Here is a 72,089-nt window from a genome sequence, read left to right as displayed (position 1 = left end):
CTTTATCACCAATCCTTGTTTCACTAAAAACCCAAAATTTTTAAAAAACATTTGTCATTGGGACAGAAAGTGAGGTGAAATCTTCTGAGGAGGTGCACAGACAGCAAAACAAATGTTACAGGGGTGATAACCCTTCCCTATGTTTTCCAAAAAGCTTAAAAATACAGTGGCTTGCGAAAGTATTCGGCCCCCTTGAACTTTTCAACCTTTTGCCACATTTCAGGCTTCAAACATAAAGATATAAAATTTTTATTTTTTGTGAAGAATCACCAACAAGTGGGACACAATTGTGAAGTGGAACGAAATCTTTTTGATTTTTGAAACTTTTTTAACTAATAAAAAAATGAAAAGTGGGGCGTGCAAAATTATTCGGCCCCCTTGCGTTAATACCTTGTAGAGCCACCTTTTGCTGCGATTACAGCTGCAAGTCACTTGGGGATGTCTCTATCAGTTTTGCACATCGAGAGACTGAAATTCTTGCCCATTCTTGCAAAACAGCTCGAGCTCAGTGAGGTTGGATGGAGAGCGTTTGTGAACAGCAGTTTTCAGCTCTTTCTACAGATTCTCGATTGGATTCAGGTCTGGATTTTGACTTGGCCATTCTAACACCTGGATAAGTTTATTTGTGAACCATTCCTTTGTAGATTTTGCTGTATGTTTGGGATCATTGTCTTGTTGGAAGATAAATCTCCGTCCCAGTTTCAGGTCTTTTGCAGACACCAACAGGCTTTCATCCAGAATGGTCCTGTATTTCTCTGCATCCATCTTCCCCTCAATTTTAACCATCTTCCCTGCCCCTGCTGAAGAAAAGCAGGCCCAAACCATGATGCTGCCACCACCATGTTTGACAGTGGGGATGGTGTGTTGAGTGTGATGAGCTGTGTTGCTTTTACGCCAAACATATCGTTTTGCATTGTGGCCAAAAAGTTCGATTTTGGTTTCATCGGACCAGAGCACCTTCTTCCACATGTTTGGTGTGTCTCCCAGGTGGCTTGTGGCAAACTTTAGACGAGACTTTTTATGGATATCTTTGAGAAATGGCTTTCTTCTTGCCACTCTTCCATAAAGGCCAGATTTGTGCAGTGTACGACTGATTGTTGTCCTATGGACAGACTCTCCCACCCCAGCTGTAGTTCTCTGCAGTTCATCAGGGTGATCATGGGCCTCTTGGCTGCATCTCTGATCAGTCTTCTTGTCTGAGCTGAAAGTTTAGAGGGACAGCCAGGTCTTGGTAGATTTGCAGTGGTCTGATACTCCTTCCATTTCAAAATGATCGCTTGCACAGTGCTCCTTGGGATGTTTAAAGCTTGGAAAATCTTTTTGTATCCAAATCCGGCTTTAAACTTCTCCACAACAGTATTACGGACCTGCCTGGTGTGTTCCTTGGTCTTCATGATGCTCTCTGCGCTTTCAACAGAACCCTGAGACTATCACAGAGCAGGTGCATTTATACAGAGACTTGATTACACACAGGTGGATTCTATTTATCACCATCAGTCATTTAGGACAACATTGGATCATTCAGAGATCCTCGTTGAACTTCTGGAGTGAGTTTGCTGCACTGAAAGTAAAGGGGCCGAATAATTTTGCACGCACCACTTTTCAGTTTTTTAATTGCTAAAAAAGTTTAAAATATCCAATAGATTTCGTTCCACTTCACAATTGTGTCCCACTTGTTGGTGATTCTTTACAAAAAATAAAAATTTTATATCTTTATGTTTGAAGCCTGAAATGTGGCAAAAGGTTGAAAAGTTCAAGGGGGCCGAATACTTTTGCAAGCCACTGTAGATTTTTTCAGTTCAGAATTACAAACAGATTCTACTTAACAACAAACCCACAGTCCCTGTCTTGTTTGCACCGCCTGTATACTGCTGTTCAGAGTATATAGGGCCTGGGGGCCCCACGCTTTCCTTTTTTTAATTTGGGTGCGGGGTTCCCCTTAATATCCATACAAGACCCAAAGGGCCTGGTAATGGACTGGGGGAGGTACCCATGCCGTTTGTCTCACTGATTTTCATCCATATTGCCGGGACCCGACATTACATTAAAGCCGCAGGCAGTTTTAAATTACTTTTATTCTTTTAAAAATGTCATTTTGTGCAGAGACTGTGCAGCACGGGAAACGCGCGACACTTTACAGGCATACTATAGACACCCCCAGGTATGATATTTAAAGGAATATTTCACTTTAAGCATCATTAAAATCACTGCTCCCGAAAAAACGGCCGTTTTTACAACTTTTTTTTTGCATTGATATATGTTCCCTGGGGCAGGACCCGGGTCCCCAAACCCTTTTTACTACAATAACTTGCATATTAGCCTTTAAAATTAGCACTTTTGATTTTGAACGTTCGAGTCCCATAGACTTTAATGGGGTTCTAAAGTTTGCGCAAACGTTCGGACCGTTCGCAGGTTGTGGTGCGAACCGAACCGGGGGGGGGGGTGTTCGGCTCATCCCCAGTAGTAAGTGTTCAGCTTGTATAACATAATTTAAATGTAAATTTGCTGTCCCCTCAAAATAACTCAGCACACAGCCATTAATGTCTAAACCGCTGGCAACAAGCGAAAATTTCCAAATTGGGCCCAAGGTGTCAATATTTTGTATGGCCACCATTATTTTCCAGCACTGGCTTAACCCCTTTGGGCATGGAGTTCGCCAGAGCCTCACAGGTTGCCACTGGAGTCCTCTTCCATTCCTCCATGACGACATCACAGAGCTGGTGGATGTTAGAGACCTTGTGCTCCTCCACCTTCTGTTTGAGGATGCCCCACAGATGCTCAATAGGGTTTAGGTCTGGAGACATGCTTGGCCAGTCCATCACCTTTGCTCTCAGCTTCTTCAGCAAGGCAGTGGTCGTCTTGAAGGTGTGTTTGGGGTTGTTATGTTGGAATACTGCCCTGCAGCCCAGTATCCGAAGGGAGGGGATCATGCTCTGCTTCAGTATGTCACAGTACGTGTGGGCAATCATGGTTCCCTCAATGAACTGTAGCTCCCCAGTGCCGGCAGCACTCATGCAACCCCAGGCCATGACACTCCCACCACCATGCTTGACTGTAGCAAGACACACTTGTCTTTGTACTACTCACCTGGTTGCCACCACACACGATTGACACCATCTGAACCAAATAAGTTTATCTTGGTCTCATCAGACCACAGGACATGGTTGCAGTAATCCATGTCCTTAGTCTGCTTGTCTTAAGCAAACTGTTTGAGAGCTTTCTTGTGCATCATCTTTAGAAGAGGCTTTGATCTGGGACGAAAGCCATGCAGACCAATTTGATGCAGAGTGCGGCGTATGGTCTGAGCACTGACAGGCTGACCCCCCACACCTTCAACCTCTGCAGCAATGCTGGCAGCACTCATACCTCTATTTCCCAAAGATAACCTCCTGGATATGACGCTGAGCACATATACTTCTTTGGTCAACCATGGTGAGACCTGTTCTGAGTGGAACCTGTCCTCTTAAACCGCTGTATGGTCTTGGCCACTGTGCTGCAGCTCAGTTTCAGGGTCTCGGCAATCTTCTTATAGCCCTAGGCCATCTTTATGTAGAGCAGCAATTCTTTTTTTTTCAGATCCTCAGAGAGTTCTTTGCCTTGAGGTGCTATGTTGAACAGTAATTCATGTCCATACAGTGACCAGTATGAGACAGTGAGAGCAATAATACCAAATTTACCACACCTGCTCCCCATTCACACCTGAGACCTTGTAACACTAATGAGTCAGGAAACAAAGCAAGGGTACACACACTGCTTCAGGCAAAAAATGGACACACCCGATCCAAGGTGCTAATCCCGGCTCATCACCGTAGGCAATATCAAGAAGAGAAGAAAAGATTGATTGCACACTTGAATCCAAAATATGCTGTAGAAATGTCTTTATTGTCATGAGCCATACAAAATTGCAATGATGATCAGTTGACGCATTTCACACGAAAAGAACCGTGCTTGTTCACAACCAACACTAATGAGTCACTTGACACTGGGAGGGAAAATGGCTAATTGAGCGAAATTTGGACATTTTCACTTAGGGGTGTACTCACTTTTGTTGCCAGCAGTTTACACATTAATGGCTGTGTGTTGCGTTATTTTGAGGGGACAGCAAATTTACACATTTATACAAGCTGTACACTTACTACTTTACATTGTAGCAAAGTGTCATTTCTTCAGTGTTGTCACATGAGAAGATATAATAAAATATTTACAAAAATGTGATGAGTGTACTCACGTTTGTGAGATACTGTATATACAGTGCTCAGCATAAATGAGTACACCCCTTTTGAAAAGTAAGATTTTAATCAATATCTCAATGAACACAATAACAATTTCCAAAATTTTGACAAAACGGAGTTTTATAGAACATTTGTATAGCTCATTAAATGAAAGTAACATTAATAATATAACTTGGATTACAAAATCTTCAGTTTTACTCAAATTTGTTCATGCAAAAATGAATACACCCCACAACAAAAACCACTCCATTTAGTATTTTGTATGACCGCCATGACAGCACCAAGTCTTCTAGGCATGGAATGAACAAGTTGGCGACATATTGCAACGTCTATCTTTTTCCATTTTTCAAGAACGACCTCTTTTAGAGCCTGGATGCTGGATGGAGAGTGATGTTCACTCTCACCCTGTTCTTCTTCAGAAATGCAACAGTGGCCTTAGATGTGTGTTTTTGATCATTGTCATTTTGGAAAAGTGCACAAAGTCTAAGGGCATGGAGTGATGGTAGCATCTTCTCTTTCAATATAGAGCGGTACAACTGTGAATTTGTTATACCATCAATAAAATGCAGCTCCCTGACACTGGCAGCACTCATGCAGCCCCAGTAAACTGGCCCTTTGTTTCGAAGATTTGGAGACCACTGCCTTATAGCATTTGGGTTTTTTTTAAGCCATATTCCTGGTCAAAAGTTCCCTGGAGCAGAAAGGGCTTAGACGCACTGTAAGCATCTGTATACATAAACTTTTATGGACACCATTAAAAAAAAAACAACACATAAACCACACAAAAACAGAAACTGTAAAAATACATACACAGCAATAAAAAAGTTAGGCGTACTGACCAAATCCTAGCATGTTTTACAATAAGAAAATTAAACCAAGTAACAGTGGGTAACATCTCCACTTTTTCTTCTTGCACTCGAAAAAAAAGCAACAATAACAATTTACAGTCAGTTAATAGCAATGTAAACTATTTTCATAGTCATGTAAAACATTTACAACGACTGATACATAAAAGAGGGACATGGTCCCACAGAAAGGACCGTCACCCCAAGTGAGGGATTGCTGGGAGGTAGGTATATATGGGGTTTATTCACATTTATCACTGGCTTTTTGGGAAGTCAGGACTGTTTGGGTCCAGCTACGATGAGGGAAAGATTAGGAGTTTTGTGTTACATCCAGTCCTAACGTTGCTTCGTCAGCACACGCACAGGCCCGGAAGGCAGGGAGCTGTCTCTACTCACCCAGGTGTGTCTCACATGCCAAGAGTCAGTTAGTAAAAGGGAGGAGGCCTAAATTCAAATGTAACTGTGAAACTACTCTCTAATAACACACAAGAGTCTGTCAATGTGTAACCAGACAGTGGTATGACTGACAAGGAGGAATACTCTGAACCTTAAATATTTCTCATACTTACACCGTGGGCGGGTTTCAATTACCGTACATTGCCTTTCTGTTAAGAAAGGGAATACTGAGGCATACATGGTTTGAAACTATAGTCTGCCTAAGAGCAAACACAAGAAGATCCACCGGCTATTACCTTGATTTATACCAGTGTTTATCAACTGGGCTGCTGCGGCACCCTGGGGTGTTGTCTGTATTCCCCCGGGGTGCCATGAGCCCAGTATGCCCTCGATCAACGCCATGAGTTGCCATGGCAGCCGCTAGCACCATAACAGCCAATGATGTTCTATGGCAGGATGCACAGCATCATTCATTGCTGTGGCATTAGTGGCCAGGGCAGGCAGCATGCAGGGCCACTCCCAGCATTCAAGAGACAACAGAAGTCCACACCTGCCTCACGTCCTACCCTCTGCCTTGCTGCTGGAGCCAAAAGCTAGGGCTCTGATATGAAGAGGGGACTGTGTGATGGGGGGGCGCTATGATGGGGGACTGTGTGATCGGGGGCTCTGCAATGGGGGACTGTGTTTTTGGGGGGCTCTGTAAAGTGATGGAGGGACTCTGATGCAAGGAGAGTATTTTGTCATGGTGGTACTCTGATGAGATGGGAGGCTGTCATGCGTAGTGGGCCTCTGATGTATAGGGGCTCAGATGTGATGGGGGAAACTCTGATGTGAAGGGGCTTTCATTCATTAAGCTGGATCCTTTTAAGTCTCCAAATACTCATGACCAACTACAGGACCCAATCACGAACCTTCTGTCACTGTCCCATTTGTGCAAAGCACTGGAAAGCCCTTTTCTTCAAGTTTGGTTAGCTCTGAGGAAGAGGTCTTGCCCTCAAAACGTGTCAGTATTTTATACAATTAGGGGAGCACAGAATGTAAAAGGCACCAGTGTGTATGGCCAAAAGTTTTTGATAGAGGCAGGAAGCCTGGCTAGTAAAGTAATGTTGTGGTCTACTTGTTGGTGCCAAACTCCCCCTGGCTTTTCTGATTTAACCAACAGAGAGGAGCTGATAAACGTTCTGCATTGCCAGGATCTGCAACATCTGAAGTACTAACTTGTAATCATATTATAGCTATTTGCTTAATTGCATGTCTGAAGTTTAGGGTTGCCACTTAACAGCTTCAGCAGAACCAGTCCTCCCAAGGTAGAGCAGTGCCATGGTTGGTGCTCAGAACATGCTGTGGAAAAGTTGGTTTGGTTTAAAGTGAGCAGTAGTTATGTGGAAATCGTTAAAATTGTGTAATTTAGTCTTAAAGGACATCTTAAAAGAGGAGATACATGCTTATGTATTGGAATGAACCTGGGGCAGAAATTCAGATTATAAGACCAAGAGCTTTTACACATTTATCATGACACTCCCAATAATCTCTAAATACATGTTACAATAGCATTGTGCTTAACCACAAAGTGAGAAATATAAATGTATGTTAAAAGAAAATCAATTTGTGTAGTGCCACCTCCATGTCACATGGTGCGCCTGTAAAGAAGAACGCATGAGCTGCAGCAGATGGAGCATAAATGTATCGCCATTATTTTCCCTTGATGGAAAATGTCCTAACTATCTGTTCTCATCAAGTTTGGGTAGAAGACAGCGCTGTTTTGTTGCCGCTGGAGGCTGCCTAGCAGCAGATTACTGTATGGAGAGTATAAAGGGAATTGCTTCCAGTGGGTTTTATTCCTGTTGTAGGTGGCAGATGAGACTCCAATAGGGTCTAGGGCTGTTACCTCTCAGATATCGACAGTAAGGGCATTACCGAACAACTGAATGATTGTAGAGGAGTACCCAGTGTCCAAAAAAAGTCTCCACTTGATTTTTAAAATTGTTTTTTGAAGATAAAAGTATACAAGTGGAGCCAACGGGTTTCGGGGGAATTGCCTCCTCTTTCTTCAGGGTTGTATTTCTTGGAGCAAAAAAGAAACTGCATAGCTCTGACGAAGAAGGGACGTTCCCTTCTAAACGCGTTAGCTGATTGTGATGTCTGTGCGTTCCTCCACAATCTTTGGAAGGTTTTCGCTCATCCCAAGTCGCATGCTGTTTGTCGGTGCACTTTTATGTTGTGCTTCCGCCATCTATTGCTTGTGAGTTGTTTCTTTTTACTATTTTTATATAATAAATGTTTTAAAGTTAACGCACAAGGCTGGCGCGCCCTTGTTTTCTTTTTCTTTCGGTTTGTATCTCTTGGAGACTGGTTAAGCTCTGGGAGGGTAAATATACTTGATTAGCGGCTCTGCTGTATGCCGGCATCGTGGGCTGCCTCTACTTTATAATGCCAGCATACTGCAGAGCCGCTAATCGGATACACTTAACCCTCTCAGAGCTTAAAGCCGAGCTCCACCCAAAAGGAGAAGCTCCGCTTGTTTGCTTCCCCCCCTCGTGCTGCCACATTGGCAGCTTTCGTGGGGGGCGAGCGGATACCTGTCAAAACCGGGTATCTGCTCCCACTTCCGGGTAAGGTTACTGCAATCGTTGTGCGGCGATCTACAACATTTCTGGCCCATCCTGCTTCCCCCTGCTGCCTTATGGGAGACACACAAGTCCCAGAAGACAGCGGGACCATTCAGAAAGTGCAGCGCGACTCGCGCATGCGCAGTAGGAAACAGGCTGTGAAGTTGCAAGGCTTTACTTTCTGTTCCCCTTAGTGAAGTTGCTGGCGCCTGCACTCAGAGCCGATGGATGTATACCTGGACAGTATTTGTAGCTGATTTTTAATTCGTTTCTTTTGTACAGGCTGAAACTCCAAGAAGGGGGAGGCAATTCCCCCAAAACGCGTTGGCTGCACTTGTATACTTTTATCTTTTAATAAACAATTTTAAAAATCATCAAGAGACATTTTTCTGGACACCAGACGCTCTTCTCCAATCATCTATCTGTTCGGCAGTGTTAACCACTGTGATTTCCATTGTGCCTAACCTCATAAGTTATTAGAGTACAATATTATATTGTATTCTGATAATTGTATAGGGTTAATACCTGTAATGCTCATAATCAGTATATGGATCATTTTCATATTTTACATACCTATTCATATTTTTTCCACAGGCCAAGCTATGCAGCAAAAGTGTCAGTTACACTGGTTGGGACAAACCATAGGACACCATGGTCCAGTGACCAGTGTTTTATTTCTGCACTGGATAAATGCAGTTCACTACAAGGGTACATAGAAAACAATGGTTTTCTGTGTGCCTTGTTCACACCATTACGTTGTCTACATATGCAGTGCAGTGTGTTGCATTAAAATGCAACATGAATACATTTTAACTCAATGTAATACACATTTAAAGGCTACAATCTAGAAGTAAGCAAAAGGTCTGTTGGTGATATCACTACCCCTTTATAGTAACCCATCATCTCTAGTCTGAATGGTCATGTGATGTTGGTGGAGTCACGTAATTTACTATATACAGTAACATAACATCCCTGGACCTTTTCCAAAATGTCTTTTCTGCCAAAGTGAGCCTAATTGTTTACAATATTACATTTTTTTTACTTCAGTTCTGCTTTTAATGCGTTTTGTATTTTAATTAAAGCAAAACAAAACCCTCCTATCCTTTACAGCCAAGGAAGCTGCCATCTTAGCCTCTGTTTCTTCTGCAGTTGCCATGGTGCTGCACATGTGATCTGTTATGACACCAGCCATTTGAAGGCTTGACAGTTGAGTTGAGAGTACAAGCAACTGTGAATGTTATCATTTACAGCAGTGGTTTCCAAACTGCAGCCCGGGGGGCTAGATGTGGTCCATTGCTTATCTTTATCTCCCTTGGAGCTCTATTCTTCCCTTCTGATAAAAAGGTTCTCCCTACTGACACCAACAATGGTGTATAATTTCTGCCACGGACACCAACAATGGGACATTGTTTCTCCCACTGACACCAACGATGTGGCACTATTCCTCACACTGACACCAACATTGGGGCACTATTACTCCCACTGATGCCAAAGATGGGGCACTATTACTCCCACTGACCCCAATGATGGGGCACTATTACTCCCACTGACATCAACATTGAGACACTATTTCTCCCACTGACACCAGCATTGAGTCACTTTTTCTCCCCCTAATACCAAAGATGGGGCATTGTTTACTCCCACTGACACCAAGACTATTTCTACTCCCACTTGCCACAGTCTGGCCCTCCTAAAGTCTGAAGGACTGTAGACCGGTCCTTTGTTTTGAAAGTTTGGAGACGCCTAATTTATAGTAGACATGTGTGATTAGTTTCGTACGACTCGGAAATTCGTACGAACTTCCGGAAATTCGTACATTCGTGAGGATCTGAAATACGAATTTTTATGCATACGAATTTTGTACGAAATACTAAATTTTTTTTACGAACTTCAGATAAGTGACTTCGAAAAGTTAACGAACCTAATGCCGCGTACACACGGTCGGACTTTTCGTCTACAAAAGTCCAACGGACGCTGACGGACTAAAGCTGGCTGGTAATCCGATCGTGTGTGGGCTTCTCCGGACTTTCAGCAGACTTTTTCAGCCTCAAATCCGACGGACTTTAGATTTGAAACATGCTTCAAATCTTTACGTCGTAACTACGACGGACCCCGAAATCCGCTCGTCTGTGTGCTAGTCCGACGGACAAAAACCCATGCTAGGGCAGCTATTGGCTACTGGCTATGAACTTCCTTATTTTAGTCCGGTGTACGTCATCACGTACGAATCCGTCGGACTTTTGTGTGGTCGTGTGTAGGCAAGTCCGTTCGTTAGAAAGTCTGCTGCAAGTCCGCCGAAAGTCCGCCGGAAGTCCGCCGGAAGTCTGTCGGACAGGCTGTCGGACTTTTGTAGACGAAAAGTCCGACCGTGTGTACGCGGCATAAAAGTTAAAAACCCAGGATGTCAGCACAGCACAGGGATGGTGGGAGCCCCTCATAATGATAAATTTATCATAATGAACTTTCGTTATTGTTACAAAAAGTTTACGAACCCAACGAACATTCATGTTTCGTACGAATCCGAATTGAATTTCAGACACGAATTACGAATTAATTTTAATACGGAACGAAACGAAAGAAATTTATTGACGGCGCACATGTCTAATTTATAGTATGCCTTGAATGTAATTGTTTTGAGAAACTTAAATCGATAGGTTTAGTTCCACTTTAAAGTCCATTTAAAATTACACATTTATTTAAAGCTTGGGCTTGGATGAAACTTGTATGTCTGCATATTTGATGCACTCTTATTGAAGTTTATTGGACAAAAAAACACGCATTGTCACACCAAATAAAGCACCTGTGGTTTTTTTCCCCCAAAACGCATGGAAGAGGAAAGCACAGGTGTGAATGAACTCCATAGAAAATAATGGTAAACCTCTTGTCATGCAATTTCAAGCATTCGCAATTCTGGAAATTAACACAAGCAAGATCAAGCGGTCAAAGGGGGCACATTAAAACAAACATGGCTGTGTTAATGCAAGTGACAGGTTGCATCCTATGCATTTTTTTTTTAACAGTTGTATATATGCCTTTTTTAAATTTTGCCCATATTTCCACTTCATTGAAGAATGTTAAAAAAATAAATTCTTGCATCAAGGTCAGAAGTGGCCCCTTGGGGCTGTGGGTTATGGGCTGGGTTCTTGTGTTGCTATTTGCATTGGTTGTTTTTCCGTGAACCTACTGGGGTTTTTTTAGCACTTATTTCCTCTTCTCCCCTCGAGTCAAACTAAACGCATGGAACCCCGTCATTACAAACATCAGCATTTTGTGTCGGTGATCCCGGCTTGTGTTATGACTACAAGGTGATGGATTTCCAGTGAAACTCCACTGCTGATGACTGGTGTCTACTTGTATTTCACTGCTAGGCGTAGGAAGCCAGTGAATACTATGACATAGCCTCAAAGTGATAAGCAATAAACATGACTCACTCTGTTCCACATACACAACCAGCGTCATCTGCTTTATGGCTTCTCACAGCAGCCATGTTACAGATCTCTGTCAATAGACCCTCAGGGGCCCCTACAGATTCCAAGGAGGTGAAAATAAGTGGAGGTCCTATTTTAGTCCTCTGCAAGTTACACTCTCTATACATGATAAAATTTGACTGTATAAGCTCTGTACAACCTCCTTAAGGCTCTGTTTCCATGTGTGCAACTTGTCCTGCGACTTGGGACTGCAAAGTCGCATGACAAGTCATACCCCATGATTTCCAATGAGCACCGTTCATATTTGTGCGACTTCAAAGTAGTCCCTGCACTACATTGATCCGACTTTGATGCGACTTGAGGTTCATAGACCTTAAAAATACACATGCATGGCTTCAAATCGCATCAAAATCGCGTGACTTTCAGGTCACAATAATGGAATCCTAGGCTAAGATCTACTAAAACCATGTCAAAAGTGAGCCTACTTAACCTGTTCCTGTTGGTCAGACGCCAGATCTGTGGGCTGTAATGTGCAAAAAATGGCAACCACCCCAACCTATAACTAGCCTATCCAGCAAGGTGCACATGAAGGGGCAATGTAATGACTGTAATGGCCAGCTGCTAAACATAAATCCATGGGGAACTGGCATTCCGTGCTGAGATTGTCCTCACTGTGTGCTCCCAACTCCAAGACTGAGCTGTCATGAACAGCTTATAGTCATAGTATACAATTGGGAGCTCCCAATTACAGTGCCTTGAAAAAGTATTCATGCCCCTTGAAACTTTCCAAATTTTTTGTTACAACCAAAAACATAAATGTATTTTATTGGGATTTTATGTGATAGTGCATTTTATATACAACTATATAGATCAGACCAAAATGAGGGACAAATGAGGAGGAAAGAGGGACAGAGGGACTTTGTTCCAAATCAGGGACAGTTGGGAGCTATGCCTATAAGTCTGCTGCAGGGTTCCCTGACCCCTCTGGAAAATGAATTCTCTATAGGGCTACCAAGTGTGCTGCATGACCCTCTGATCCCTCCAGAAACCCTATTCCCTACAGCAGGGGTCTCCAAACTTTCTAAACAAAAGGACCAGTTTACTGTCCTTCAGACATTAGGGGGGCCAGACTGTGCCCAGTGGGAGTAGAAAAGGTCCTGACGTCAGAGGGAAAAAAAATAATACCCTGTTGTTTCTTTCAGTGAGCGTAATTGTGCCCCATTATTGATGTAAGTGGGAGGAATAGTGCCCCATCATTGAAGTAATTGGGCCCCATCGTTGGTGTCATCGGGTAGAATTGTGCTCATTGTTGGTGTCATTGGGTGGAATAGTGCCCCGTCATTGGGGTCAGTGGGAGGAATTTTGCCCCATCATCGGTGTCCTTGAGAGGAATTGTGCCCCATCATTGATGTCAGTGAACCCCATCGTTGGTGTTATTAGGTGGAATTGTGCTCATTGTTGGTTTCATTGGGTGGAATAGTGCCCTGTCATTGGTGTCAGTGGGAGGAATCTTGCCCCATCGTTGGTGTCATTGGGAGGAAATGTGCCCCCTTCATCGGTGTCAGTGAAGTTATTTATGCTCCATTGTTGGCATCAGTGGGAGGAATAGTCCCACAAGGGCCAAATAAAAGCAAGCAAAGGGCCACAGTTTGGAGTCCACTGCCCTACAGTGACCCCCAGCCATGTCTAGAGCCTTCCAACATTTCCATACGTATTTTGCATTCCCACGCTTTTATTGCATGACTGTAAACTTTTTTTATACTGTAAGGGCTTGAAAGAATTTACCGTTCCTTGGTCTCAATAAGGCTCAGAACCCCTGGCATACAATTTTATGATCTTAAAGCAGCCTGATTGCTGCTTTCTTTTCAGGAGTTCCTGTGCTATATTGCCATCTAGTGGTCATTATAAGGAATGGCTTCTTTAAAAATTGAAAAGGATGTTAACAAAAGTAACAAATCAGAACTCCTAATCTGCTTACATGTCCTAAGCAAATGAATGGGAAAATGCTGCAACCATTTGGCTCAGCGTGCAATTTAGGGAACTGGTCTTTTTAGCAGGAGAGGTCAGCAATAACAGCCCAGGGCGGCACAGTGGTCTAGTGGGTAGCACTCTCACCTAGCAGTAAGAAGGGTCGCTGGTTCGAATCCCAACCACGACACTACCTGCCTGGAGTTTGCATGTTCTCCCTGTGCCTGCGTGGGTTTCCTCCCACACTCCAAAGACATGCTGGTAGGTTAATTGGATGCTGTCTAAATTGTCCCTAGTATATGTATGAATGTGAGTTAGGGACCTTAGATTGTAATCTCCTTGAGGGTAGGGACCGATGTGAATGTACAATGAATATGTAAAGCGCTGCGTAAATTGACGGCGCTATATAAGTACCTGAAATAAATAAATAAAAAATAAAAACAGCCTCCACTCTGCTGTTCCTGTCTGACCCAGGAGTCAACTTCCCTAGGAGGAGTCATACTGCTGCAGTTCAGACCACCTACCACTGACCCACTATTGGTGTTTGTATACAACACTATGCCTGCGTACGGTTTCGTTTTCTGGATCTTCCTCTTGGCTTCCAGCAGATGCAAGGCATAGTCATTGTTGGTACCCTTGGCATTGGTTTCATAGGTTTATAATCCATTACTGATTAATTAATCATTTATTGATGTTTTTCATTAAATTATTGCTTATTAAAATCAGCATCTATTTGCATCTGGGCCCTTTAACTCTTGGGATGATCTTCCAATATCCTTGATGGTAGTATAGCCTATGTCCATTATACACCCTGGTAGGCATTGTTTTATTTTAAATACTATACAGATTGCGGCATGGGGGATCGTTCAGCTCAGTGGTAGATGCGTTTTCTTGTAGTGAGTCCACATCAGACAGGTGTTTATAGTTAAGGGCCTGGTAGCCCACATTTATTAAATGATAAACTAAACAAAAGTCCACTCAGGAATCCCACGCAGGGGTTTAAACGTCATTCAGACACAACTGAATATACAAGCCCACCTGGCTACTCTTCAACAGCACTGCTGCTACATGTTACTGGTCCTTCAAACCACCAGCTCTTCCAGCAATCAAACAATAAACTTCTGCTCTACCGAGCCTTACTGTGTCCATAGACTGACCAGTCCTCGGTCTTGTAGTAAGCGTCCTTACAAACGCAAATCCTTTATATCCAACATCAAGGATGAGCAGCCATGCTCCTAGATGTCTCCTCATATGGAGACACACTCTCTCTCCCTAAGAACTAGGACCAGCTGCCTTAATCAAGACCTGAAAAGAAAACCTTAAACTGCGCTCCACGGACTTGGAAGTCTGTCCCACCTGGATCTCCATCAGACTCCCAATAAAACCAGCCCTGGAAAAGACTTTACCAATACAGGGTAAAGAACTATACTTCTTTACCCTCAGGTCTTTGCTGGAATTATCTTAGATTGCAAATCTAAGAATCCGTGGAGGAACATATATCCCCATCAATCAGTTTTCCTGTAAATTTGAACCTATTTTACAGGCACCCCGCTACAAGATCTATGTGTTCCATACATTTATTATGTTCAACCCTTTCAAAAAAATAATTGTCATACAGTACAACAAAAAGGAATGGTCAATCCAAAACTGATAGTTAAGCTTTTGACCCCTTTCACACTTATACGACTTCAAAGTCGCGCGATTTTACCACGATTTAGCAGCCGCTATTGTGCTGCGATTTTACAGCGATTTTGCCGCGATTTGGGAGCAGTACTACTTTGTACGACTTTGCCACAACTTTGGCATTAACCATTCTCAGCTTGTGCTTACAAAGTAGTGCTGAAATCGTGTCTATATTATTCAGGCACGATTTGCATGCTACTTGAGAGTTTAACATTGAGGTCTATGGAGTACAAATCGTATGGAAGTTGGACCAAAGTAGTGCAGGGACTACTTTGAAGTCGGCACAACTTAAAGTCGTGCCAATATGAATGGTAGTCATTGAAAATCATGGAGAATGACTTGTCATACGATTTTGCAGTACAAAATCGTGGGACAAGTTGTATAAGTGTGAAAGGGGCCTTTGGCAGATGCTGGCAAAGTTGCTTTACATACTTGTTATGACCATTATGAGGGGTTCTTGTTCACCCTCCTGGTTTTTCTTTTTTATGTTCAGAAGAATGTGATAGGAGGACCAGAGACACACAAAGGTGAGCAGAAACACCCAAAACCTGCATGGCGGACAGGAAGAGGAATTATGACAGGGAGATCCTGCTGTTGGGGTATCCAAGATACAGTAAGAAGCCAAAAGCGTTATCAGCCTATTAGGCTCCATCCATGAATAACATATCACGCTTGGGTAAACATGTTGACTGGATGGTGCAGCTATATTTATTATGGGATGCTTTTAACCACTTGACACCAGTTATCACTGACCCTTCAGAGGAGATGGGCTTCCTAATCATGTGACCACTGTCATTGGCTGTCACACTAGCACCACACAGTACCGGCTGTATGCATACAGTATATGTGGGCAGCCCATCATTACCCACTTCAATACAGGGCACTTTCACACCTTCCTACCCAGGCCAACTTTCAGCTTTCAGTGCTGTCACTTTTTAAATGACAATTGCGCTGTCATGCTACACTGTACCCAATCGAAATTTTTATCATTTTGTTCCTACAAATAGAGCTTTCTTTTGGTGGTATTTTGGAAAAAAAAAAAAAAGTTTTTCTTTGTTTTTGTTATAAAATTTTGTAAATAAGTAAGTTTTCTCCTTCACTGATGGGCATTGATAGGTGGCACTGATGGGCACTCAGGCTGCATTCACACCTGAGCGTAGCGTTTTTGAGCATTTCTTCCGGCGTTTGTAGCGCGCTTTTTCGGGCATATTTGCGCGTTTCCATGCAGCGCTGTCCGGCGTTTTTGAGCTTTGCCATTTTTTTATTGGCCAATAGGAAAAATGATCATCTGTTTCATCATTTGTTGCCATGTTGTTAGATTTTGTCATCTGCTTCCTGCTCCAAAAACGCCCAAATCTGCCCGATTCGCGCGACAAAAAAGGGTCCAGAACTTGTTTGAGCTTCAGGCGTAGGGCTTCAGGCGACTTGGAGTGGAGATGTGAACCATCTCCATAGAGAATAATGGATTTTTTCCCCTCAAGCGTTTTAGCTTCAAGCTACAAAACGCTCAGGTGTGAATGGGCTCTCATAGGTGGCACTGGTGGGCACTGAAAGGCTGCACTGATGGGTACTTATGGGTGGCACTGATAGGCGGCACTGATGGGCATTGATGGCTGGCACTGATAGATTTAACTGATAGGCATCACTGGCAGGCATTATTCTTTGGCATTGATTGGCATTTCCCTGGTGGTCTAGGGTGGCATACCTGGTGGTCCACTGTGGTGGCCATCCCTGGTGGTCCTGGGCGGGCATCCGAGGGGGGCTGTGCTGATAAACAATCAGCACAGACCCCCCCTGTCAGGAGAGCAGCCGATCAGCTTTTCTCTACTCACGTCTGTCAGACGCGAGTGAGGAAAAGCCGACTAATGGCTCTTCCTGTTTACATTGTGATCAGCCGTGATTGGACATGGCTGATCACGTGATAAAGAGCCTCCGTCAGAGACTCTTTACCGGGATCGGTGTAGCGGTGTGTCAGATTGACACGCTGCACCACCGATCACCACGATGCGCGCCCCCCGGGGGCACGCAGCGGCTTGATATCCTGAGAGATGTCATATGACGTCTGGTCAGGATATCGCAACCACTTTGCCGCCATCATTTTGTTATATGGCGGGCGGCAAGTGGTTAAAGCCCAACGCTGTGCTGCCACATACTGTATATTTGTATGGCCAGGGTCAGTTGGTTAAGGTGTATATATGCAAAATAACCACCCACAACGCTATATTATACTTGTTTAATATTATATTGTACTTGATTTAAAATTGCAGCTGCTATCTATTGCTCTCGCTTAAATGCAAACAATATATACACTCACTAGCAACTTTATTAGGTACGCCTTGCTAGTACCGGGTTGGACCCCATTTTGCCTTCAGAACTTCATTAATTTTTCATGGCATAGATTCAACAAGGTGTTGAAAACATTCCTTAGAGATTTTGGTCCATACTGACATGACAGCATCACGCAGTTGTTGCAGATTTGTCGGCTTCACATCCATGATGTGAATCTCCCGTTCCACCACATCCCAAAGGTGCTCTATTGGATGAGATCTGGTGACTGTGGAGGCCATTGGAGTACAGCGACCTCATTGTCATGTTCAAGAAACCAGTGGTGAGATGATTTGAGCTTTGTGACATGGTGCATTATCCTACTGGAAGTAGCCATCAGAAGTTGGGTGCACTGTAGTCATAAAGGGATGGACATGGTCAGCAATAATACTCGGGTAGGCTGTGGTATTTAAACAATGCTCAATTGGCACTAAGGGGCCCAAAGTGTGCCAATAAAATATCCCTCACACCATTACACCACCAGCCTGAACCGTTGATACAAGGCAGGATGGATCCATGCTTTCATGTTGTTTACACCAAATTCTGACCCTCCCATCTGAATGTTACAGCTGAAAATCGACACTCATCAGCCAAGGCAACGTTTTTCCAATCTTCTATTATCCAATTTTGGTGAGCCTGTGCGAATTGAATCTTCAATTTCCTTTTCTTAGCTGACAGGAGTGGCACCCGGTGTGGTCTTCTGCTGCTGTAGCCCATCCGCGTCAAGGTTCAATGTGTTGTGCATTCAGAGATGCTATTCTGCATACCTTGGTTATTTGAGGTACTGTTGCCTTTCTATTATCTCAAACCAGTCTGCTCATTCTCCTCCGACCTCAACAAGGCATTTTCGTCCACACAACGGCCGCTCACTGGACATTTTCTCTTTTTCGTACCATGCTCTGTAAACCCTAGAGATGGTTGTGCATGAAAATCCCAGCAGATCAGCAGTTTTTGAAATGCTCAGACCAGCCCATCTGGCATCAACAACCATGCCATGTTTAAAGTCACTTAAATTCCCTTTCCTCCCTATTCTGAGGCTCGCTTTGAACATCAGCAAGACGTCTTCACCATATCTAGATGCCTAAATGCACTAAGTTGCTGCTAAGTTGGCTGATTATATTGTAAAGCACTGCACACAAAATCCTGCATAATAATAATAATAATATTAATAATAATTAGCCAAATTTCACACTACTAGTAGTTTTTCCACATTTCCCTACTTAAAATGTTTCCCCCATATCATTCCCAGATATTGCTTAAACCTCTCTTAGCAAACTCTTATCAGCACTTTTCACTGTCCCTAGCATCTAGATTGAATCCTTCTGTAAGAGATGAAGAGGAAACATATGAGGATTTGGTGACTTTAGCTTACTTTCTATCTCTTATAAACTATAGCCCCTATTGCAACCTCAAAGCTCTTTCTTGGCACCACTGAGAGCCTGGCACTGCCAACCTTACGCACCTATTAGTGTCAACTTCTGTACTCGGTTATTCAATTCAATTGATTTGTTAATCTTGTTAAAATTCTTCAATAACAATTATTTGGAAAGAAATTAATGTTAGATGATTGGGTGTTAGTGATTGGGTTTAGTTCTACTTTAAACAGCAGTGCTGGCAATTAGATAATAAGCTTCTGGTCTTGTTCTGCTTAAGTTTCTTGTTCCTTTATTTAGCACCAAAGTAGACAGGAGAGACTTCATTCATTTTTAATATTTAATTTTTAGTATTTCATTTTGAGCTTTTTTTTTGCCTTACCAACCCAACAATAAGACATGCAACATATCATGTGCAGTAACTACACATCACTTGGGGATAGGCTTGTTAAATGGAAGCAATTTTCAAACAATTACAACCAAGTTCGACCAGTAGTTGATCACAAAATCAACTGAATGGAACTAAGTGCCAGTAGTTTCCTCTTTTCCATTGAAAAGGAAATTAACATCTTATAGTATGTGGTGTATCCCCGTATCCCTTTGTAAGCCGATAAAGATGGAACCATGTGCCTGCGAGAAGTGAGACTTGACCAATAAGGACCTCTTCTGATGGGACTTGAAGGGTAAGAACACTGAAAAATTATTTAAAAAAAAAAACAAACACTCTATGGTATTTTTTATAGAGTCAATATGTTTACACTCTTCTCATGTTGGTATCATGATGAATATTGTTTTGTACAAATTGTGGAATGGTTGGGCTTTTCTAGCATTGGAATGTTCATTGAATTATGTACAATGGGCACCTTGTGTTGTCCTTGGTGTGGATCATACAAGTCCATGGGTGGACCAGAAGCTTTAGGTTAAGCTTGGCTTGTCAGCCATGTCTCCTTTTGACTTTGGTTCTGCCCACCACTCAGCAAAAATCCCTTCCTCATAATCCCCTTCCCCTTCAAACTCTGTATCAGATGGGGGTGGTTCTGTGTCCTGGACTGCTCCAACCTCAACCTGTAATATAAAAATGTACACTGTTAGAATATTGCTGTATGCATTAAGATTTCAGGGGAACTATTAATGGGAAGAATGGGAGGTGAAACATCTGCCTAAGGGCTCATGTAGAAAGCCTTTTAAGAGGCTGTGCACAGTGCAAAGCATCTTAATGTTCCCTGACAAACCACCAAGTTTACAAAAGGATCACTGCTCATGCAGTTTAATTATACTTACAATGCCTTGAAAAAATATTCATACCCCCTCCAAATTTTCCACAACCAAAAACGTAAATATATTTCATTGGAATTTTAAGTGATAGACCAACACAAAGTGGCACATAATTGTGAAGTGGAAGGAAAATGATAAATGTTTTATAATTTTTTTTTTTACAAATAAATATGTGAAAAAAGTGTGGCATGCATTGGTATTCAGCCCCCCTGAGTCAATACTTTGTAGAACCACCTTTCGCTACAATTACAGCTGCAAGTCTTTTTGGGGATGTCTCTACCAGCTTTGCACATCTAGAGAGTGACATTTTTTGCCCATTCTTCTTTGCAAAATAGCTAGAACAGCAATTTTCTCCACTGGATTTATGTCTGGACTTTGACTGGGTCATTCTAACACATGAATATGCTTTGATCTAAACCAGTGCTTCTCAACTCCTATCCTCAGGACCCACCAACAGGCCAGGTTTGCAAGATAATTGAAATACATCACAGGTGATATCATTTGCTGCTCAGTGATTGCAGTATTCTAGTCTGCATCTCCCCAAGGTAATACTTAAAATCTGGCCTGTTGGTGGGTCCTGAGGACAGGAGTTGAGAACCACAGATCTAAACCATTCCATTGTAGCTCTGGCTGTATGTTTAGGGTTGTTGTCCTGCTGAAAGGTGAACCTCCGCCCCAGTCTCAAGTCTTTTGCGGACTCTAACAGGTTTTCTTCTAAGATTGCCCTGTATTTGGCTCCATCCATCTTCCCATCAACTCTGACCAGCTTCCCTGTCCCTGCTGAAGAAAAGCATCCTCATAACATGATGCTGCCACCACCGTGTTTCACGGTGGGGATGGTGTGTTCGGGGTGATGCGCAGTGTTAGTTTTCCGCCGCAGATAGCGTTTTTCTTTTCAGGCGAAAAAGTTACATTTTGGTCTCATCTGACCAGAGCACCTTCTTCCACATGTTTTCTGTGTCCCCCACATGGCTTCTCGCCATCTGCAAACGGGACTTCTTATGGCTTTCTTTCAACAATGGCTTTCTTCTTGCCACTCTTCCATAAAGGCCAGATTTGTGGAGTGCACGACTAATAGTTGTCCTGTGGACTTTTTTAAGGCACGGTGTACTGTTGTACAATGTACAATGGGGGCGTTGCTCTGAATGTGATAAGCACAGTTTGCTGCATTTGGGAAATGACTGGTATTTTAAACACCCCTCAACACCAACCCTTAAAGAACAAGTTAACTTTCCAAAGAAACCCGAGCTACACTCTCTAGCTACCCCCCCCCCCCCCCCCCAATTTAACACAGAAAAGTGGTGGCTTCCTTTGGTTCTCAGGTCCAAAATATTCTCAAGTTACAATATGTCTGCACAATAACTTTGAATAGATTTGAATGGGTCATTTTCTCTGACACTGGAGATACTTAGAGTACAGCCTTATTCACATCTATGGAAAGTCACGGTGCAGAGGCAGCAGTTTTCAGGTGGCTGAGAATGTAAAAACCAGAGCAGGCAGCTACAGTCCTTGAGAGAAGTGAGCTTCTTGGTTAGGGGATATCTATGTTAGATTAGGGTAGAGGGCTAAGGAAGGTGGGCTGCTTTTTATATTTGGAATTGTTCAATAATGTGGAAGGGTTAGAACCTATGCCAGCTTCTTAAGAGCCCACTGAGTGTGAAATCTCCCCAAACCCTACCTTTGACTGTTGACACCAGAATGTATGCCCCCAATGGAAGTTATCCATCTACTCCTGTTGTAGTGACAACTATAACATTTTGGGTGACAGGGAAGAAGCGCACGGGGTCCAGAAAAAAAGGAACTCTTGGTGTAGGGTGCACAAAACGTTAATTGAAATTGTAAAACATGTACGTGTTCCCCTGAACCAATGCGTTTTGGGGAAATGGACTCCTTCCTCTTCAGGGCTGACATAAAGCATTAAAAATTAAACAATTAGTGACTGCGTTAAGTATTCCTAGTGGCTATGTCTTGTATTGCAGAATTAATATCAGTTCCGATTCCGATGACTGTCAGGGTCTGTCTGTTGGGTCTAATGGATGATGTAGTACCAACATGTGCCATGCGAACACTGATAAATGTACTCCTCTTTTATGGAAGAAAGGTTATCTTGTTGGCCTGGAAAAAGCCAGAGGCTCCGAGTATTTCATCGTGGAAGGGCCTAGTAAACTCCATGTTACCTTACTACAAAGCTACATATAAGGCTAGAGGCTGTATGAAGAAATTTGATAGAGTGTGGCAAACGTGGTTTAAATCTAGCACCACGGTGGGATAGTGGAGGACGTTTTCTGACTGAAGGTGCTATATTTGGATGAATGTGTCTTCTGGAGGTCTCATGTATCTCAATGCTTGCCTTTAGAGGCGTCTAAGACCGTAATATATGTTTACTTACATAAGCTTTTCTTCTAGTTTATTGATGGGAAACTGAAGATCCTGATATCTTGTCAAGCTGTGGTTCGTGGGTGGTGGGAGGGGGGAATTAGGGGGGAGAATGGGGTGTTTTAGTTAGTAGGTCTCTGTTAGACAGGTATGAGGTCATGTTGACCTAGTATGGACGTTGTCTTAGTTGACATGTCCAAATGTATGATATATGTGATGGGAGGGCACGTGGAACTCAGAATACATCTTATGTCTAAGTCACCCTATGCCATCCTGGCACAGGGTGAGTGAGAAAATATATCTTGGACTACTTAAAATGGGACAGTAATATTTGTCCACAATATCTCCCAGATGTATGTAGAGACTATTATTGGTTTGGTTGATTCTGAACTCAATTAATTGTTAATTGAGTGAGTTCATGTTAGCAACAAGCAAGTGTCGCCTTGTTTTATGCTCAGAGAGGTTGGAATATCTGATATCTGTATACAGACAGGGAGGAAGTGGTATATGACGGAAGCACTCAAGCGGAGTGTGGGACGTTCCGTGACAATATGCTTATAAAACCAATAAAAAGAAATTTAAATAAAAAAAAAAAAAAAAAAGTATTCCTAGTGGCTTAGCAACAAACAGATATAAACTAAACATGCATAAAAGTGATCCAATTGGAACAAGGATCATCAAAATGAAAATAAAAAAGTATGCTTTTCTACGCTGAAACATAGAAATACATGAATTATATTTTTACATACATTTTTTAATAAGTTTGTATATATGTATATTGATTGAAAGTTATATATTATAATATATATATATATTTTATATAATTCTTATAGATATATACACTTTATTATGTATTTCTATGTTTCGCAACCATACTTTTTTATTTTCATTTTGATAATCTTTTTTCCAATTAGACCACGAAACTGCATGTTTTGTTTATATCTGCTTGTTTCTAAGCTACTAGGCTACCTACTGCGGTCACTAATTGTTTAATATTTGATGCTCATATGTCAGCCCTGAAGAAGGGGGGAGTCCATTCGCCCGAAACTTGTTGGCTTGATGTACATGTTTTACCTCTTCAATAAACATTTTGTGAACCCTTCAATGAGAGCTGCATTTTTCTGCTCCCCCTCACCCAAGACTTCTCGCTGAAACGACCAAACAGTTGTACCCAAAAGATAGCAGCCCAGCCCCCAAAGGGGGTCCAGCACCACCATCTATCATTGGGCACAACTTCACTGGAAGTGATTTTTTTCCTCACTGTCCACATAGCCACCACTCCATGACTAGATACTCCAGTCCAAACCAGTAACAAAGAAATTGACATTTTTTTCCCAAACACAAAACCAAAAGTTCCAAAGACAGTGTTGAACAGGACAAATAAAGATGGTTAATCTTCCTATTGGGGAAATAGCAATAAAAAACAGAAGTTCTAACTCTTCCCTGCTCTCATACAACAAAGTTTGAACTGAAGTTACGCTCTCCTGTTACCCATCTGAATGCCTTTTAAGTCCATTATTTATTTAAAAAGAAAATCAAAATGTACCTTATAGAGAAGGTATTCCAGGACCCCACAGCTCTGATTATATGATGTGAGTATCTGGTCATGACTATAAGATTTTAGCAGAAATCAAATCAAGGCCAATTGTCAATGAGCATTGTTTGCTTCCAAACAAACACATATTTGAGGAACCCTATTGGGCATGTTTAAATTTAAAGTATTATACAGTAGCACTAGCATTATTGAGTCTAAAAAGAGAAAATGGAGCACTGCTTTAAACCAAAGCAAAGGGGCTGGAGAACGGATGGGTTTTGGTCTACTGTAACAGCCAGGATATAATGAACATATTAGTCACTATACTGCCATCCTTAGTGATAAGAAAACATAGTATTATCTGAGATGGATAAGGCCAGGTTCATGGTCTCCGATAAGCCTCTATTCTTGGCTCCTGATTGTAAAAAACAGCAGCCGTAACTATGTCAACAACACACAATTACTTAGTCTGAAATTCAAAAAACATGCACTTACAAATGCAATACATAGCCAAAACTTTGGGGACCCCCTCTACTATTACTGACAAAAAGCCAAGTCCATAAATACATTGTTTGAGGAGTTTGGTGTGGAGGAACTCAGGTGCCCATCACTGTGCCATGACCTAAACCCTTAACCCTCATAGCTGAGATTGAATTGGAAAGTCTATTGTAAGACAGGATTTCACCTCAAACATCAGAACCTGACCTCACAAATGTTCTTGTGGATCAATGGGCACAAAGCTCCACAAACACACTCCAAAATCTTGATGAAAGCCTTCAATGATGAGTTGAGGTGGTTGTAGATGTAAAGGGGGGTCAACTCAAGTATTTTGCTGAGGGGCACATGCATGCCTTGAGATTCCATGCATGGGCAGATATTGCACCACTTTGGAAACGGTCAGAGATTTGCAGCATGTCTGCATACGCACACATAATGTGGGTATTTACAAAGCCCTAAATACCAGAACCCAGCAGCATGTGCACAGATGTGCAACAGGTCTCTTCTAGGTGCCTCTTTATTTTCCTGCAAATAGTATGCAGCCTAGAAGCTTTAAAATGGAAGTTTCCATCATAAACTTAAAAAAAAAAATAAAAACAAAAATTGTAAAAAATGCCCCACAAGAGAACAATACTACTTATGTTTTTTGCTGGTTAAAGAGATGAGCTGGAAGGTCCAGTAGACTCATCAACATTTGACACTTTCAGGTGTGTTAGATACTTGTGCCCCCAGCTGAAGGCTGTGGTTCCACCCACCAGGTGCTACATCATTACGAATTTGCAGGGATACAATAGTGACGTAATAGGCGGTGCATAAAATCACAAAGCCTATCTCAAGGACTTTGTTAAGCTGGCTTTACACTGGTTGATTTACAAGCGAAAATGACATACACCATTAAAATTTTATTTAAACAAAATTTTCATCTTCTCACCAATACAGTCAAAAATGACTTGACCCCATTAACCATTAGAATATAAAAATGAACATTCTGAAAAATTAAAATTTTCTAATTAAAAGTCTACTAGTGTACTAGCCACATTGACAGACATTTTGAAAGGTTCCAGCTTTATTTCATGGAGAATATAACAGGAGGAACTGGAGTACACAAATACAGCATAAACACCCAGGTCAGAGCCATATGGCTGGAAAATCTCACTGCTGAGGTATCTAAGAAAAATTAGAAGCAAAACACTGACTTGGCACACCAGGCTCCACCTGAGACTGAAATATTGCATTTGGATGAACTGACCCTTGAAAGTAATTGTAAAGTCTTGGGGACTGTTGCTTTTTACCTTCATGCATGGAACCCAACATTTTATATTCCTGATATGTGCCTGCTGTACCATAAACATGTTTGAAAAAGGTATCATGTTCTCTTTGTATAGCTTTCTTTGTATGAAATTCCTGGTGTTCCCACCAGTCCCTAAAAATTTACCACACTAAAACAGGAGAACACACCATGCTCAGTTCTCTAGCTATGCTGGAAGCTCAGCCTGCTTTCCTCCAAGGATCAGACTTGTCCTGACACTCCCCCTTCTCCTGCACAGCCTTTCACTGGGAAGATCAGTGTGCTGCTGTTTCTCTTCCCCCAGCTTTTATGCAGCTGACAATAAGGGAAAGTGATAAAAATAAAATATTACAAATACCCTTTTTTATCTATACACAAATGTTTTGCCTTTCATTTCTATTTTTAACTCAATGGGTTCTTTTACAAGGTGGGGGTTTACAATCACTTTAAACACTCATATGAACACAACATCATAGTCAAAGCTGGGCAGGCAGAAGAGAGTGGGTAGTGGGACATGCACCTGATTGCCAATCTTCTTCTGTGATCAACGTTATCCCCCCTTTACCCAACAGGCTTGTTTTACTGAAGCTGAGCAGTATCCTCCCTACATTTACACTGGACACTCTGTTATGTTGATTGCTCATAATTAAACCATTGCTTGCTTAGTGAGTCCATCAACTCTAGCATAGTCTTTACAAGCCATCAAAATATACAGTGTAATTAGGAGTAATGAGGATTAATTCTCTTACAGTGCTAATCTGTTTGTGGTCTTGGAAATGAAAAGAAGAATTACAGAACCACAAGAGCATCAAACATTCCAACTGCAACAATGATGTCACTGACACCCTGTCCAGTGATGAAAGTTTGTTCAGTTAGAAATCTTTTTGTTGTGGGTTGTCATCTACTCAGATGAGACTAAGCCATTTTATGTTTTTACTAGTCTTACCAGCTGTCGTGCGGTTGTGTGTCCGGGCTGTGGCCCTTGAAGCAGAGCCTGTGCATCTAGGTCCATGCACCTGTCCCTGCATGCCTGTCAAACTTGCCCCACCTAAATGCTTACATTGCAGCTGGACAGTATAGTATAAATGCTGCTGCAATTTTAACTTGGCTTACAGAGTTTGACAGGTGGAAGTACCTGAGATGTCCAATAGCAGTTGAGGCATAGGCAACACAGCAACAACTACTAACAGACCCAACATGAACTACCTGCAGTTTTAGAACAAAACAACAAATAAAGGAGCGCTCCCAGCCCTATGGAAGTCAATAGAGCCACAAGCTCAGGAATAGATAAAATTCACTTTAATGTAAAGTTAAAAAGCATGACATACAGGACTGCCCAGACTGATACATTACCAAGCCAGTGGAAAGGAGAAACACATAACCCCAAAAGCTGAAGGATGACACATGATCCTGTATCCAACAGTAGGTTACACCGTCCAGGAGCCTCAGGACAGTGGGAGAAGTGTGAGGCTTACAGCCATTGAGGTCACTGAGATGGCACGTCTGCTGGAAGTCACATGTCCGGGAAACCGGATTCCGATATCATACACCTGGCGGAAGAGCACTCGAACATCGGCTGGTGCGGGCAAACAAAGTCTCGGAGAGCACTCAAACCATGTCAAACCAAAGGAGAGAAGCCGGTCACCATGATAACATGTTTTGGGGGCGGCTTGCCCCTACCTCACCAGCCAACGTTCGGTGCTCTTCTGCCTGGGGAATGACATCACATCTGGTTCCCGGACATGTGACTTCTGGTGGTCTGAGTGACCCTGGCACCCGTAATCCACACACTTCTCCCACTGTACTGAGGCTCCTGGGTGGTGTAACCCACTGTTGGGTCCAGGATCATGTGTCATCCTTCAGCTTTTGGGATTAAGGGGCAGTTCACACCACATGCAGTCCAGTGTTTTTTTTCCTGCATCAAAAAACGCATGAAAAGTATATTATATGGTTTCCAATGGCATTGTTCACATCAGTGCAGTCAGTTCCAGGGCTTTCCAGTTCCGGAAAAAAAAGTAGAACATGCTGCCTTTTTTCTGCACTGCACTGAAACGAGGTAAAATGCATCAAAACACTGCAGAATGCACTGGAACACATCAAAAATGCACCGGACCCCAGTACAGTAAAGGAAGAAAAACACATCTGGAAATGCATCAAAAACGTGTTAAAGACGCGCATGCAGTGTGTGGTGTGAACCAGCCCTATGTGTTTCTCCTCTTCACTGGCTTGGTGATGTATCAGTCTGGCCACACCTGCATGTCATGCTTTAACTTTACATTAAAAGTGAATTTTGATTTCATCTATTTCTGGGCTTTTGGCTATATTGACTTCCACAGGGCTGTGAGCGCTCCATTATTTGTTGTTTTGTACTCATGTCTCATTGCTGGTCGGATGAGTAGTTGGAGTTGCTCTTAATGTGGTTATCTACTGTACATATCCAATTGGAACCTCATTGTGCTTGGTACTTGCATTTTGTTTCTGCAGTTCAAGAGCTGCCTGAAAGATCAAGGCCTGGATCTGCATCCAGATGAAGCATACCAGACAGGGGAACCTGCCAACACTACCAGAGGGAGGGCACTGCGAATCAACCTGATCCTCAAGACTGGAACAGAAAAAGGACCCAGAGGGGAATGACTTTACACGAAAAGTAACACTGAACTTGCATCAGCAAGAAGCTGATCTACCAGAACCCACTAAAACAGTTGGAATGACAACAAATATCCATGTCTGGACGGAAAACCCACAATCTGATGTGGTCAACGACATATGGGGACAAGCTCCTAGAAGAACAAGTCCTAGAAGTAACAGGTCCTGAGAAGCAACCTAATACAAAATAGATACAGGTGAGAAAGACCATCCAGTTACAGCAATAGGACAATGCTTCCTCTAGCCAGAGAGTGTGGAGGTATGGGAAGGGAGGGGTGTGAGCACTCCAATGACTCATTCAGCTGCATGGTTGTATTTTGAGCTTGACTTATTAGGCCCTGAAAACATGGTGTTTTTTAAGGTTAACCTAGATGTCATTTGATAATACTGTATATTTAAAAACACAATTTTTTTTCTCGGACATCACAGGACACAGAGCCACAGTAATAACTGATGGGTTATGTGGGTACCATTAGGTATTGGACACTGGTCACACCCTAAGCAGGAAGTTCAACCCCCTATATAATCCCTCCCCTTCCAGGGATACCTCAGTTTTGTAGCAAAGCAATATAAGTGTATTAGAAGAGGGGCGGGACCTCTGTGTCCCGTGATGTCCATCGAAAGAAAAGGATTTTACAGGTAAGCTGTTATAAAAAATCCTATTTTCTTTCTCGGACATCACGGGACACAGAGCCACAGTAATAACTGATGGGATGTCCCAAAGCAATGCCAACTGAGGGGGGGGGGGGGGGGGGGGGATCACAACCAAGTAGGGTGCGATCAGACCTGAGGACTTTGTACCGCTGTCTGCAGCACACTACGCCCAAAGGCGATATCCTCATGCCTTTTCACATCCACCTGATAAAATCTGGTGAATGTATGGACTGAAGACCAGGTTGCGGCCTTGCAGATTTGAGTCATAGAGGCCTGGTGATGTACTGCCCAAGAAGCACTAATAGCCCTTGTGGAATGTGCCCTGATCTGAAACGGAGGAATCTTCTGTTTCAAACCGTAAGCTTGAATAATCAATTGTCTAATCCATTTAGAAATGGTAGCTTTTGACGCTGCCTGTCCTCTGCTGGGGCCCTCTGGCAGCACGAACAAAACGTCCATTTTGCTAATTTGAGCAGTTGCTTCCAGATAGGCCTTGACTGCTCTTACTACATCCAAAGAATGTAGTGACCTTTCTTCCGGAGAACAGGGATCTGGAAAAAAAGGAAGGCAGAACAATGTCTTGGTTTAGATGAAAATCTGAAACCACCTTCGGTAAAAAACTAGGATGAGGGCGCAGTAACACTCTATCCTTGTGTACAATCAAATAAGGCTCTTTACAAGAAAGAGCTGCTAATTCTGATACTCTTCTAGCAGAAGAGATGGCTACCAGAAAAATTAGTTTCCTTGTCAGCAAGATCAAAGGAATTGGACGTATTGGTTCAAAAGGCTGTTTCTGTAACACTGACAGAACCAAGTTCAAGTCCAAGGGGTTTAGGGGCGCCTTAACCGGAGGATTAAGACGCATCACCCCCTGAATAAAGTTTCGGACCAAAGAATGCAAAGCAAGTGGCCGTTGAAATAATACTGATAAGGCCGAGACCTGGCCCTTGATGGTACTCAAGGCCAGCTTCATCTCTAATCCTAATTGTAGAAAATCAAGAATTCTACCTATCACATATTTTCTGGGATGCCAACCCCTGGATTCACACCAGGATACATAAGCTTTCCAGACTCTATGATAAATCATTCTGGAAGCTGGCTTCCTTGCATTGATCAAGGTAGATATCACAGAACCTGAAAGCCCACAACTCTTCAGAACGTGGGTCTCAATAGCCAAACCGTCAAATTTAGCATTTGTAAGGCAGGATGGAACACTGGACCTTGAGATAACAGGTCTGGACGTACCGGTAGGGTCCACGGGGAACCCACCATCATCCTTACTATTTCTGCATACCAAGTCCTTCTGGGCCAAGCAGGGGCCACCAGAAGTACTGACCTCCTTTCCTGCCTGATCCTGCGAAGGAGTCGTGGCAGTAGCAGAATAGGCGGAAATGCATAAATCAGTGAGAACCGAAGCCACGGAATCCCCAACGCATCCATCCCGCATGCAAGAAGATCCCTTGTCCTTGCCACAAATCTGTCTATCTTTTTGTTGAATCGAGATGCAGAGAGATCTACATCTGGAACCCCCCATCTTTGGCATATGGCCCGAAAGATGTCGGGATGCAGGGACCATTCCCCTGGGAGTAACTGCTGGCGACTTAGATAGTCCGCCTGCCAGTTCTCTATCCCTGGAATGAAAACTGCCGATATGCATGGCACATACATCTCTGCCCAGACTAAGATCTGGTTCACCTCCTTTTGAGCAGCCCGGCTCCGGGTGCCTCCCTGATGATTGACATAAGCCACTGCTGTGGCATTGTCGGATTGGATCCTGACCGGACAACCCTGTAGCCTGATAGTCCAGGCCTTTAGGGCTAGATATACCGCCCGGATCTCCAGAATGTTGATGGGTAAGGTCCTCTCGGTCTTGGACCATAGCCCCTGGATCGCAGACTATTCCAGAACTGCTCCCCAACCTGACAGACTGGCATCTGTTGTCACCACCGCCCAGGTCACCGGTAGAAAGGTTTTCGGGTATTAGCCACCAATTGAGGCTCTGACGCACCGCATGAGACAGGTGCATCGGAAAGTCTAACGCCTGAACCTTCTTGTTCCAGGCTGACAGAATACTATGTTGCAGTAGTCTTGAATGGAACTGAGCATAGGGAACTGCTTTGAATGAAGACACCATCTTCCCCAGCAGCCTCATACAAAGGCGGACAGAAGGACCCTTCTTGGTCCTGACTGTCAGAATCAGCTCTCTTATAGCAGTGATCTTTGCCTGAGGAAGAAAAACTTTCTCCTGGCTTGTATCTATGATCAGACCCAAATACTCCAGTTTTCTTACTGGTTTTAGGAAAGATTTTTCTAGGTTGAGGATCCAACCTAGATGTTCCAGATACTTGACCGTGGTCCTCAAGTTCCCGTTCAAGGAAACTACCGACCGGTCTATCAAGAGCAGGTCGTCTAGGTATGCTATGACAGTTATACCCTGAGCCCTTAATCTGGCCAGAGGAGGAGCCAAGATCTTTGTGAACACTCGAGGTGCAGTGGCTATCCCAAAAGGCAGAGCCACAAACTGGAAATGGCGCCCTCCTATCTCGAAGCGTAGAAACCTCTGATGAGCAGGAAAAATGGGCACATGTAGGTATGCATCTCTGATGTCTATCGATGCCAAAAATTCTCCTCCCTGCAGGATGGAGACTACTGTCCGAATCGATTCCAATGCGGAAGGACTGTATCCTTAGGAATCGATTCAGATCTCTTAAATCCAGAATGGGTCTGACATCCCCATTTGGCTTTTGGACCGTAAAAAAGGTTGGAATAGAAGCCCAATCCTTGATCCTTTGTGGGAACCACCATAATGACCTCTTGCGACAAAAGTCGCTCTAACGCTAGAAGGAGCGACTGCTTCTTCTCTGGGTCTCTGGGGACACTTGATCTGAGGAAACGAGGAGAGGGAAATTCTTGGAACTCCAGCTTGTACCCTAAGGTTACCGTGGAGATTACCCATCTGTCCTGGAAGTCCTCCTGCCAGAGCTTTGAGAACTGTAGCAGTCTTCCCCCCACTCGAGCGAGCGGGGACGCCCCATCATGAAGAGGCCTTAGTGTCTTGCCTAGAAGACTTCTTCCCCCAGGACTTCATTTGTCCCTGGGGTTGACTCTTGTTTCTTGCCCCAGACGGGGGAGGCCGTCGTGACTGCCTGGAGGCTGAAGCCCCTGGCGCTGGGGAAAGAGTCCGTTTGAAAGAGGGACGCTTACTCTTCTTCTTAACAGGTAAGAGAGTGATTTTCCCACAAGAGATTCTTTTGATATAGTTATCCAAGTCTTCTCCAAACAACCTTGAGCCACGAAAAGGAAACACAGCCAACAGCCTCTTACATGGTGCTTCGGCTGACCAATTTTTCAACCATAAGATTCTACGCATATGTACCAACCCAAGTGAAAAATGAGAGGTTTGCATGATAGAATCTCTGATGGCATCAACTACATAACATAAGGCCTCTGGAAGGTTAGCGAACCCCTGGGCCTGCTGTTCAGGTAAAACTTTGATGACCTGCTTAACATGGTCTGTTAAGTATTGACAGACTCCAATCGCTGCTACTGCAGGTTGAGCCACTGATCCTGCTAAGGAAAAAACATCCTTTAATAAGGATTCCATATTTTTATCCACAGGATCCCTGAGCATCTGAGCGTTGTCTACAGGACAAGTCAGACTACTATTTACAGAGGAAATGGCCGCATCAATGGCCGGCATTACCCACAACTTAATAAATTTTTCTTCCATAGGATAAAGTGTTGAAAACTTTTTTGGCGGAAGAAATCGCTTATCTGGGTGATCCCACTCAGAATAAAGGAGCTTTTCAACTAAATTATGAACAGGAAAAGCATGTGCTGTTTGAGAGGGTTTCAGCGACCCCAGAGAAGAAGAGGATTCCTTAACAGCTTCAGGTACGGGCAACTTAAATGTGGAGCGGACCAAACCAGTAAGGATCTGTACTAAGACCTTCTCCTCTTGGGAAGCTGAAGAGGGTCCCTCTCCACCTGATTCCTCCGAAGAGGAATCATCCATCCCATCCTGATCCTCTGAAAGGGATTCGTCTCCTTTATCCCAGAGCTCCTCTATCTGAGGGTCTTAGGAAACAGAGGAAGGCCTAGTACGTTTCTTTCCACCGGATGAAGAAGTAATCACGACCATTAATCTTTCCTCTAAACCATTAATGGTTGAGGAAAAAACCTCTTGTGTAATGTATACAGGGGCTGAAGTGCCAGAAGCAGGTACAGTCCCAGACCCCACTGGTTCTCCCTGACCAGCCATCCCTGGCCCCTCGGGGGGGGGGGGGGGGGGAGGATGTAGCAGACAGGGGGTCCTCAGAACCTGAACGAGATCCCCTAGTGTCTCTGGTTCTGGGGGTACTTGAACCTCTTCTACCCATAGTGCAAAGCAACAAGGTGTGAGGTATCCAAAATGAACACTGACTGCTGAGCGATGTAGTCCGGCAAAGCCCTGCTACCAAATGCCCAGTCTGGTGTTCCCTTAGTAAATGCAGCCTAGGAGAATGCCTGTGTCCCACCTTACATGCGACCGTCAGCTCTGTGTCCCTCCAAGGCTCAGAGCACCTGTAAAGTGTGCTTTAAATAGCCATGCTTCTGGCACTGTGAGCGTCTGAGAACGCTGACGCTGTGCTGACGCTCTGCACAGCCCCCCAACCCCCCCCCCCTTTCGTTTTTGGAAAACAAGCGCTTCTCATGCTAGCCGACCCTTCCGGGACAAGCCTGGAGGCAGGCTGGGGGTGGAGGAAAAAGGAGGAGGCCGGCAGTGATGGGGCCTGCATGAGCAATGGCTGCCTGGCGGCGGCGACAGCGGCAGTGACAGTGCGGTTTAAAACCGCCTTACAGCCCATCTGTAGCCTCCCCCTAGCCTGGGGGGAACATTCCTGAGGAGAAACCCCCCCCTATCCCATCCTACCTGGAGTCGGTCGGAGGAGCTGTGCAGCGTCGAACGCTGAGACAGATCAGCATGAGAAGGTATGTGCTCTTGGCAGCCCACCGGTGGTCACAATAGGCATAGCGTGTGCATTTACCTTAAAGGAGAAAACCTACTAGAAAAAAAAATTCTGTGGAATCTCCTCTTACCTTATCCAGCCTCAGGGTTCTGTATACACAGACCCAATCTTCACCTCTCATGGTGGGCTCCGTTTAAAAAAAACGTCAGAGACTGGGGCCCCCTACAAATAGGGGGATCCTGCAGTTCTGGCCCTGTAAAGCACCCAGCCAGAAATTAGGAGATTTAAAGCCATTTTCTGATCTGCGGGGTCCAGCTCTCTAAAAAGAGAAGCGTTACAGGTAAAACCTTGTTTCTTCGGACACGAGGCCTGGGTACCATCCAATTTGGCCATGAAAGGACTCTTTGAATGGATCCGGTTCGCCTGGCTTGCCCCAGTATAGGATATCAGGATATTCCCTTTGGAGCTTCAGCACAGGACATCTTTACACATCCATCACCTAAGACACTGGTGTAAAAACTGAGGTATCCCTGGAAGAGGAGGGATTATATAGGGGGTTGAACTTCCTGCTTAGGGTGTGACCAGTGTCCAATACCTAATGGTACCCACATAACCCATCAGTTATTACTGTGGCTCTGTGTCCTGTGATGTCCGAGAAAGAAAATTGTGTTTTTAAATATACAGTATTATCACATGACAACTAGGTTAACCTTAAAAAACACCATGTTTTCAGGGCCTAATAAGTCAAGCTCAAAATACAACCATGCAGCTGAATGAGTCATTGGAGTGCTCACACCCCTCCCTTTCCATACCTGCTCTGTTCATGCTCTGTTCAGATCAGGGCTATGGAGATTCAATTAGAGAGAGACAATCAGAAATCAAACAGCAGGTTACATTACTGCTTGCCAACAGCCAGCAGTACATTTACTGCTGGTGGGCAGCTCCCCCAGGCACCGCAACATACGCATACGTTGCGGTGAACTGCCTGGTTTAGAGGCGCGCATGCATGCCTCTGATGATCTGTGCTGTGAATGGACACAGCAGGAGTTTGTCAGCAGGTTACAGCCAATGATTTTGGCTGTATACCTGCTGATCATCTGTGGCCAATCACACCACAGAGATATGTGTGACTGTCAACACAACAAACCGATTCTGGCTGGATTTCTCCCTGCTTTCAGTTTTCGTTCAGACTAAAAGCAAGAAGAGACTCCATCCAGATCTCTAAGTAAAAACAACACACATACACTTGTTAGGCACACAGTTAACCCCTTCATTGCCCTCCTGATCACTCCTGTTACCCAGCCAGTGTCATTAGTACAGTATTACCACTAATCACTGTATTATTGTCACTAGTGACATCAGTGTCAGTTAGTGTCCCTCCCAGCCAGTGTCAGTTAGTGCCAGATTTCCTGTCACACTATAAGTATCTCATCACTGCCATTAATAGTATAGTGTCTGTATGGATCAGTATCTTGATCAAGATCAGAACTCAAAAGTTTGTTGTAGTTTGTTTTTTACCAAAGAAATGTAGTAGAATACATTTTGGCCTAAATGTATGAAGAAATTTGATTTTATTAGTTATGTTTTATAACAGAAAGTAGAAAATATCTTTTTTTTTTCCGAAAATTTCGGTCTTCTTTTTTTTGTTTATATAATAAAGGATAAAAAACCCAGTGGTGATCAAATGCCACCAAAAGTAAACCCTATGTGAAAAGAAATTATGTACAGTGTTGCATGACCGACCAATTGCCAGTTAAAGTAGCGCAGTGCTGAATAGCAAAAAATGCCCTGGTCATGAAGGTAGTGAAACCTTCCAGAGGTCAAGTAGTTAAAGTTAGCCTTTCACTTTGTCCAATCAGTGCAAAGTGATAAGTCCTCTTGATAACCTACCTCCTAATCTCCTTATACACACTTTCCTGAACCTCTCACCTTCCATGTCACCCTATCCACTTACAAGAGCCTTGAGTAGAAAGCGTTGTGTAAGCTCAATGCTGGTCTATGTTATAGCTTACACGGGACTAATGACCTTCCCATTTCCACCTTCCCTTCCCACTTCCACATGACAGTGCTTGGGATTGGTAACTGGCAGCTTGGACATCCAGCACATCATAGTGGAAGGATGAAGATAAATGATCACCATAGCTAGGAGTACCAAGTGTTTCCAAAAGCTTAAAGTGGCAAATTGTGGCTGACGATCAAGTGAACCTATTACTCTGCACTGAATGGATATTATAACAGATTCACTTTAATATTATTTTCCAGATTTTACCTCCTCGTTATCCCGACGGAGAAAATCGTGAGCAAACTGCAACAGCTCCTTGTGGCGCACAGTCTGGTTGTGATAAATCAGGGCTTCCTGTAGAGAAGACAAACAGCGCCATCAAAAAAAAACCTGATATGCAAGCTAGCTCCAAGTCAGTGACTCAGAAATGATTAAAATCAATGAATAATCAGGACTGGCAGGTATCTAGCATTTTCAGACAGAGAGATGAGCAATAGCAGCTTACAGATTTTCCTTAGTCTAGTTTGCTTTTAAAGCAGAACTCCTAGAATCTGCTAAACAATTGACTTACATACACTATAACTTACTACTGAAAGGACTTGTAATTCTGTTCAGCCAGTTTTGTGATTCACACTTAGCTTCTGTGTTGCATAGCGAGGAATCCCTAACGTCAATTTCAGTTAAACAGTTTTCTGTGTCACCTGCTTACTGGATAACAAATGAGCCCCATCCAACTAGTTTTTAATTGTTCAGTAAGTAGACATTTAACACAGGAAACTGCAAGGCTGAAACAGGAAATGGTAACGTTAACTGCCTGGCCATGTGGAATGGCAGAAGAGAATAAATCGCAAGACTGGCTAAACAAATTTACAAATCCTTTTGAAGATAAATGGTTTATATATGTATTTCTATATTGTAAAGCGCTGCGTAAACTGTTGGCACTATATAAAGCCTGTATAATAATAATAATAATAATAATGTGTATTTTGCAGCTTCTTCGTTCTCTCTGTCTCTCTAATTGTAAGCCCCAAATTGTAATTAATATGTGTGAATATAAAAAAAATCTTGCTTTCATATTGTATAATAGAAGGAGATGTTCCACACAGTCACATGCCAGGTAAGTGTTTTTAATTATTGCCTTATGTTATATAGATATATCTCTATATATATATATATATATATATATATATATATATATATCTATATCTCTCTCTCTCTCTCTCTCTCTCTCTCTCTCTCTCTCTCTCTCTCTCTCTCTCTCTCTCTCTCTCTCTCTATATATATATATATATATATATATATATATACACACACACACACACACACACACACACGTACACACATAGTGCCCTGAAAAAGTATTCATACATTTTATTGTTTTTTTATGTGATAGACCAACACAAAGTGGCACATAATTATGAAGTGGAAGGAAAATGATAAATGGTTTTCAATACTTTGTAGAACCTCCTTTCACTGCAATTACAGCTGCAAGTCTTTTTGGGGATGTCTCTACCAGCTTTGCACATCTAGAGAGTGACATTTTTGTTCATTCTTCTTTGTGAAATAGCTCAAGATCTGTCAGATTGGATGGAGAGCGTCTGTGAACAGCAATTTTCAAGTCTTGTCACAGATTCTCAATTGGATTTAGGTCTGGACTTTGACTGGGCCATTCTAACACATGAATATGCTTTGATCTAAACCATTCCATTGTAGCTCTGGCTGTATGTTTAGGGTCATCGTCCTGCTGGTAGGTGAACCTCCGCCCCAGTTTCAAGTCCTTTGCAGACTAACAGGTTTTCTTCTAAGATTTCCCTGTATTTGGCTCCATCCATCTTCCCATCAACTCTGACCAGCTTCCCTGCCCCTGCTGAAGAAAAGGTGTGTTCAGGGTGATGTGCAGTGTTAGTTTTCTGCCACACATAGCATTTTGCTTTTAGGTCAAAAAGTTCAATTTTGGTCTCATCTGACCAGAGCACCTTCTTCCATGTGTTTGCTGTGTCCCCCAAATGGCTTCTCGCAAACTGCAAATGGGACATCTTATGGCTTTCTTTTAACAATGACTTTCTTCTTGCCACTCTTCCGTAAAGGCCAGATTTGTTGAGTGCACGACTAATAGATGTTCTGTGGACAGATTCTCCCACCTGAGCTGTGGATCTCTGCAGCTCCTCCAGAGTAACCATGGGCCTCTTGGCTGCTTCTCTGATTAACCATGCAAGTTTTTAAAGGGCTATTTATAAAAAATTTGCTGTGCCAAAGTCCCAGCATTGGCACCAAACTTGTGAATGATCCCCTAATTGGGTCTGATATGTTTTTTCTATAAATACCTTCATCCATCAAAGACCACATTATAATCACTAGAAAATAAATAAATAAGAAAACATAAAAAAATACCACACATTTAGGTTTATATAATTGAGGGTTACCTCTCTAGGGTTGAAATCGGAGTCCTCAAGGTCCCACTTCTCCTTATAGAACTTGTAGTACGCCAGGTTTTGTTGCATAACGGTATCTGTAGGGTCAAACAGCATGTAGCTGGACACACACTGAACCGCGTTCTTCACGTCATTAACTGTGAGAAAAAAAAAAAATCATATGGTCTTAACATGAAATCAGCATGAAAGGAATATTCTCTAAATTCAAGGTATTGTTAATCTGGCCATACGCTAGGCACTTCTTTCTTTGTACTTTGCTTTTTACAACACGGCCAATCACGATTGAGAAGTTAGATTTTGAGGGATACTTTGCACATATATTTACTATTTATTATTAAGGGCTGATGCACATGGCCACTCACCATCCAGATCAGCGTATTTCTGTGGTGGGTATGGGCAGAAAGCCTGTACAAATCAATGACAGGCTGACACTTTCCAGAGATGTAAGCAAGTACATGCATCTAGGGAAGATGAGCTGTTCTGTATGCAGACCGTTTGCTTAGAGGGTCCCTCATCTGTTCTTAACTGCAGGTGAATGCTCCATGTACCTTTACACAGGGACAGCCGCACAGCCTCTCAGCCTGTCATTGATTTGTACAGGCTGAGCAGTCGAGAGCTACAGAAACACCCAGCCCTGCCTGCCATAAAAATATGCTGATCTTGGCGCTGTACAGCCAACAGCCAGGAACATCCATTTGAATGAGCTCTAAGGCTGGTCTTAAGATGTCAAGTGATCATTTTAATTCAAATGTTTTTATTGTTTATTTATATTTTGATACATGTACCCCAGGATACATTTGATGGGATATTCCATTGTGTGTGTATATTATATATATATATATATATACACACACACACACAGTGGGGACAGAAAGTATTCAGACCCCCTTAAATTTTTCACTCTTTGTTATATTGCAGCCATTTGCTAAAATCATTTAAGTTAATTTTTTTTCCTCATTAATGTACATACAGCACCCCATATTAACAGAAAAACACAGAATTGTTGACATTTTTGCAGATTTATTAAAAAAGAAAAACTGAAATATCACATGGTCCTAAGTATTCAGACCCTTTGCTGTGACACTAATATTTAACTCAGGTGCTGTCAATTTCTTCTGATCATCCTTGAGATGGTTCTACACCTTCACTTGAGTCCAGCTGTGTTTGATTATACTGATTGGACTTGATTAGGAAAGCCACACACCTGTCCATACAACACCTTAAGGCCCCTTTCACACTGGGGCGGTGGGGGCGTCGGCGGTAAAACAGCGCTATTTTACCGTCGTTTTTGCGGCTGTATTCGGCCGCTAGCGGTGCGGTTTTAACCCCCGCTGGCGGCCGAAAAAGGGTTAAACCCGCTCGTACAGCGCGGCTATAGCCGCGGTATTACCGCGGTATAGCCGCGCTGTCCCATTGATTTCAATGGGCAGGAGCGGTTTAGGAGTGGTGAACACACCGCTCCAAAGATGTGGCTCGCAGGACTTTTTTTACCGTCCTGCCAGCGCACCGCTTCAGTGTGAAAGCCCTCGGGCTTTCACACTGAACAAACAGCGGAGGCTGCATAGGGGCGGTTTGCAGGCGTTATTTTTTAGCGCAATAACGCCTGAAAACCGCCCCAGTGTGAAAGGGGCCTAAAGCTCACAGTGCATGTCAGAGCAAATGAGAATCTTGAGGTCAAAGGACCTGCCTGAAGAGCTCAGAGACAGAATTGTGGCAAGGCACAGATCTGGCCAAGGTTACAAAAAAATTCTGCTGCACTTAAGGTTCCTAAGAGCACAGTGGCCACCATAATCCTTAAATGGAAGACGTTTGGGACGACCTGAACCCTTCCTAGAGCTGGCCGTCCGACCAAACTGAGCTATCGTTGGAGAAGAAACTTGGTGAGAGAGGTAAAGAAGAACCCAAAGATCACTGTGGCTGAGCTCCAGAGATGCAGTTGGGAGATGGGAGAAAGTTGTAGAAAGTCAACCATCACTGCAGCCCTCCACCAGTCGGGGCCTTATGGCAGAGTGGCCCAACGGAAGCCTCTGCTCAGTGCAAGACACATGAAAGCCCGCATGGAGTTTGCTAAAAAAACACCTGAAGGACTCCAAGATGGTGAGAAATAAGATTCTCTGGTCTGATGAGACCAAGATAGAACTTTTTTGGCCTTAATTCTAAGTGGTATGTGTGGAGAAAACCAGGCACTGCTCATCACCTGTCCAATACAGTCCCATCAGTGAAGCATGGTGGTGGCAGCATCATGCTGTGGGGGTGTTTTTCAGCTGCAGGGACAGGACGACTGGTTGCAATCGAGGGAAAGATGAATGCAGTCAAGTACAGGGATATCCTGGACGAAAACCTTTTTCCAGAGTGCTCAGGACCTCAGACTGGGCCGAAGGTTTACCTTCCAACAAGACAATGACCCTAAGCACACAGCTAAAATAACGAAGGAGTGGCTTCACAATAACTCCGTGACTGTTCTTGAATGGCCCAGCCAGAGCCCTGACTTAAACCCAATTGAGCATCTCTGGAGAGACCTAAAAATGGCTGTCCACCAACGTCCATCCAACCTGACAGAACTGGAGAGGATCTGCAAGGAGGAATGGCAGAGGATCCCAAATCCAGGTGTGAAAAACTTGTTGTATCTTTCCCAAAAAAGACTCATGGCTGTATTAGATCAAAAGGGTGCTTCTACTAAATACTGAGCAAAGGGTCTGAATACTTAGGACCATGTGATATTTCAGTTTTTCTTTTTTAATAAATCTGCAAAAATGTCAACAATTCTGTGCTTTTCTGTCAATATGGGGTGCTGTGTGTACATTAATGAGGAAAAAAAATGAAATGATTTTAGCAAATGGCTGCAATATAACAAAGAGTGAAAAATCTAAGGGGGTCTGAATACTTTCCATCCCCACTGTGTGTATATATATATATCACATTTTTGTACATTTTATGTACTATTATATCTTTTCATGTGACAACACTGAAGAAATTACACTTTTGCTACAATGTAAAGCAGTGTGTACAGCTTGTAAAACAGTGCAAATTTGCCGTCCCCTCAAAATAACAACACACAGCCATCAATGTCTAAACCGCTGGCAAAGGGGAGTACACCCCTAAGTGAAAATATCCAAATTGGGCCCAATTAGCCATTTTCCCTCCCCGGTGTCATGCGACTCGTTAGTGTTACAAGTTCTCAGGTGTGATTGGGGAGCAGGTGTGTTAAAATTTGGTGTTATCGCTCTCACTCTCTCATACTGGTCACTGGGAGTTAAACATGGCACCTCATGGCAAACAACTCTCTGAGGATCTGAAAAATTGTTGCTCTACATAAAGATGGCCTAGGCTATAAGAAGATTGTCAAGACCCTGAAACTGAGCTGCAGCGCAGTGGCCAAGACCATACAGCGGTTTAACAGGACAAGTTCCACTCAGAACAGGCCTCTCCATGGTCGACCAAAGAAGTTGAGTGCACGTGCTCAGCGTCATATCCAGAGGTTGTCTTTGGGAAATAGATGTAGAAGTGCTGCCAGCATTGCTGCAGAGGTTGAAGGGGTGGAGGGTCAGCCTGTCAGTGCTCAGACCATACGCCGCATCAAATTGGTCTGCATGGCTGTTGTCCCAGAAGGAAGCTTCTTTTTAAGATGATGCACAAGAAAGCCCACAAACAGTTTGCTGAAGAAAAGCAGACTAAGGAAGGACATGGATTACTGGAACCATGTCCTGTGGTATGATGAGACCAAGATAAACTTATTTGGTTCAGATGGTGTCAAGCGTGTGTGGCGGCAACCAGGTGAGGAGTACAAAGACAAGTGTGTCTTGCCTACAGTCAAGCATGGTGGGAGTGTCATGATCTGGGGCTGCATGAGTGCTGCCGGCACTGGGGAGCTACAGTTCATTGAGGGAACTATGAATGCCAACATGTACTGTGACATACTGAAGCAGAGCATGATCCCCTCCCTTCGGAGACTGAGCCGCAGGGCAGTATTCCAACAAAAGGACCCCAAACACACCTCCAAGATGACCACTGCCTTGCTAAAGAGGGTAAAGGTGATGGACTGGCCAAGCATGTCTCCAGACCAAAACCCTATTGGGCATCTGTGGGGCATCCTCAAATGGATGGTGGAGGAGCACAAGGAACACACATATATACACACACGCACACACACAGTATATATACATACATTCATACATACACACACACCTGTCTGCCAATTATTTATTTATTTTTTTTTTTGTAGGGATGGAGAAGTAAATTACTGTAATTTGACAAATTTTCTGTAATAAGAATGGCCCCAATTGCACATATCTATGAAAAATACATTAATTTGAAAAGGACCACAAGTGACTGTTACCCCCCCCCCCCCCCCCCCATAGGACAGCGGATAAGAGGAGCTTGAAACCTGAAGACTCTTTGTATGATAACTTTACATCCTCGTTATTGTTATAAAAAAATATTCTGGTAAGGCTGCATTCACACCTGAGCATAGCAGAAATATGTACTTCTGCAAACAATGTGCTAAAACACACGTCGTGCTTGTGTTAGCATTTTTTCTTAATGGCACCCAAAACACGGGTGCCAGTTGTGCTTCAAGCATGAAAAAATGCACGCCATCCAAACGTGCTTGGCTCAGTGCCAAAAAAATGGTACTTGAGCTACTTTGCCGTGTTTGTTGCAGGACAGTCAAGTCAATGGGGTGGAGCGCAATGCAAAATGTGCTGTTCAGGCGCAGCCTAAAGGTATAAATGTAGAGTAAATGAATGTTAGGCTGGCTGCTTCTACACACCATAGCACTTCCATAATCACCTTGGGTTGTGGTAGTGGTGAGTAATTAGGAATTGAAGTGCCACAACGTAATATTCAAGTCCAAACACAAGTAGTTTGCAATGGTGAAATGTTCTGAAAGCCAACGCTTTTCAGGGGTTGTATCTCCCCCTCTGAAACACGTGTTTGTTTTGGGAACATTTTACTATTGGAAATAACTTGTGTTTGGACTTGAATATTACGGTGTTCTGCCTCAATACCGAATTGCTCATCTTCCATCCATGGCCAGCTTTAGCCTTTCTCACAGAGAGTGGTCATTACTTACGTTTGTAATATGCAAACTGCAGATAGTGGTACATGGTGGCCACAAACTTCTGAACCAAATATCCTCCAACATTGGGGGTCAGGTTAGGCTCACACTGCACTTTACATTCTAGGACATCAGTTAGATGATCTGAAAGAAAGAGGACAACAAAGACACACATTTCATAGATCAATAATGGTTACACCACCATCAACCTTACCCACTGCACCAGTTTTAAGTAGTAGCTTGGATGTTATCATTTACTAATCTTTAAAAATATCTTTTTGCTGTATTACGTGGAGCTGTATGTCTAGCGTTGCTATTTTCTCTTTATTCACACAGAAGGTATCAGTGATTAACTTCATATAGTGCCACATCCTAAACCTGAAGACATAGGACAAAATTCCCCTTTGGGTTGGACTCTATAGGCACTTGACTCTTTTAACAATAGTAAAGTAAAAAAGTTGTTTTATTCATAACAAATAGTTAAAAAACGGTAACATGTAATGTACATAACTGGAAGCAACTAAAAATACAACTGTAACATAGTAAACAGTACAAAGAGATATCCTTCACCCGACACGTTTCAGAGTCTGTTTTACCTCCTTCATCAGGGGTAGAGAAAATATTAATTCTCTATAATGCAAATATAGAAGTCAGTAATAATTCATATATGTACACAATACATGAATGCAATCATTTTTTTGTCTTCAACTGACAATCACTTCAGTAGTGTATATGTACACATTCCATGTAAATTAAAAAAGGAGAACACTGCCCCAGAGAGTTCCTGGTTCCTTCATCTCCATCAAATGTATGGTATATTGTATTATAGATTAAGTAAAAGAAGGTATTTCATAAGTATATCAAAGGAGCATCAAGAGAGCTCCCTTGTTCTCCAGTGTTCTCCTTTTTAAATGTGTACATATACACTACTGAAGTGATTGTAAGTTGAAGACACAAAATTGATTGCATTCATGTATTGTGTACATATATGAATTATTACTGACTTCTATATTTGCATTATAGAGAATTGATATCTTCTCTAGCCTTGATGAAGGAGGTAAAACAGACCCTGAAATGCGTCGGGTGAAGGATATCTCTTTTGTACTGTTTACCATGTTACAGTTGGTGTATTTTTAGTTGCTTCCAGTTATGTTCATGTGTAGAGCTGTTATTATCTCCCAGATAATAGTGACTTCACAGCTGCGACGTGGAAAAAGAAAAAAAAGGTACATCCAATGTATTTTGTTAAATGTTTTAAGGGCATACCTTTTACATCCTAGGCCATGATCCTAGTTCTAGAAATGTCACAATAAGTAACTCCATTGGGAAAAAAGGGTAAAGCCTGTGATGGTCAGAGAGCACAGATAAGCTGAAGAACCTAGGAAGAGCCTCCCATGTCAGAACGGACCACTGACAAGCTCATGGCAATTACACATTAACCAGACAGGACACACATACAGTGCATTGAAAAAGTATTCATACCCCTTGAAATTTTCCACATTTTGTCATGTTACAACCAAAAACGTAAATGTATTTTATTGGGGTTTTATGTGATAGACCAAAACAAAGTGGCATATAATGGTGAAGTGGGAGGAAAATGATAAATGGTTATCAACATTTATTACAAATAAATATCTGAAAAGTGTGGAGTGCATTTGTTTTCATCCCCCTTTACTCTGATACCCCTAACTATAATCTAGTGGAACCAATAACCTTCAGAAGTCACCTAATTAATAAATCAAGTCCACCTGTGTGTAATTTAATCTCAATATAAATACAGCTGTTCTGTGAAGCCCTCGGAGGTTTGTTAGAGAACCTTAGTGAACAAACCGCATCACGAAGGCCAACAAACACACCAGACAGGTCAGGGATAAAGTTGAGGAGAAGTTTAAAGCAGGGTTAGGTTAAAAAAAAATATCCCAAGCTTTGCGCATCTCATGGAGCACTGTTCAATCCATCATCTGAAAATGGAAAGAGTATGACACAACTGCAAACCTATCAAGATAATGGCTGTCCACCTAATGTGACAGGCCGGGTAAGGAGAGCATCAATCAGAGAAGCAGCCAAGAGGCCCATGGTAACTCTGGAGGAGCTGCAAAGATCCACAGCTCAGGTGGGAGAATCTGTCCACAGGACAACTATCGGTTGTGCACTCCACAAATCTGGCCTTTATGGAAGACTGGCAAGAAGAAAGCCATTCCTCTGCACAATTGTGTCCCCCATAGAGCGCTCCCTTCCCCATTTGTGTCCCTCATCAGAGCCACCTCCCCACATTTGTGCCCCCCCCCCAACAGCACCAGCAGTCACGTTTCTGTCCCACTTCCAACTGTGTCCGGCTTTAGTGCTGTTCTGCTGCACACCTTCCAGGTCCCACCCGGCTGTTACACAGGCACACTGTAGGCAAAATTACAGCGTTAAAGGACTGATGCTAACAGCGAGGCAAAAGCCGGGAGGTGAAGCAGGTCCTAGCAATAAACTACTGAGGCGCTGGGATGGGCAGGCATTGTCGGGCTGCAGGACCTGCACTGTATACTGTCAGGGGTGAGTATGCAGTGCAGTTCCTGTTACCCAACATAGCTTGAGCAGAAACTGACTCTGCAGTGAGTCTGACGACTCAAGCTGCAGGCCGGAAAAAACCTCCCAGTTGGCCGGATGTGGCCTGTGGGCTGTACTTTAGAGACCCCTGGTCTATTAAATATAATCGCAGTAAAATACATTTACGTTTTTGGTTGTAACATGACAAAATGTGGAAAATTTCAAGGGGTATGAATACTTTTTCAAGGCACTGTACATTGAGCAGCAGTGATGTAAAAAACAAAAATTACACATTACCTGCAACGGCTGGATAGAAGTCTTTAAACTCCTTCATTTCATAAACCCCCTCGCAGCCTGTAAGGCAGTTGTTGTATGCTTTGTAATACAGAGGCAAAGCCTGCTCCATCTCTTCTGTGCTGCGCCTGAAGTCTCCAGCGTTGTATGACTTTACCGCCTTCACAAATATGCTCTGTGGACAGTTACAGTGTTTTATTAGTCACGACAAATACAGGCTTGCTTAAAGTGTATGTCCACCCAATTCCCCATTTTTTTTTAAGCAAAAACAAAAGTTTATATATATATATATATATATATATATATATATATATATATATATATATATATATATATATATATATATATATATATATATATAATTTAATTTATTTTATGTATATATTTTTTTAGATTTAATATTTTGCCTTCCCTGGTCCCCCCTCCCCCCCTCATTGGTCTGCTGATGACATTTAGAAAAAAAAGATCTTTGTGTTGTCATTACATGCCTTATTTTAGTCTCAGTCATGAAATTATAAAAATTTCTGGCTCCCAGTGTCTTCTATACAGGTAACAAGCTGAGATTAGGAGCACTCTCTCAATCAGATTCCAATCTCTCCACCATGGAACAGGAACAAGATTGTAGACCTACACAAGGCTAAAATGGGCTACAAGACCATCGCCAAGTAGCTTGGTGAGAGGGTGACAACAGTTGGTGCAATTATTCGCAAATGGAAGAAACATAAAATAACTAACTATCTCACCTCGTGGAGTTTCAATGATCATGAGAACGGTGAGGAATCAGCCCAGAACTACACGGTAGTGGCGGCCCGTGCACTGTGGGCACACAGGCGCCGCCCCCCCATCCATACGCCCGGCCCCTTTCAGGATGCCGGACGCATTGATTAGACTTCAAAATAGGGTGGGCTCAGTGCGCCCTGATCCCACCCAATTGTGTCATGATAGCAAATGAATTTTCGCTATTTTCACACCAACTATCCTCCCCGCCAATGTCTGAGCCGCGTGGGGGGTTGGTGGTGCTGCCAGAGCCGCGAGGTCGGTGTCCGGTGTCGGTGTTCACAGTGGCTGCATTTGATGGGCACAAGTGGCTGCATTTTATGGGCACAAGTGGCTGCATTTGACGGGCACAAGTGGCTGCATTTGACGGGCACAAGTGGCTGCATTTGACGGGCACACGTGGCTGCATATCATGGGCACAAGTGGATGCGTATGATGGGCACAAGTGGCTGCGTTTGATGGGCAAAGTGGCTGCATTTGATGGGCACAGTGGCTGCATTTGATGGGCACAGTGGCTGCATTTGATGGGCACAGTGGCTGCATTTGATGGGCACAGTGGCTGCATTTGATGGGCACAGTGGCTGCATTTGATGGGCACAGTGGCTGCATTTGATGGGCACAGTGGCTGCATTTGATGGGCACAATGGCTGCATTTGATGGGCACAATGGCTGCATTTGATGGGCACAATGGCTGCCTTTGATGGGCAAAGTGGCTGCATTTGATGGGCAAAGTGGCTGCATTTGATGGGCACAGTGAGGCTGCAATTGATGGGGGGGGTTTCAGTATTTTTCAGTTTGTTTGCGTCCCCCAAAAAATTTTGAGCACCAGCCGCCACTGCTACACATGAGAATCTTGTCAATGATCTCAAGGCAGCTTGGATCATAGTCACCAAGAAAAAAATTGGTAACACACTACACTGTGAAGGACTGAAATCCTGCAGTGCCTGCAAGGTCCCCTGCTCAAGAAAGCACATGTACAGGTCCATCTGATGTTTGCTAATGAACATCTGAATAATACAGAGGAGAACTGGGTGAAAGTGTTGTGGTCATATGAGACCAAAATTGAGTACTTTGGCATCAACTCAACCCGTTGTGTTTGGAGGAGGAGGAATACTGCCTATGACCCCAAGAACACCATCCCCACCGTCAAACATAGAGGTGGATACATTATGCCATACCTCCCAACTGTCCCTGAATTGGAGGGACTGTCCCTGATTTGGAGCAATGTCCCTCTGTCCCTCATTCTTCCCCATTTGTCCCTCATTTTGGTCTGATCTATATAGTTGTATATAAAATGCACTTTTTATCTATCAAAAAGTGTTTCCCAGGGCTAAACCTTTCATCTGATTTCTAAATTGCTGCATTTGTAAATTCCAAAAGCCAAAATAAAAGGAATAGTAGTGGTAAAAAAAAGCATTTGTGGGTTTAACCAATCTTGTTTGTACAATTTTCCTTTAAGTGGGCGTGGCAAGGGGTGTGTCCTATGCATGCATACTTTTGCTGATAGGTGTCCCTCATTCCCATCCCAAAAAGTTGGGAGGTATGATTATGCTTTGGAGGTGTTTTTCTGCTAAGGGGACAGGACAATTTCACTACATCAAAGGGAGGACTGACGGGGGCCATATACCATCAAATCTTGGGTGAGAACCTCCTTCCCTCAGCCAGGGCATTGAAAATGGGTCTTGGATGGGTATTCCAGCATGACAATGACCCAAAACACACAGCCAAGGCAACAAAGGAGTGGCTCAAGAAGAAGCGCATTAAGGTCCTGGAGTGGCCTAGCCAGTTTCCAGACATTAATCCCATAGAAAATATGTGGAGGGAGCTGAAGGTTTGAGTTAACAAACATCAGCCTCGAAACCTTAATGACTTGGGGAGGATCTGCAAAGAGGAGTGGGACAAAATCCCTCCTGAGATGTGTTCAAACCTGGTGTCCAACTACAAGAAACGTCTGACCTTTGTGATTGCCAACAAGAGTTTTGCCACCAAGTACTAAGTCATGTTTTGCCAAGGGATCAAATGCTTATTTCACTCATTAGACCTCATTCACACGAGGCGGATCCGCTGCCACGGAGTCCGCCAGCTCAGCCGGCGGATGATAGTTCCCTCTCTGCTCACTGTGCGGGGAGGGGCTTGTCGAGCGCCGCTGGTTGCTATGGAGAGATCGGACGAAAATGGACAGCATGTCCGTTTTCATCAGATCTCACCCTATCCGATCCACCAGGGACGGATGTGAATGTAGGGCCATCCGTCTGATTTTAGCAGATCAGACCGGGTCATATGTCAGCGGACATGTCACCGCTGACATCCGTCGCTCCATAGACTAACATGGAGCGCCCGTTCAGGTCCGCCAACAAAACTGACAGGCGGACCTGAATGGTCCGACAGTGTGAAAGGGGCCTAAATATTGCAAATCAATGTATAACTTTTTTGAAATGCGTTTTTCTGGATATTTTTGTTGTTATTCTGTCTCTCACTGAAAAAATAAACCTACCATTAAAATTATAGACTGATTATTTATTTGGTAGAGTCTGGCAGGGTGCTGTATATAGCTTACTAAAAACATCACAGCATCCTGCCTCAGTGCTGGCTCCTGGGGAGAGTTATGGAAATATTACAATTGCCTTCATGGGTGGGTATCAGTCTACAAGAGTGGGTTTACCTAAGTTGGATATATTTGCATGCACTCTGCTCTAGGTAATGCCCACATGTGATGCTGAGCCTCCAAGTCCGAAAGAACTGAAAGCCAATGAATGAAAGGGGGAAGGCCAGGGACAGTCCTGCTGGGGTAGAAAGAGCTAGACGAGTAGGTCAGAGTCCAGAGAATGAACTGGGCTCTGACCTACTGCAGCTTCTCTATGTGCTATTGAAAATTAAAGTGGAAGTTCACCCTAACACTTAAAGTGGTGGTCCAGACAAAATTATACATTTTAAATAAAAATACCCCTATAATACACAAGCTTAATTCTAGTAAACTTAGTCTGTAAACTAAGGTCTGTTTTATTAGTTTATAGCAGTAGTTTGTTATTTTATAAAAACTTACAGAAGGCCGTGGCCATCTTAAGTGTGGGCATCTGAAGCCAGACTGTATTTCTTCCTGGATCTCATCCTTGCAGATCTCGCACATGCTCAGTGTAGCACAAGCGGTGTAATAGGTTTCAGGTCAGGTTTCCATAGCAACGGCAGTGTCAGAGGAAGTTGCTGCCCCTTCCCAGAAGGCATTGCAAACAGGAAATGATGCAATGGGCCACGGCCAGGGAGGAGGAAGTGAAAAAGGAATACAGCAGATATACAGTAGGTGCTGAGAAATTTTTTTTTAAATATCCAATTCGTTTACAGTGCACAGTTTAGTGAGGGATGATGAAGAGTTGTAAAAGTGGGTGGAACTCCACTTTAACTTCTCCCCTGCAATCATTAATGTGAGCGAAGTTCAGCCTTATGCCTCAAAATGAAAAAATCCCACGTTTTTCAACCTTTATTTTGCAGTATCCAGTGCCATCACATGACTTCAATTCTACTTCCTTCTAAGCGTAAAATCAGCCAGTGGGTGTGGTTCCCGAAAGCTAGTGACATCACTTCCTGGGAGGGACATTGTTCCTGTGTAGCCAGTGGGTGTATACAGGATGGGAGGAGCTGATCATAGGTTCCTGCCCAGTGATCTCTCATCATTGTACATCCTTATTCATGAGAAAATGAAGAGATAAAAAGCCCCATCCACACAGGGGGGAGGTGCAGTGCACATATACAGTATGGCTGTGCACAGAAGAAGGGAGCTGGACATGGGGAGGGAACTGTCAGTGTAGCTGGAAGTGCTCTGAGGTGTCAGCTCACAGTCTACAATGATTATAGTACAGGCAACCACACTAATACAACTAGTGCAACTTGTCATGCGACTTTGGACACAAAGTTGCATGACAAGTCATAGCCCATTGATTTCAATGGCACCTGTTCCCATCTATGCGTCTTTGAAAATCAGCGACTTTGTGCAGTTTTGATTCAACTTTACGCTCTCTAGATCAAAGTCACACTCTACATCGTGCAACTTTGTGGTCGCAATAGTGGAAACGTAGACTAAGGCTCAGTTTCCATTGGTATGAATTTTTTGGACACAAAGTCGCATGACAAGTCACAGCCCATTGATTTCAATGGAACCCGCTCCCATCTATGCAACATTGAAAATCAGCGACTTTGAAAGGGTACCTGCAATGCTTTGATGCGACTTTTGATGCAACTTTGATCCAGAGATTGTAAAGTTGTATCAAAGCAGCACTCAAAGTTGCAGCAAAGTCACACTCTAAAAAGTCGCACTTTAGCCTTAGGCTACGTTTCCACTAGTGTGCCTCCAAAGCTATGCGATTTAAAGTGCGACTTTGAGTGCAGATTTGATCCAACTTTACACTCTGGATCAAAGTCGTATCAAAAGTTGCATCAAAGTAGTGATCAAAGTCGCTGATTTTCAAAGTCACATCGATGGGAACATTTGCCATTGAAATCAATGGGCTGTGACTTGTCATGCGACTTTGTGTCCAAAGTCGCATGACAAGTCATACTAGTGGAAACGGAGCCTTAAACTTATTATTCACATGTAGCTCCCTCAACTGGGCGTGTGTGCCCCACCATGCACACAGTGCCCATCACAGTGCCACACCATGCACACAGTGCCCATCACAGTGCCACACCATGCACACAGTGCCCATCACAGTGACACACCATGCACACAATGCCCATCACAGTGCCACACCATGCACACAATGCCCATCACGGTGCCACACCATGCACACAATGCCCATCACGGTGCCACACCATGCACACAGTGCCCATCAGTGCCATCACAGTGCCCATCAAAGTGCCATGCCATGCACACAGTGCCACACCATACACACAGTGCCCATCACAGCGCCATACCATGCACACAGTGCCCATCATTGTGCCACACCATGCACACAGTGCCCATCAGTGCCATCACAGTGCCCAAAGTGCCACACCATGCACACAGTGCCACATCATGCACACAGTGCCCATCATGGTGCCACACCATGCACACAGTGCCCAACCATGCACACAGTGCCCATCTCAGTGACACACCATGCACACAGTGCCCATCATGGTGCCACACCATGCACACAGTGCCCATCACAGTGCCACACCATGCACACAGTGCCCATCAGTGCCATCACAGTGCCCAATCAAGTGCCATGCACACAGTGCCACACCATACACACAGTGCCCATCACAGCACCATACCATGCACACAGTGCCCATCATGGTGCCCCACCATGCACACAGTGCCCATCATGGTGCCACACCATGCACACAGTGCCCATCATGGTGCCACACCATGCACACAGTGCCCATCGCGGTGCCACACCATGCACACAGTGCTCACCATGGTGCCACACCACGCACACAGTGCCCATCATGGTGCCACACCATGCACACAGTGCCCATCAAAGTGCCACACCATGCACACAGTGCCCATCAGTGCCATCACAGTGCCACACCATGCACACAGTGCCCATCATGGTGCCACACCATGCACACAGTGCCCATCAGTGCCATCACAGTGCCACACCATGCACAATGCCACACCATGCACACAGTGCCCATCAGTGCAATCACAATGCCACACCATGCACACAGTGCCATCACAATGCCATGCAGAAACAACCACGTGGTTGTACACTGTAGAAAATCTGCAGCATGTTGCATTGCAATCTATATTATAGTTTCTAACAAACAGAACATACCTCCAAAGCCTGCCCCCTCCCCCCCTCTCTCTCTGGAGAAACTGGTATAAAAAATGAGGCTATGAAGACAGAAGGAGATCTGTGAAGGAGAGGAGGGATGGGGGCGGGGCTTGGCAGGTCTAGGCATGTCTGTCTAAAAAGGAGAGGAGGGATGGGGGCGGGGCTTGGCAGGTCTACGCATGTCTGTCTAAAAAGGAGAGGAGGGATGGGGGCGGGGCGTGTAGAAGAGAAGGACAACGTTTTCAGGAAGTGACGGCCCCCATGCAGAATTCAGAAATAAGGAAGTAAGGTTGTCCTTGAAGAACAGGAAGAAGCCGATTGGCTTTCATTAGACTTTCTAAGCGACACAAACCGCTATACAGAAAATGAATCATGTCAAAGATAAAGATATTTTACATAGAATTCATAGAAAAATTGTCATTGTTGACTGGACTTGCACTTTAAATGATGGCGTGTCTCAGACTCACCTCGAAGGGCTGAGCCTCTAAATCGATGAGGAATTCCTCCACTTCCAGCAGGGTCTTGTAGTAATTCATGTAGCGCAGAGTCATCTCATGGGTGGGGTTCTTCTGCAGAAAGGTATGGGCAGCCGACACGGCTTTCTCCAGCTCATTGATCTAGAAGACACGGCATGATGTTATTTCCTCCATAAAGAGGCCCTGTCACCAACCTACAAAATCCAGGTGAAGATCAGGAAAATCAAATGTGTTGTTCATAGCGAGTCCGCTGACATAGACAGGGAGGAGCAAAATGTAGGCCTCCTTCACACTGCCCTACTGATCCCTACACCCACCTGTGGGAACAGTCATTTTCAGGGGCCTGGGGTGTACATGGGTTCCATGTAGGGGTGTGAGGAGTCAGAGGGCCCTGCTCGTTAGAGCTTACAATCTATTCAGTTTACACAGCATTTACTCCCCCCCCCCCTCTTTTTTGGGATAAAGGTTTTATAGAAATAAATAAAAGCTGACCAATGTAAGCACCCCTGTCAGTGTTAGTTGTGTTGTCTCATCCCTGTAACTGCAAGGGAGCTTGTTCTTTTGGATCACCAGGTGGAAGTAGAAGAGAGAGAGGCTAAAAAATAAAAGAAATGCAGCCATCACATCTAAGAATTAGTAAGGTGATATATAATAAATGTTTGCTTTTGGGTTTAATATTTCTTTACCACTTACAGCCAAATCCCATACATGACTGACTTCACGTGGTTATCCTGAGGTCATGTCTGTAGCTGGCAGCCATAGCCCTGCTATTTTTTTTTTTCAGCCAGTGATGCTCTTTAATGTAGAAGCAATCCTAGCAGCTGATTGATGAATCCCCCGCTGCCCATCGCCCCCTCTCCCATGTGATTGGGGATCCCAGTATCTGATCACATCATAGAGCTGACAGAGGACCAGAAGGCCATCTCTATGGTCTAGGACACTGGTCTCCAAACTGCGGCCCGGGGGCCAGATGTGGCCCTTTGCTTGCCTTTATCAGGCCCTTTCTCAGGACACTATGCTTCCCACTGAAAATAATGATGGGGCACTATTCCTCCCACTAATACCAATGATGGGGCACTATTCCTCCCACTAATACCAACGATGGGGCACTATTCCTCCCACTAATACCAACGATGGGGCACTATTCCTCCCACTAATACCAACGATGGGGCACTATTCCTCCCACTAATACCAATGATGGGGCACTATTCCTCGCACTGACACCAATGATGAGGCACTATTTCTGCCCTGATATTTACAATGTGGCACTATTCCTCCCATTGTCCCCAATGATTGGGCACTATTCCTTCCAATAATAATTCACTATTCCTACCAATAACACCAATGGGGCACTATTCTTCCCACTGACACCAATGATGGGGCACTATTCCTCCCACTAATACCAATGATGGGGCACTATTTCTCCCACTGACACCAATGATGGGGCACTATTCTTCCCACTGACACCAATGATTGGGCACTATTCCTCCCACTGACAATAATGATGGGGCACTATTCCTCCCATTAATACCAATGATGGGGCACTATTCCTCCCACTGACACCAATGATGGGGCACTATTCTTCCCACTGACACCAATGATGGGGCACTTTTCCTTGCCCTTATATAAACAATGGGGCACTATTCTTCTTAATCACACCAACGATGGGGCACTTTTGCTTGCCCTGGTATCAACAAAGGGACACTATGCTTCCCACTGACAATAATTATTGGGCACTATTCCTCCCACTAATACCAATGATGGGGCACTATTCCTCGCACTGACACCAATGATGAGGCACTATTTCTGCCCTGATATTAACAATGTGGCACTATTCCTCCCATTGTCCCCAATGATGGGGCACTATTCCTTCCAATAATAATTCACTATTCCTACCAATAACACCAACAATGGGACACTATTCTTCCCACTGACACCAATGATGGGGCACTATTCCTCCCACTGACACCAATGATGGGGCACTATTCCTCCCACCGACACCAACGATGGGGCACTATTCCTCCCACCGACACCAACGATGGGGCACTCTTCCTCCCACTAATACCAGTGATGGGGCACTCTTCCTCCCACTGACACCAATAATGGGGCACTCTTCCTCCCACTGACACCAATAATGGGGCACTCATCCTCCCACTGACACCAATAATGGGGCACTCATCCTCCCACTGACACCAATAATGGGGCACTCATCCTCCCACTGACACCAATAATGGGGCACTCATCCTCCCACTGACACCAATAATGGGGCACTCATCCTCCCACTGACACCAATAATGGGGCACTCATCCTCCCACTGACACCAATAATGGGGCACTCATCCTCCCACTGACACCAATAATGGGGCACTCATCCTCCCACTGACACCAATAATGGGGCACTCATCCTCCCACTGACACCAATAATGGGGCACTCATCCTCCCACTGACACCAATAATGGGGCACTCATCCTCCCACTGACACCAATAATGGGGCACTCATCCTCCCACTGACACCAATAATGGGGCACTCTTCCTCCCACTGACACCAATAATGGGGCACTCTTCCTCCCACTGACACCAATAATGGGGCACTCTTCCTCCCACTGACACCAATAATGGGGCACTCTTCCTCCCACTGACACCAATAATGGGGCACTCTTCCTCCCACTGACACCAATAATGGGGCACTCTTCCACCCACTGACACCAATGATGGGGCACTCTTCCTCCCACTGACACCAATGATGGGGCACTCTTCCTCCCACTGACACCAATAATGGGGCACTCTTCCTCCCACTGACACCAATGATGGGGCACTATTCCTCCCACTGACAATAATGATGGGGCACTATTCCTCCCACTGACACCAATGATGGGGCACTATTCTTCCCACTGACACCAATGATGGGGCACTTTTCCTTGCCCTGATATAAACAATGGGGCACTATTCTTCTTAATCACACCAACGATGGGGCACTTTTGCTTGCCCTGGTATCAACAAAGGGACACTATGCTTCCCACTGACAATAATGATGGGGCACTATTCCTCCCATTAATACCAATGATGGGGCACTATTCCTCCCACTAATACCAACGATGGGGCACTATTCCTCCCACTAATACTAATGATGGGGCACTATTCCTCCCACTGACACCAATGATGGGGCACTATTCATCCCACTAATACCAATGATGGGGCACTATTCTTCCCACAGACACCAATGATGGAGCACTTTTCCTTGCCCTGATATAAACAATGGGGCACTATTCTTCTTAATCACACCAACGATGGGGCACTTTTGCTTGCCCTGGTATCAACAAAGGGACACTATGCTTCCCACTGACAATAATGATGGGGCACTATTCCTCCCACTAATACCAATGATGGGGCACTATTCCTCGCACTGACACCAATGATGAGGCACTATTTCTGCCCTGATATTAACAATGTGGCACTATTCCTCCCATTGTCCCCAATGATGGGGCACTATTCCTTGCCTTGATATCAACAATGTGGCACTAGTCCTTCCACTGACACCAATGATGGGGCACTATTCCTTCCAATAATAATTCACTATTCCTACCAATAACACCAACAATGGGACACTATTCTTCCCACTGACACCAATGATGGGGCACTATTCCTCCCACTAATACCAATGATGGGGCACTATTCCTCCCACTGACACCAATGATGGGGCACTATTCCTCCCACCGACACCAATGATGGGACACTAATCCTCCCATTGACACCAATAATGGGACACTATTCCTTCCATTGACACCAATGATGGGGCACTATTCCTCCCACTAATACCAACGATGGGGCACTATTCCTCCCACTAATACCAATGATGGGGCACTATTCCTCCCACTAATACCAATGATGGGGCACTCTTCCTCCCACTGACACCAATGATGGGGCACTATTCCTCCCACTGACACCAATGATGGGGCACTATTCCTCCCACTGACAATAATGATGGGGCACTATTCCTCCCATTAATACCAATGATGGGGCACTATTCCTCCCACTGACACCAATGATGGGGCACTATTCTTCCCACAGACACCAATGATGGGGCACTTTTCCTCGCCCTGATATAAACAATGGGGCACTATTCTTCTTAATCACACCAATGATGGGGCACTTTTGCTTGCCCCGGTATCAACAAAGGGACACTATGCTTCCCACTGATATCAATGATGGGGCACTATTTCTGCCCTGATATCAACAATGTGACACTATTCCTTCCACTGACACCAATGATGGGGCACTATTCCTTCCCTGGATACCAACAATGGGGCACAATTTCTTTTCCGATTACTAACAAAGCGGCACTATTCTTCCCACTGACACCAATGATGGGGCACTATTCCTTGCCCTGATATCAACAATGCGGCACTATTCCTTCCACTGACACCAATGATGGGGCATGATTTTTTTCCCTAATACCAACAATGGGGCAATATTCCTCCCACTAATACCGATCACTGGGAATTCTTTACTCCCATTGATGCCAGGGGATTTTCAACTCCCACTGGCCACAGTCCGGCCCCCTCAAAGTCTGAAGGTCAGTAAACTGGCCCCTTGTTCAGAAAGTTTGGAGACCCCTGATCTAGGAGACCAGAAGCAATGGCATTACATTACCTCTGGTAAACCTTCTCTCTTTTTTTTTGGAAAGCATGAGATCCATTTTTTTTTTTTATCTCATGCTTTCCAGGTTAGAGGAGGGATGTTTACATTTCTTGTGATAGGAATAAAAGTGATAAAAGAAATGAAATGGACAGCGTGAAAATAAAAAATAAACAATTTTAAAAAAATTTAAAAAAATTACCCCAAATTTTTTTTTTTTTTTTTTTAAAGCGCCTCCATTCTTGCGCACAGAAGCAAAAGCATAAGTAGGTCACGCACGCATATGTAAGCGGTATTCGCACCACACATGTGAGGTATTGTCACGAACATTATAACCCTGGGGCCATAACTTATGGTCAACTCTAAAATGATAACCTGTAAAGAAAAAAAAAAAAAAGAAAAGGAAAAAAAAAAAATGCCTAAAATTTTGGGTAACACAGTTTTTTGCAATTTCACCAGCTTGTGCTGTTTTAAGCCTTGACATGTTGGAATCTATTTACTTGATGCAACCCAACCTTTTTATTTAATATTATCCCACATGGAAGAGAAATATATTTCCAATATAATTAGAAAAAGAAAAAGAAATAGGTCACATATATTTACAATATATTGTAAGTATATGTCATATGTATTTATTTTCTAAATACATTGGAAATATATTTCTCTTCCATGGGGGGGGATATAGCACAAAAAAGGTGCTATAATATAATATTGCGTTTGTTTTAAAATTTGATTTAGTGTATTTTTCCTAAACGTGTGTGTTTGATAAAGAGCTGAGCATATATCATACAACATTAAAAAAAAAAAAAAAACATCTGCCAACAATTTTTTTTACATTGTGCTGTATGAATGTATAATATATATATATATAGCGATTTATTCTTCTCATAAATGTGTCCCAGAAAGCTAAGCTGTAATGTGTAGTCCAGATGGATGTATGGGGGGGGGGGATAGCTCAGGTATGTGTCTGGATATTACACAGGAGGAGTACTAGTGGTGGATGAAGTTGGTTGCAGGCAGTCATTGCATGTCTGGGGACGTGGCAGCTCCCCCCTGATCTCCGCTGTGAAATCTGAACTCTACATTCACAATACAATGAATGATTGAGAGCGGGGAGGCAGGATCAGGCACACAGCGACCATTACAGACACTTTCCTTAAAGGGGCCACTGAAAATCTCACTGAGCAAAATTAAAAAAAAACTTGAAATAAACACTGCAAGGACTTTCCTGATCTTTAATGACACACAAGAAAACAGACTTCCATCTATAAAAACGGATGGTTTACTGTGACTGTTATCATTATATAACATCCTCATTTAATATTAGATTTTTTTTTTTTTTGTGGCAGTTAGGCTAAGTTTAGACTTGTGTCTGAACCTCTGCGCCTCTGAAAAGCGATCTGCGCTTGGATCGCTTTCCAGAAGCGTAAAACAGGAGGTGAAGTGCCACAACCATGTGCATTGCAAAACAGATTTCTATCTATAAAAACGGCTGGTTTGCTGTGACTGTAATGATGATGATTATTATATTTTTTCGGACTTTTAAGCAAAATTTAGACTTGCGTCTAAACCTCTGGGCTTCTGAAAAGCGATCCACGTTCAGAACACTTTTCTCAGGTGTTCAACAGGTGGTGAGAAGGGGATGGGATACCTCCTTACCGCCAGTTTTAATGCGTCGCAACCCTGTGCACTGACAGGAGTAATAGTTTTTGCGCTGGCTTGCAGCATATAAGCACCCTTGTAAACTACCTTTGCAGCTTAAGTGGGGGAGGGGGGTGCTAAACCCCTAATTTTTAACACCCCCAATCACAAGTCTAAATGAGCCCTTGTATAATCAAATCCTCATTTATTATTATATAACATCTCCATTTATTATTATATTTTTGGTGTTACTGTGTTTTTTTTTAACATGTACATTTACAATTTTTGTGACGCCGAATATTATATAACATCTTTATTTATTATATTTTTTGCTGTGACTCTTATCATATAGCATCTTCATTTATTATAATATTTTTGGCTGTGAGTCTCATTATATAAAATCTTCATTTATTATATATAAAAAAAAATATGTGAGTCTTATTATATTATATAAAATCTTCATTTATTTTATCATTTTTGGCTGTGAGTCTTCTTCTATTATATAAAATCTTCATCTATTATAATATTTGTTCTGCGAGTTTTATTATATTATATAAAAATCTTCGTTTATTATAATATTTTTGGCTGTGAATCTTATTATATTATATAAAATCTTTATTTATTATAATATTTTTGGCTGTGAGTCTTATTACATTATATGTTATAAAATCTTCATTATAATAATTTGCTGTAACTCTTATGATATTATATAAAAACTTAATTTATTTGAATATTGTTGGCTGTTATTATTTAATAACATCTTAACTTGTTAAAATATTTTTGTTTATTATTCTCAGTATTTATTTATAAAATACATAACACAGGAAGAATTTTTTAAAGAGTTTACAAACATATCTAGAAATAAACAGAGGAAGTCAAGCACAAACTCAAAGGGGCTTTTTCTCACTGGCAGCCAGGAGGTGGTAAAAAAACATGCGGCTGAGCTGCAGTTTTTCTGCCCCCTGCGGGCCCACCCAAATTCTAACATTGCAGCCTGACAGAGTCGCACACATGCTGCGGGCATGGCATTACTACAGGCATCAGGAGGCTGCAGTAGCACCTCCTGAACACTTGCCAGAGGCTGCTATGCTGCCCTCTGAAAAGCAAACCACTGTGGATCACTTTTCATAGGTCAGTAAGCATTAACCCAGTGTGAAAGAACACAAAACGCGACTAATGTGATACAGCCACTATATGGGAACATATTTGCATGACTTGCTGGGTCCTTGCATGACCTTACGTGTGCAGGGATCCATGGCTATCCTCACCCGATGCTGGTGGCATACCATGCTCCTGATCTGAACCATCACTTACCATTATCTGGGCTGCTTCTGAACTGCATCCTGAGATAATGAATACCTCCAGCAGTCAGAGGTGAACTATAAGCCCAGGTAAGTTTTTCTTTCTGTGGGCACTGGATCTTCCCATGATCCGAATCTTCCAGCTGGAGGCCCTTAGATGGGATCAAGTCAAATATATATATTTTGTTTGCATTTTTCTCTTCATTAGGGGGGTCTGGATCTGGTGAGTGGAGACCTGATCCAGCCCCCTACACTGCTCTACAGCAACAGATCACATCTAACAGTGATATTGCTGGATGCGATCAACCAGCAATAGATCACTATCGCAGTGATCTATTGCAGCAGGAAGAGCTTCTCAAGCCTCCGTACTGACACAAGTTTTGTGAGGTCACTTCACTTTTTCTTTATGGGTGATCTGGTCCGTGAGGACTTAATGAAGCGCCCTAAACAGCTCTACAGCAACAGATCACAGCTAAGGCTTGGTTCACACTGCTGCGACATGGGACCTGACTTGTGAGACCCCAAGTCGCATGACATGTCAAATTCAATGTTTCCCTATGAGAGCCATCGTAACTGATACTACACAAGTCACTCCAACTTTAGGAAAAGTTCCTGCACTACTTCGGGTCAAATTGGGCAATTTCAGCCCTTGTACAGGCTCCTAAATGGCATCCAAGTCGGATCCACTCAGAAGGAAGTCACAGGGCAAAGTTGCAGGCAAAGGCGTACAACTTTGCCGTTGCAGCAGTTAAACCAGGCCTAACAGTGATATTTCTGGATGCAATCATCCAGCAATAGATCACTGTGGCAGTGATCTACTGCAGCAGGTAGAGCTTCAGCTCTGCTTGAGCCTCCGTACTGACAGAAGTGCTGTGATGTCACTTCACTTTTTCTTCATGGGGGGGGGGGCTGGTGGATCTTGTGAGTGAAGACCTGATTCAGCCCCCTACACAGCTCTACAGCAACAGATCACATCTAACAGTGATATTTCTGGATGCAATCAGCCAGCAATAGATCACTATCGCAGTGATCTACTGCAGCAGGAAGAGCTATAGCTGTGCTCGAGCCCCAGTACCGACAGAAGTTATGTCAATGCACTTTTTCTTTATGGTGGGTCTGGATCTGGTCAGTGGAGACCTGATTCAGCCCCCCGTGGAGCTCTACATCTTTCTAGATGCAATCAGCCAGTAATAGATCACAATCACAGTGATCTATTGCAGCAGGAAGAGTTCCACTTGCCCAAGCCTCCGCACTGGCCGAAGGGCTGTGATGTCACTTCCCTTGCAATGTAATGTAATCACAGATCACCCCAGTTCTGGGCAGAAGATAAGGTTCTGAAGGGTGCAGACCATGTACTCCGATGTAGTACACTGCAAGAGGAGCAGAAACCCAGAAGCTTGATTTAGCTCCTGGACTTACTGCTGGGCCGCGGCTGTCGGCTATCAATCCCATATGACCTGCTGTCACTCAGCATACAGCCGGCTGTTCTCCAGAGCCAATTAGAGGTTTGAAGCAGCGCAGGCCACACGCTGAGTGGTGAAGGGCCATGTGCGGCCCATGAGCTGCTTGTTGAGCACCAATGCTAAATGGTAATGTGATTTAGTCACATGATAGTGGAAACTGTCTAGGACAGTGATGGCGAATCTTGGCACCTCACATGTTTTGAAACTACATTTCCCATGATGCTCGCACTCTGTAGTATAGTGGAGCATCATGGGAAATGTAGTTCCAAAACATCTGGGGCACCAAGGTTCGCCATCACTGGTCTAAGATTTCCCTTCCTTTGGAGAGACCTCCTCTCACTTCCTGTTGAGTCTTCAAACAGAAAAAGGAGGAAAATCTACCCAAAGGGGACACAGACAGCAAAAAAAAAAAAAAAAGGAATTGAAAAAAGTTTTGGCTTTAAGTATAATTTAAAGAAAACCTGTCACCTTACAATACATATATATATGCAATCCACAGATTTGTCCATAAACATAAAGACAAGTTTGCCCATCTTATTGATTCATTAATTGATTGATACATTTTATGTAAATCTACCAACAATGATGTAGTGCAAGGGCTCACCTGATGGATACAGACTGAGTGTACGGTTTAAAAAGGCCCTTATATTACATAGTTTTGGTAAATCTAAAGTAGATTATACAAAGATTGCAAAGAGTATGGTGACCCTAAATAGATTGGCTGACTATCTAAGCTGTGTTGAACAGCCCCCACTATCCATCCACCCCCAGGGGACATGTGATCACCCGAGGCGTTGCGTGATCAATTCTTTTTTGCTCTAATATGACACCGCAACTGTATACACATTCTCTTCCATCTAAACGGGCACCTGACCAGAGAGGATATACTGAGCGTATACAGACCCAAAGGCATCATCAGCCAGTTGGGCATACTCTTTTATGGTTCAGTAATGCCTATCTTCACTGTACAGGTGACCATACACGATGGGGCACTATTCCTCCCACTGACACCAACGATGGGGCACTGTTCTTCCCACTGACACCAACGATGGGGCACTATTCCTGCCACTGACACCGACGATGGGACACTATTTCTTCTATTGACACCAATGATGGGGCACTATTCCTGCCACTGACACCAACAATGGGGCACCAATTCCTCCCACTGACACCAATGATGGAGAATTATTTCTTCCACTGACTATTCCTTCCACTGACACCAATAATGGGGCACTGTTTCTCCCACTGACACTAATAATGGGACACTATTCCCTCACCTGATAACAGTGGGGCACTCTTCCTCCCACTAGAGTTTGGAGATCCCTGGGTTAGTGCATTGCATTGGTAAGTACCCCCTAGCACCCCAACCCCCAGCCATGGGTGTCCTCACCTTGAAGTAGGTGTAATGCAGGTACTGGTAAGGGTCTCTTCTTTGGAAGGCTTGGAGGGTCTCCTTGTCTGGGTAGGGTTGCTGGAAGACTGGAAGGGTGGCCTTACACTTTCTTAGGCACACAGCCTTGGACAGGACCCTTCCGAACAGGCTGAGCTCTATCCACCAGTCCTGCTTGGCCTCCAGCCCCCCGTCCTCCTCGTCCTCCAGGCCAGGGATGGAGGTCTCCTTGGAGCAGCTGTGTCCGCAGAACTCCTCGCTGTCCTGGAGGAGTCGGTGAAGCCTCAGACTGGCCTCCAGCGTTTTGGTAGCCTCCCTCCAGGACTGAGCCTCGTAGAGCTGCATGGCTTGGCCATAGGTGGTCTGTAGAGGTCGGAGATCGGATCGAGGGAAGCCTCGGAAGCTGTACTGTTCATACTGAGCCCGGCACAGGAGCAGGGAGCTCCAGAGTAGGAGCAGGAGCATGGGAGAGACCATCAGAGAACTTCTCCAAACTTGTATGAAGATCGCTGGAGGACTGAGACTAATGAGAGGAGGGAGGGCTGGAGGATCTGATCAGTGCCAGCCTGGCTGGGATACATACAAGGACTTCTTCCAGGGACACCTCTGGGCTGGGGACACATCAGAAGCTCCTCCTGGGTCACATCAACCTGGGTGAGGGACAATCGGATCCAGCTTCGTCCACTTTCATGGTCTGCACCCTTCAGAACCTCATCTTCTGCCCAGAACTGGGGTGACCAGTACCTGGGTGCTGGCTGAGCTGTATGTGGACTTGTGCCCACCCTCTCCAGAAATCCCTGCTGGATTTCACTGGGTCCTAAAATCCCCAAACCTCGCAATCACAGCATAGAGGTTTATTATTACTATGTCATTCGCGCCCAACTTTTTAGACTTTATCTGCTGCCCAGAAATGGGGTGACCTATACCTGGTTGCTGTATGTGGATTTATGCCCACCCTCTCCAGAATACCCTGCTAGATCTCACTGGGTCCCAAAATCCCAAAACTTCACAATTTGTGGAGGTCAGCTTTTAGGACATCATCTTCTGTCCAGACATGGGGTGACCAGTGTCTGGGTGCTGTCTAAGCTGTATATGGACCCTCTCCTGAATACCCTGCTAGATACCACTGGGTCGTAAAATCTCACAATCACAGCATAGATGTTTAGTATATGTCAAGTAGTGGTGAACTGGTTTATTCTGTCAGTGGTGGTCAACTTTCAAGACTTCTTCTTCTGCCCAGCGATGGCGGATGAGCAGTACCTGAGTGCTGGTTGAGCTGTATGTGGACTTGTGTCCATTGTCTCCTGAACTCCCTCTATGTCATTGGTGCTCATCCTTTAAGATAGCATCTTCTTCCCATAAATGGGGTGACTAGTACCTGGGTGCTGGGTGAGCTGTATGTGAACTTGTGCCCAGCCCCTCCAGAGCTCCCTGCTAGGTCTCACTAGGTCCTAAAATTCCCAAACTTCTCAATCACATCATAGAGGTTTAGTCAATGTCAGTGGTGGTGAACTTGTTTATTCTATTTCCGTGGTGGTCAACTTTCAAGACTTCTTCTGCCCAGAAATGGGGTGACTAATACCTGGGTGCTGGGTGAGCTGTATGTGGACTTGTGACCACCCTTTCCAGAGCTCCCTGCTAAATCTCATTGGGTCCTAAGATCTCATAAGCACAGCATAGAAGTTTTCTGTATGTCATTAGTGCTCATCCTTTAAGACTTGGGGGGGGGGGGGGAGTAAGCAGTACCTGGGTGCTGGGGTGCTGTATGTGGACTTGTGCCCAGCCCCTCCAGAGCTCCCTGCTAGGTCTCACTAGGTCCTAAAATTCCCAAACTTCTCAATCACATCATAGACTTTTAGTCTATGTCAGTGGTGGTGAACTTGTTTATTCTATGTCCGTGGTGGTCAACTTTCAAGACTTCTTCTTCTGCCCAGAAATGGGGGGTGAGCAGTACCTGGGTGCTGGGTGAGCTGTATGTGGACTTGTGTCCATCCTCTCTTGAACTCCCTGCTAGATTTCACTTGGTCCTAAAAACTCAATCACAGCACAGAGGTTTCATCTATGTCATTGGTGCTCATCCTTTAAGACTTCATCTGCCCAGAAATGGGGTGACTAGTACCTGGGTGCTGGGTGAGCTGTATGTGGACTTGTGACCACCCTTTCCAGAGCTCCCTGCTAAATCTCATTGGGTCCTAAGATCTCATAATCACAGCATAGAAGTTTTCTGTATGTCATTAGTGACATATTAGTGCATGTCATTAGTGACATTATGTCCTTTAAGACTTGGGGGGGGGGGGAGTAAGCAGTACCTGGGTGCTGGGGTGCTGTATGTGGACTTGTGCCCACCCTCTCTAGAACTCCCTGCTTGGTCTCACTGGGTCTTAAAATCCCCAAAGTTCACAATCGCAGCATAGAGGTTTAGTCTATGTCAGTGGTGGTGAACTCTTGTTTATTCCATGTAAGTGATTGTCAATTTTAAAGTCTTCTTCTGTCCAGAAATGAGGTAACCAGTACCTGGGTGCTGGGTGAGCAGTATGTGCCCATCCTCTCCTGAACTCCCTGCTAGATTTCACTTGGTTCTAAAATCTCACAATCACAGCACAAAGGTTTTCTATTAATTGGTGCTCATCCTTTAAGACTTCATCTTCTGCCCAGAAATGGGGTGACTAGTACCTGTGCTGGGGTGCTGTATGTGGACTTGTGCCCACCCTCTCTAGAACACCCAGTTAGATCTCACTGGGTCCTGAAATCCCAAAACGTCTCATTTACAGCATAGAGGGGAAAAAAAGGAGCATTCATCAGGGATGCGAAGGAAAAGAAATGATGCATTAATCTATAGAATGCATAGTGAGTGCATAGCTGGTGAATACATGGTAGGAGAAGTCATGATTGGGCCCCCAAGGAGCCCAGAGGCATATGACATGTCTTTACCCCATGGAGCGTCTTGGTAAACTAGTGAAAGAAATCATGCCTGCTTTGGCTTCCTCCCATGCAGATGTCACTTCAGGCTTAGCAGTGGGTGGGATGCCTATGTCAATAGACTCTCTCCTGAGAAAACCTGAATATTGACTGTCATTATTGGCTCAGACCACCCATGGATTAGGGATGAATCCACATCCTGGGGTCAGTTTACATCCAGGTGACCAAACATGATAAAAGGTTGTTGTATGGTACCAGAAGATATGCAGCCATCTGCCGCGTATACACGAGCGGAATGTCCGACAGAAAAAGTCCGACGGAAGTTTTTCATTGTCTATTCCGAGCGTGTGTATGCCTCATCTGACTTTTTTTTTTTCGAAAATTCTGACGGACCTAGAAATGGAACATGTTCTAAATATTTCCGACGGAACCAATTCCTATCAGGAAAACCGCTCGTTTGTATGCTGTTCCGACGGACCAAAAACTACGCGTGCTCTGAAGCAAGTATGAGATGGAAGCTTTTGGCTACTGGCTATTGAACTTCCTTTTTCTAGTCCTGTCGTACGTGTTGTTTGTCTCCGCGTTCTTCACGGTCGGACTTTGGTGTGATCGTGTGTACGCAAGACAGTTTCAGCGGAATTCCGTCGGAAAAACCTTCACAGTTTATTCCGATGGGAAAACCGGTCGTGTGTACAGGGCATAAGGCTCTCCATACACAATACAATATGACCAGACAATCAACTTCAGATCTATCAAAACCATGTAATATGAGGACCTACCTAAATGATCCAATCAATTTGTATCCAATCAGATAGGCCCTTGCACACTTGGCAGATCTAAAAAAAAGTTGTACAATCAGATTGTAACGTGTGTTGAGCGGCTGACCAAAGTTGACTAGTTGAGATATGGCCTTTCTAAAGTAGAATAATGGCCTTGCTATAGGTGTAGGGCTTTGTAGACCATTCTTTCTCATACCTCATGAAGCCTGACTGGATTACTCCCGAACACATATGAAATACACAGGTTCTGAGGCTAATTTAATGCAGATAAGGCACCAAGTGAGTTTAATTACCACCTTAATCAGCCACAGAACCTGTGTAATTAATATGTGTTCGGTTTTAAAGGGATGAGGTGGCAACCCTACATACACACTATTAGATGTTCTGCAGATTTTTGTCTTCAGATTTACCAAAACCATACAATGTGAGGTCAAACCTTAGGAGCCCTTTCACATTGGGGCGGTTTGCAGGCGCTATTGCGCTTATAACAGCGCCTGCAAACCGACCCGAAAGTGCCGCTACTTTCATTCCAGTGTGAAAGCCCTGAGGGCTTTCACACTGGAGCGATGCGCTGGCAGGACAGTAAAAAAAGTCCTGCCAGCAGCATCTTTGGAGCGGTGAAGGAGCGATGTGTATACCGCTCCTTTACCGCTCCTGCCTATTGAAATCAATGGGACGGCGCGGCTATACCGCCGGCAAAGTGCCTCTGCAGAGGCGCTTTGCGGTGGTATTTAACCCTTTCTCGGCTGCTAGCGGGGGGTGAAACCGCCCCGCTAGCGGCCACATACCGACGGTAAAACGCCGCTAATAATAGCGGCGTTTTACCGCCGACGCAGCCCCTGCCCCAGTGTGAAAGGGCTCTAAGAGTTTCACTTTGTATGTGTAGCGCTGGTAGATTTATGATTTATCAACTGATAGATAAATTTAGTAAATTGCTCGTTAGGGGAGTTAGATTTGCCTCTGTTCCAGCTTGGCTGACGTTGCGTGTGGTTCCACACTGAGCCGGTGGGTGTCGCTGTTACCATTGGCTAGTGTTGGAAAGGCAACGTGTCGAAGCGTATGGGTGCTCCTCTGTCCCGGAGACAACTCGGTGGAGGTGGTCCTCCGAGTTGCATTCTGGGAGAGGGTATTTATGGGACAGACGCCATGTTTTGGGGGTTCGTTTTTAGCCACCTGCTGGCCCTCCTGGCCGACAGGTATGCGTTAGAGTGCTACCTCGTGGTCCTCCGTTCCGGAGGCCTGTGGCGTGTGGGTGGGCCCAGAAGCATGTCTGGGGTCTACCACAGCAGCCGAGGAATGGTCCTGAGCTGTCTATCCAGAGTGAAGAAGCTGGACAACCGAGAAGATCCCAGGGGAGGACCCGTCATGGAAAGATCATGCAGAGTGCTGGTCTGGAGAGGGGCCTGGTGACTCGGTTGGAGGACGTATCCTAAAGTAGTTCTACAGCATAGTACTGCCGGGTTGGCTTAGAGGTCCAAGTACTGTGTCTGACATTCACCACAAAATTTAATACATCCTGTGGATTTATTTCAAGCAAGTCTGTGGCAGAGACTTTTGTTCGTGCTACGTACTGGCTGCTAGGCAAGTGAGAGAGGCCTATCCAGGCGAGCAAGGAGTGTGTCCCACAAGGGGATTGCATCCGGTTACAATATTTAACTTTAAAGGATGTTTTCAAGAATCCTAAAGAAAGGTATTTGAGCTTCCCTGTAGCTTCCCTCCTGCCTCTTTCCTGCTACTTCCTTCGTTACTTGGTTCAATAAAGCATTGAAAACGTATTCAAGTGTTGGTGCTTTTATCGTCCAGAGGTAAACTCAACGGAACCCTAGACCCGCGGTGCCGGTGAAGCAGGGGTGTCGAGAGTGAAGGCAACAAGCCAGCAGCTCCGCCGAGAGTTAGTGCTACATATGCAATCAGGCAGGCCCTTATACTACATGATTTTGGTAAATCTGAAGACAAAAATCTGCAGAAAATATAATAGTGTGTATGGGGCCTAAGTGAGGCCTAGTCATTACTGAGCATGTGAGGAGGTTTGAATCAGAGAAAGAGCTCACGCCTGTGATGGTGGAGGCGATTAGTAGCACTAGGCCTTACTTAGCAACATCCTGGGAGTATTCCAGTCAGGTTTCATATAGGGGCCCTCCAGCTGTTCAGGAACTACAATTTCCATCATGCCTAATCATGTCAGCGTTTTACAATGCCTCATGGGATGTGTAGTTCTGCAAACAGCTGGAGGGCTGTAGTTTGGCGATCCTACGTAAATGGCCTAGTCGTTACTAAGCACGTGAGGGGATTTGAATCAGAGAAAAAGCTTAGTCTTGTAATAGTAAGGTGAGACGTAACAACTAGGCCTCAATTAGCAACATCCTGGGAGAATTCCAGTCAGGCTTCTTGAGGTATATAAATGGCCTGCACCTAGAGCAAGGCCATTATTCAACTTTAGTCAGAATGGAACAGTTTTGCCACGTACACTCGATCGTACTTCTCGTCGGAAAAAGATATGATGGCTTTTCCGACGGGATTCCGCTCAAGCTTGCCTTGCATACACACGATCACACAAAATTTTGCTGAACTTTCGACCGTCAAGAACGCGGTGACGTACAACACTACGACGAGCTGAGAAAATGAAGTTCAATGCTTCCGAGCATGCGTTGAATTGTTTCCGAGCATGTGTAGGAATTTTGCGCGTCCGAATTGCTACAGACGAACGCATTTTCGGATAGGAACTTTTTCCGACCGAAAAATTGAGAACCTGCTCTGAATCTTTTGCTGCCTGGAATTCGGCCGGCAAAAGTCCGATGGAGCATACACACGGTCGCATTTTCCGACCAAAAGCTCTCATCGGTCTTTTGCTGGCCGAATTTCCGATCGTGTGTACGTGGCATTAGTGTTCAGCTACAGATGACCCTTATCTGGCATTTTTTTTGGTAAAGGTGAACTAACCCTTTAAGTATTAATGACACTGCTGCGTGGGTGTGCGTTTTTTTTTTTTTTTTTATGCTCTGCGGGGATGCACAGGATTTTGTGTGTGTGTAAACTTTACCAAGCAGTCTTCTTTGTTGTTTTTAGATAAATTTATTGGATTCGGGGGTATCGTGTTTTTTTTCACACAGTTTTGGTTTTTGGGTGTTCAGGCCAACCCGCCCTGCGTCCACACATATGCGTCACATGGTTGGCAAGAGGTTAACCAACATAAACTGAAGCCATGGTTACTAATCTGAACCTGCACAAAATAGGTAAATGAGTGGAAAAAAGGCATATAAATGTAAATCAAGAAAGACCTCTTTTTCTACATCCTCTGAAACACTCCAGTAATTTAGGTGTATAGCGGCATGCAGAGGGTTAATTTTGACTTGTTAATACGCGGTGATACACCCCTGTAGCACCTGAATCTGATGTGTTTTCAATATGGAACCTATAGATATCCAAGAACAGACCTTTCCCTTCCATTTTCTACTAAATTGTGGAGGTCAGCGACCCGGGCTGCATTCACGCTTGAGCTGGGTGGCGTTCGCCATTTAAGGCCTTATCTACACTTGTGGTTGGGGAGTGGTAAAAACAAAATGCAGTTGAAGTTGCATTTTTACTGCTCTCCCTTAGGTTGCAAAAGCAGCGGAGGGGAGGGGGGGTATAAAATTATCCCCGCTGTCGTGTTTAGTGCACAGTACTGCCCAGGGGCGGACCGACAACTCATGGGGCACCCGGGCAATAGGAGATTATGGGGCCCCAGGGCGATAGGAGAAGATTAAGGGGGCCTCAGGCTATAGACTATGGGGCCACACAGTATACACACACACACACATACAGTATACACACACAGTATACACACAAAGAATACACATACACACACTGAAAAGGTACTGGAGAGGTGGGGCAGCTATAATCTTGGGATTTAAAAAAAAAAAACACAGATTTTTACATACTGTCCCTGGTTTTATTGAGGCTGGCAACCCTGATGGGGCCCCTTAGTGGCATGGGGCCCTCGGGCAGTGCCAAGTGGTCAGTCCGCCCCTGGTACTGCCTACTGAATGCGAACTATTCAACTGAATGTGGTTTCCCACAACTGCATGCAATGAGGTTTATGGGGTTAAAACAGGCAGTGCGGAGGTGATGTGAAGCCTCCCCACTGCCTGTCAAAAGCCCTTTGAAAAGTGATCCAATGTGGATCGCTCTTCAGTAGGCAACCCAAGCGTAAATGAGGGCTTTACAGGCTTTTTTTTTGTTTTTGTTTTTTTTTTTATTGTATGCACGCGTTTTCTACAAGCATTTTTGTGATCAACTAAGACTTGAGTGGGCCCACCCCCCCCAATTACTTTTAGCCAATGGAAAGCCAGTGCTGGGGCCAAAAGTTCTTGAGGTTATACTCAGGTGTGAATGGACACTTCTGAAAAGCTTTGGGTTTTAAGCGTTTTGGAGCTTCATTGCCGGTTCACACTGATGTGGTGCGCATCTAATGCGATTTCACTGTGCGATTTCTGTTGACAGGTGCAAATTTAATGCGATTTCTGAGGGGACTAGAGATTAAATTCACACCACACCTGTACTATACTCACACAGGACCCTTTTT

General features: G+C 44.1%; 1 protein-coding gene across 1 annotated transcript; it reads right to left on the bottom strand.

The window, feature by feature from the left end:
• Window positions 1-19,125: 19,125 nt before the first annotated feature.
• P3H4 (prolyl 3-hydroxylase family member 4 (inactive)) lies at window positions 19,126-64,633 on the bottom strand. The gene is made up of 7 exons (XM_073607904.1): window positions 63,828-64,633; window positions 53,390-53,539; window positions 46,402-46,573; window positions 43,585-43,713; window positions 38,505-38,650; window positions 36,349-36,435; window positions 19,126-19,924 (listed from the first exon to the last, which is right to left on the bottom strand). The coding sequence occupies exons 1-7, from the start codon at window positions 64,302-64,304 to the stop codon at window positions 19,775-19,777; spliced, it is 1,311 nt and encodes a 436-aa protein (XP_073464005.1). The 5' UTR covers window positions 64,305-64,633; the 3' UTR covers window positions 19,126-19,774.
• Window positions 64,634-72,089: the final 7,456 nt, after the last annotated feature.

This window comes from Aquarana catesbeiana, linkage group LG12, assembly GCF_042186555.1.
Source record: "Aquarana catesbeiana isolate 2022-GZ linkage group LG12, ASM4218655v1, whole genome shotgun sequence".
NCBI lineage: Eukaryota > Metazoa > Chordata > Amphibia > Anura > Ranidae > Aquarana > Aquarana catesbeiana.
The sequence above is the reverse complement of the archived record's forward strand: the minus strand, read 5'-3'. Positions and strand labels throughout refer to the sequence as shown.

Bases quoted from the DNA above. Each gene is read 5' to 3' on its own strand.
- P3H4 (XM_073607904.1), bottom strand. From the start codon at position 64,304: ATGGTCTCTCCCATGCTCCTGCTCCTACTCTGGAGCTCCCTGCTCCTG. The intron at 53,540-63,827 runs GTGAGGACACCC...CGTGTCTTCTAG, and splicing joins TGCATTACACCTACTTCAAG to ATCAATGAGCTGGAGAAAGC. The intron at 43,714-46,401 runs GTAATGTGTAAT...TCTTTCTTTCAG, and splicing joins CTTCTATCCAGCCGTTGCAG to ATCATCTAACTGATGTCCTA.